The sequence below is a fragment of the Archocentrus centrarchus genome, chromosome 6 (assembly GCF_007364275.1).
Source record: "Archocentrus centrarchus isolate MPI-CPG fArcCen1 chromosome 6, fArcCen1, whole genome shotgun sequence".
NCBI classification, from domain to species: Eukaryota; Metazoa; Chordata; class Actinopteri; order Cichliformes; family Cichlidae; genus Archocentrus; species Archocentrus centrarchus.
Genome location: NC_044351.1, coordinates 15,268,726 through 15,339,049, shown reverse-complemented (window position 1 = coordinate 15,339,049; position 70,324 = coordinate 15,268,726). Strand labels below are relative to the sequence as shown.

At 40.4% G+C, this 70,324-nt stretch overlaps 6 protein-coding genes across 10 annotated transcripts; 2 read left to right on the top strand and 4 right to left on the bottom strand.

Annotated features, from left to right (window-relative positions):
• Positions 1–28,253: 28,253 nt before the first annotated feature.
• LOC115781684 (leucine-rich repeat extensin-like protein 3) lies at positions 28,254–36,623 on the bottom strand. 2 transcript variants are annotated; one of them, XM_030731482.1, is made up of 9 exons: positions 36,442–36,622; positions 33,075–33,963; positions 31,866–31,959; positions 31,306–31,486; positions 31,182–31,196; positions 30,941–31,024; positions 29,915–29,985; positions 29,620–29,755; positions 28,254–29,522 (listed from the first exon to the last, which is right to left on the bottom strand). In XM_030731482.1, the coding sequence occupies exons 1-9, from the start codon at positions 36,514–36,516 to the stop codon at positions 29,499–29,501; spliced, it is 1,569 nt and encodes a 522-aa protein (XP_030587342.1). In that variant the 5' UTR covers positions 36,517–36,622; the 3' UTR covers positions 28,254–29,498. The 2 variants fall into 2 exon arrangements, with proteins under 2 accessions (XP_030587342.1, XP_030587343.1); XM_030731483.1 differs by lacking the exon at positions 31,182–31,196 and having other exon boundaries at positions 36,442–36,623.
• Positions 36,624–37,066: 443 nt separating this feature from the next.
• Positions 37,067–42,616, bottom strand: slc35b4 (solute carrier family 35 member B4). Its single transcript, XM_030731484.1, has 10 exons — positions 42,151–42,616; positions 41,377–41,490; positions 41,166–41,268; positions 41,006–41,055; positions 39,967–40,048; positions 39,812–39,872; positions 39,499–39,608; positions 39,300–39,375; positions 39,144–39,219; positions 37,067–38,361 (listed from the first exon to the last, which is right to left on the bottom strand). The coding sequence occupies exons 1-10, from the start codon at positions 42,225–42,227 to the stop codon at positions 38,112–38,114; spliced, it is 999 nt and encodes a 332-aa protein (XP_030587344.1). The 5' UTR covers positions 42,228–42,616; the 3' UTR covers positions 37,067–38,111.
• A 647-nt stretch (positions 42,617–43,263) lies between these two features.
• LOC115781875 (vesicle transport protein GOT1B-like) lies at positions 43,264–47,321 on the top strand. The gene is made up of 5 exons (XM_030731785.1): positions 43,264–43,427; positions 44,056–44,147; positions 44,400–44,578; positions 44,707–44,788; positions 46,758–47,321. Exons 1-5 carry the CDS (start codon positions 43,403–43,405, stop codon positions 46,794–46,796), a joined length of 417 nt encoding a protein of 138 aa, XP_030587645.1. The 5' UTR covers positions 43,264–43,402; the 3' UTR covers positions 46,797–47,321.
• A 1,919-nt stretch (positions 47,322–49,240) lies between these two features.
• On the top strand, positions 49,241–50,740 carry LOC115781109 (spexin-like). The gene is made up of 6 exons (XM_030730529.1): positions 49,241–49,304; positions 49,770–49,841; positions 49,929–49,974; positions 50,063–50,122; positions 50,470–50,556; positions 50,639–50,740. Exons 2-6 carry the CDS (start codon positions 49,779–49,781, stop codon positions 50,695–50,697), a joined length of 315 nt encoding a protein of 104 aa, XP_030586389.1. The 5' UTR covers positions 49,241–49,304; positions 49,770–49,778; the 3' UTR covers positions 50,698–50,740.
• Positions 50,741–51,145: 405 nt separating this feature from the next.
• ldhbb (lactate dehydrogenase Bb) lies at positions 51,146–58,897 on the bottom strand. 4 transcript variants are annotated; one of them, XM_030731302.1, is made up of 8 exons: positions 58,806–58,897; positions 56,719–56,855; positions 56,113–56,230; positions 55,738–55,911; positions 55,457–55,630; positions 55,246–55,363; positions 53,697–53,820; positions 51,146–51,804 (listed from the first exon to the last, which is right to left on the bottom strand). In XM_030731302.1, the coding sequence occupies exons 2-8, from the start codon at positions 56,845–56,847 to the stop codon at positions 51,637–51,639; spliced, it is 1,005 nt and encodes a 334-aa protein (XP_030587162.1). In that variant the 5' UTR covers positions 56,848–56,855; positions 58,806–58,897; the 3' UTR covers positions 51,146–51,636. The 4 variants fall into 4 exon arrangements, with proteins under 4 accessions (XP_030587162.1, XP_030587161.1, XP_030587158.1 ...); XM_030731301.1 differs by having other exon boundaries at positions 58,755–58,881; XM_030731298.1 differs by lacking the exon at positions 58,806–58,897 and adding an exon at positions 57,949–58,087.
• A 1,763-nt stretch (positions 58,898–60,660) lies between these two features.
• LOC115782221 (lamina-associated polypeptide 2, isoforms beta/gamma) lies at positions 60,661–69,166 on the bottom strand. Its single transcript, XM_075074379.1, is given in 8 exon segments — positions 60,661–62,433; positions 62,435–62,493; positions 62,495–62,864; positions 64,637–64,737; positions 66,284–66,390; positions 66,539–66,694; positions 68,270–68,387; positions 68,546–69,166. Coding segments are annotated over 8 exon segments (1,299 nt in total). The 5' UTR covers positions 68,780–69,166; the 3' UTR covers positions 60,661–62,279.
• Between the last annotated feature and the right edge of the window lie 1,158 nt (positions 69,167–70,324).

Genomic DNA, 70,324 nt, shown 5'->3' with positions numbered 1-70,324 from the left:
GTCTCTCCCTGTACTGATGCTTCTGTATCATCTGCTCTAATCAATAATCACAGTGCAATCTACACCACTGCTCAAAAGTTTGAAGTCAATTAGAAAGGTTCAGTTTTCTGAATGAAATTTGTCTTTATGTTAACACTAAACCAACCATTAATGTAAAGAAATATATAATTGCTTCATTGTGAGACTGATCCTAAACTCTGAATAACTTTGAATGGAATATCTACTAATATCCAGATTTTGAGAGCAGTTTCAATCAATCTCTCCTGTGTTCCAGTGGTACATTGTGGTACCTAATGCAAGTTTTTCCTGTTAAAGTCCAGCTTATCAGTCAGAAAACCTTTTTCCAAACACATTAGCACAGACCAACACAACTGTAGTGACCAAACAAACAATACATGTACACATTAGTGTGTGGATCATCCAATTTCTAATGCAATTAAACAAGTTTGCACTTTTGTGTAAAGGGCGTGACACACCCAGTTGTAGAAAACATTCAGTTTTTATCACTTTGACACATTCCACAGTTTGATTTCTGACTCTATGAATCCTTCAACAAGTTTTTGAATTCTTTCTTTCATCCAGTTTGAGTTAAATAAACCTACAAAGCTGATGCTCCAGACCTCAAACTAACCTAATGTAATGCTGCTTTTGACCCACAAAATACTTTGGAGCTCTGCTTGTTGGTAAGAAGATGTTTGTAATCATATATTATCCATCTGGCATGATCAATTTGCATTAAGTAGCACAATGTGACACTAAAACACAGGAGTGAGTGATGCTAAAAATGGGCTTCTGCATGTGTGTGTAGAGATTCACTTAAACATCACAAGTGATTTATGCTCAATGATTTTGTTAAGAAACACCTGTGAAAAGATTAGTGACAAAGCTCATGTAATGTGACATTAAAGGCAATTTCCTGTTAAAATCCTGGACGTTTCTAAGTGACCCCAAAGATTTGAGCAGTAGTGTGTATTGTATGCATGTATGTGATGAGGATTTTGTTCCAAAGATGAGAATTTTTGAACTCTGTCTTTCAGGAAAACTTGAGTTGAAGTGTTTGAAGGCTGATAGCAAACTGTCCCTAACAAGTCCACTTTATTGCATGCTCATTTTCTGTGATTAGTGGTGCATAGGTGTTTAAGAAGTGCATGTGGTTGATGCTTATTAATCTGTCATGCTTATTAGTGGCTCATGGTTGCTTAAAGCCTATGTCTGTACTTGACCACAGAGGCAGAGCATCATTCAATCCTGCCAGCTGCCTCTCTTGGCAGCATTTTGAGGATGACAGACTCCACTTTCTCTGCAGGAAGACAGCTCATAACTTTTTAACAGTCTCTCCCTGTACTGATGCTCGTGTATCATCTGCTCTAATCAATAATCACAGTGCAATCTACACCACTGCTCAAAAGTTTGAAGTCAATTAGAAAGGTTCAGTTTTCTGAATGAAATTTGTCTTTATGTTAACACTAAACCAACCATTAATGTAAAGAAATATATAATTGCTTCATTGTGAGACTGATCCTAAACTCTGAATAACTTTGAATGGAATATCTACTAATATCCAGATTTTGAGAGCAGTTTCAATCAATCTCTCCTGTGTTCCAGTGGTACATTGTGGTACCTAATGCAAGTTTTTCCTGTTAAAGTCCAGCTTATCAGTCAGAAAACCTTTTTCCAAACACATTAGCACAGACCAACACAACTGTAGTGATCAAAGAAACAATACATGTACACATTAGTGTGTGGATCATTAATTAAACCCAGGATACTCAAGCTCCAGACCCCAAACTAAGCTTATACAATGCTGCTTTTGATCAGCACAGTCGTATTCAGTTGTGGTAATGTACTTGCAGCTAACCAGGGCTCACCTACTTTGACCTGCACTGGTTCCAGGAGCCTGATTACCTATTGATTGATTTTCAGTGCTATGGAGGCATGTGTCAAATTCACTGAGCCTGTGCTCCAAAGCTACAAAGAAACCAAATTTCTCAACAGTACCATTAGCACTAAAGGAGGCCGAGGGTTCCTAAACATTTGACACATCCAGCAGAAGAAAACAAGGAAGAAACCCTCCTCCAGTTTTATTAGTACACACCAAAACTATTGTGCTGATTAAGAAAACAATCAATTTTGACACACTAGTGTGTGGATCATCCCATTTCTAATGCGATTAAACAAGTTTGCACTTTTCTGTAAAGGGCGTGACACACCCAGTTGTAGAAAACATTCAGTTTTTATGACTTTGACACATTCCACAGTTTGATTTCTGACTATATGAATCCTTCAACAAGTTTTTGAATTCTTTCTTTCATCCAGTTTGACTTAAACAAACCTACAAAGCTGATGCTCCAGACCTCAAACTAACCTAATGTAATGCTGCTTTTGACCACAAAATACTTTGGAGCTCTGCTTGTTGGTAAGAAGATGTTTGTAATCATATATTATCCATCTGGCATGATCAATTTGCATTAAGTACCACAATGTGACACTAAAACACAGGAGTGAGTGATGCTAAAAATGGGCTTCTGCATGTGTGTGTAGAGATTCACTTAAACATCACAAGTGATTTATGCTCAATGATTTTGTTAAGAAACACCTGTGAAAAGATTAGTGACAAAGCTCATGCAATGTGACATTAAAGGCAATTTCCTGTTAAAATCCTGGACGTTTCTAAGTGACCCCAAAGATTTGAGCAGTAGTGTGTATTGTATGCATGTATGTGATGAGGATTTTGTTCCAAAGATCAGAATTTTTGAACTCTGTCTTTCAGGAAAACTTGAGTTGAAGTGTTTGAAGGCTGATAGCAAACTGTCCCTAACAAGTCCACTTTATTGCATGCTCATTTTCTGTGATTAGTGGTGCATAGGTGTTTAAGATGTGCATGTTGTTGATGCTTATTAATCTGTCATGCTTATTAGTGGCTCATGGTTGCTTAAAGCCTATGTCTGTACTTGACCACAGAGGCAGAGCATCATTCAATCCTGCCAGCTGCCTCTCTTGGCAGCATTTTGAGGATGACAGACTCCACTTTCTCTGCAGGAAGACAGCTCATAACTTTTTAACAGTCTCTCCCTGTACTGATGCTCCTGTATCATCTGCTCTAATCAATAATCACAGTGCAATCTACACCACAGCTCAAAAGTTTGAAGTCAATTAGAAAGGTTCAGTTTTCTGAATGAAATTTGTCTTTATGTTAACACTAAACCAACCATTAATGTAAAGAAATATATAATTGCTTCATTGTGAGACTGATCCTAAACTCTGAATAACTTTGAATGGAATATCTACTAATATCCAGATTTTGAGAGCAGTTTCAATCAATCTCTCCTGTGTTCCAGTGGTACATTGTGGTACCTAATGCAAGTTTTTCCTGTTAAAGTCCAGCTTATCAGTCAGAAAACCTTTTTCCAAACACATTAGCACAGACCAACACAACTGTAGCGATCAAAGAAACAATACATGTACACATTAGTGTGTGGATCATTAATTAAACCCAGGATACTCAAGCTCCAGACCCCAAACTAAGCTTATACAATGCTGCTTTTGATCAGCACAGTCGTATTCAGTTGTGGTAATGTACTTGCAGCTAACCAGGGCTCACCTACTTTGACCTGCACTGGTTCCAGGAGCCTGACTACCTATTGATTGATTTTCAGTGCTGTGGAGGCATGTGTCAAATTGACTGAGCCTGTGCTCCAAAGCTACAAAGAAACCAAATTTCTCAACAGTACCATTAGCACTAAAGGAGGCCGAGGGTTCCTAAACATTTGACACATCCAGCAGAAGAAAACAAGGAAGAAACCCTCCTCCAGTTTTATTAGTACACACCAAAACTATCGTGCTGATTAAGAAAACAATCAATTTTGACACACTAGTGTGTGGATCATCCCATTTCTAATGCGATTAAACAAGTTTGCAGTTGTAAAAAACCTTCAGTTTTTTAAATTTTTTTTTTTAAAGAATTTTTTCAACAAGTTCTTACAATGTTTTTTTCCTCCATTTTGCCACCAACTGTTCCCACAAAGCTGAAGCTCCAAACCCCAAACTAAGTAAATTGCCGTTTTTGATAAGCACAGTAGTTTTCACCTCTGTTAATGTACTTACTGAAAGATGTTTCTAATGGTAGATTAGCCTCTTTACATTAGTGTATTACGTATTTCTGTACTTACAGTTTGTTGTACTTCATACACAGTTACGTCTGCTCCATCTTTCTGCTGGTTTGTCTCTCCTTACCCTGCACTTTCATGTCTCCTGTCCTCTGGCTTGTTTTTGCCTTGCGTTGTAATATAAGAAATTACAAAGATTAGGCAAATCAGGGAAAGTTTTAATGCCTTAAATGCTCTTAAAGACTTCAACCTTACCGTCCCCCTGTAGCCCTTTGAGGCCTACAATAGAACAGGTCGGCCAGACCACACATCGTTACAGTTATGCTGTAGTACCATCGTGTGGAATATTTTAACTCACTATACATCAATAGTACTTTCAAAACCCTAATTATAAAAATATGTTTGAACAGGGGCATAGCAGTATACTTTCTGAGGTGTATAGGACACATTTTTAGGCGGCTCCCCGTCCCCCAAACCCAAACCCCCCCCACACACATACACACAAAACGCACCCTCTCAAGGTTTACTGTGTTCATATGTGTAGATCTCACTTATTCATGGACTCATATAATACAAGACTGATATTAAAAGCTTTACAGGCTTTTGGCATAACTTACCGACTGTCTTTAAACCATTTTGAACAGCCATTTTTCTTCCAAACAACATTTTAATCCTTCTCCGTCGTCCGTCTTCCGTTTTCTGTTTTGCTGTTTTGCATTATGTCGTCAGGTGATAGTACGATTCAAAGGAAAACTGTCGCGATGGAGCGTTCTCGAACGCACATCTTGTGTGTGTGTGTGTGTGTGTGTGTGTAGAAAAGGGTGGGGGGCAGGAGGAGGGGGACGTGAACGAGCACAGGGGCGCCTAATCAGCGCCGTGACTCTGTTATTGATCATATCATTTACACCTGTTAAATGCAGAAAATGTGACTGGAGAAATAATTTCACTTTGCCCCCCCTTTGCGTCGCCCCTACGAACTGCATATAATGCATACCCACTTTTTGCGCCACTGTGTATGAAGGTAAACCTTAGTAACAAAGTAGCTACAGCGTGCCCTTACCCACAAAGAAACTGAAAACCATTTTCTGTATCTACATATTATGCTGGATACAGAAACACCATAGCTGTACATGCTAATGCACACGATAAGTGCGTGGAGTGTTTTGTTGTTAGAGCTTTCTAGTGACTTTTGCGAACCCGTTAGTGGAAGGATACAGCGCTCTGTGACCCGTTGAATGCATTATACCTAAATGTAAATCCTCTGGTTTTTATATGCGAAAAGACTTATTGCTGTATTTTACCGGCATTAAAAAGCAGTTGGCAGTCGGAGCACCGGCCGATCTCTATTAGCTTAATTCAGAATTCATACTGGCCTAACAACATAACACCGAGTATTATACTAGATTAAATCAGGGGCTTAAATCAAAACTTGCAAATAAAACGACAACAACACAGTTATGTATCATATATTATGACTTTGTAACTCTTTCACATGACATTAACAAAATGCACTGTGGATAAATGCACATTTGTATTAACATCAACCTTCAGTCAAAATACTAGTACTTTAGTACCACGAAAGAAACTCTTTCAGTGCGTTATGCACGCATGTAAATTATGTACCAAGTTTAAAAAAAAAAAAATGTGGTCCAAGAAGAAAATGCATTTGAATAATATTTCAGCAAAAAGACTGATATGAAACCTGTTATTCAAAATGCAAGTAAAGAAAAAAAGGAATTTACTTGGTAAAATCCTGCTGGGAAAGTAATTTTAGTCCAAGCCCAGCACAATACAGGAAGGCTAAACAGAAAATGTAAGTAAAAAATATTTTCCCTTAAATAGTGTCCCCTAAAATTTAGTTAGCCCCTTTAATAAATATGTAGACCTTCATACATTGCTGGAATGGGCTGATTACAGTGAAGCTTTCATCTCCACACTGCTCATCCTAAACATTTTCCCAATACGTTTAAGCAGAACCAAAACACAACTGGCAATTATGAAAACATACACTGCTCAAAAAAAATAAAGGGAACACTCAAATAACACATCCTAGATCTGAGTGAATGAAATATTCTCATTGAATACTTTGTTCTGTACAAAGTTGTATGTGCTGACAACAAAATCACACAAAAACCATCAATGGAAATCAAATTTATTAACCAATGGAGGCCTGGATTTGGAGTCACACACAAAATTAAAGTGGAAAAACACACTACAGGCTGATCCAGCTTAGATGTAATGTCTTTAAAACAAGTCAAAATTATGCTTAGTATTGTGTGTGGCCTCCACGTGCCTGTATGACCTCCCTACAATGCCTGGGCATGCTCCTGATGAGGTGGCGGATGGTCTCCTGAGGGATCTCCTCCCAGACCTGGACTAAAGCATCCGCCAACTCCTGGACAGTCTGTGGTGCAATGTGACGTTGGTGGATGGAACGAGACATGATGTCCCAGATGTGCTCAATCAGATTCAGGTCTGGGGAACGGGCGGGCCAGTCCATAGCTTCAATACCTTCATCTTGCAGGAACTGCTGACACACTCCAGCCACATGAGGTCTAGCATTGTCCTGCATTAGGAGGAACCCAGGGCCAACCGCACCAGCATATGGTCTCACAAGGGGTCTGAGGATCTCATCTCGGTACCTAATGGCAGTCATGCCATTGTGCAGCCCTCCAAAGAAATGCCACCCCACACCATTACTGACCCACTACCAAACCGGTCATTCTGAAGGATGTTGCAGGCAGTAGATCGCTCTCCATGGCATCTCCAGACTCTGTCATGTCTGTCACGTGTGCTCAGTGTGAACCTGCTTTCATCTGTGAAGAGCACAGGGCACCAGTGGTGAATTTGCCAATCCTGGTGTTCTCTGGCAAATGCCAAGCATCCTGCATGGTGTTAGGCTGTGAGCACAACCCCCATCCGTGGACGTTGGGCCCTCATACCATCCTCATAAAGTCGGTTTCTAACCGTTTGTGCAGACACATGCACATTTGTGGCCTGCTGGAGGTCATTTTGCAGGGCTCTGGCAGTGCTCCTCCTGTTCCTCTTTGCACAAAGGCGGAGGTAGCGGTCTCGCTGCTGGGCTGTTGCTCTCCTACGGCCTCCTCCACGTCTCCTGGTAGCGCCTCCAGCCTCTGGACACTACGCTGACTGACACAGCAAACCTTCTTGCCACAGCTCGCATTGATGTGCCATCCTGGATGAGCTGCACTACCTGAGCCACTTGTGTGGGTTGTAGAGTCCGTCTCATGCTACCACGGGTGCGAAAGCACCACCAACATTCAAAAGTGACCAAAACATCAGCCAGAAAGCATAGGTACTGAGAAGTGGTCTGTGGTCCCCACCTGCAGAACCACTCCTTTATTGAGTGTGTCTTGCTAATTGCCAATAATTTCCACCTGTTGTCTATTCCATTTGCACAACAGCATGTGAAATTGATTGTCAATCAGTGTTGCTTCCTAAGTGGACAGTTTGATTTCACAGAAGTTTGATTTACTTGGAGTTATATTGTGTTGTTTAAGTGTTCCCTTTATTTACATCCACAAGGCTTTAGTGTTTTAGTGTTTATGTGCAGAAATTCAAACAACTTTTATTTTCTATTTTTTTCTTCAATTAGCAGACAGCTTACATATCTTGAATGACAATCCCTCAGTTCGCAAACTATCAAAGCTTACATGGGCTTCTTCTTCAAGTGTCTGTGGTTAGCTTATCACAGGAGAGCACAGCTCCTCTAAAGTCATGTTCCTCTCTGTTGCTGCACCCCATCTGAGTCCAGATCTGAGTGAAAAGCCCAGTAAGAGAAAACAAAAAGATTACTTTGAACTGTGACTCGTGCATAGCTACTCTATTGGAATCCAAGAATAAAAATTGTGGAGTTGGAAATGAGTAAAACAGATTTTTTAATTAAAAATATCATAGGTAGAATCACATACAATCACATTAATCAGAAATTACAATTTAAATTTTGAGTTAGGATAAAAATTCTTTACATACTATTTTTCTGGAAGAAAGTTCCATGTTTACTTAAAAAGATGAATTTTACATCACTTAACCTGGTCTCTTAAAAACATCCCTTTCATTAAATGAATGCAGAGTAGAGAGGCAGGTCAAACAGTATGCTAATGAGAAAGAAAATGTATTAAGTATAAATAATGGCAGATTTGATTAGCAAAAACAATAGCAAGGCTTAGAAACGCAAAAGTTCCAGACTGCTTTAGTTTCATGCACTTTGAACCTGCATGGAACTACACTATATATTCAGCTTGTGTGCATCTTATTAATTAAAGCCCTGCAGGTGGGACAGGTAAACAGCAATCATAATACAGACTGAGGCTCATTCAAAAACAGTTAAACTTCATGAACAGACCAAACAACACTGACAGGCAACAGAACTAAATAATGAAGTCAAATAAACTGAATAAATAAGCATTACAATTTGTTACTGTTCTGGATAGAAAACATATCAATGACCTGAAAATGCAGTCATTTTATCTGTGGAGGCTCTGGGTCCTCCTGGTCCAGAGGGGAGTTCCCCTCCTGGATACAGAGCTGCTTGTCATCCAGACCCTCCTCAGTCATGTTGTGTGAGGTCTTAAAGGGACATAAGAAAAAAAGTTCCTAATGTGATTATAGGAAAACACTGTTAATAGCATCAGCCACCCCCCTACCAGACCTATAGGCAAACTGTAAGGGATCCAGATCAGCCTGATCTACAGTCAACAGTGCTTCCTTTACAATTCTTTCAACTGCTTTCACAACAAGTGAAGTGAGTGCAACTGGTCTGTAGTCATTTAGTGATCTTGGAGCATTAACTTTGGTTTGGTGAGTCCTTCCAAATGTGGGGGACATTGTGGAGCTGGGGGGATGCCGAAAAAATGAAACAAAAAATATCTGCCAACTGCTCACAGCAGTTCTTAAGGATCCAACCTCCAATCCCATCAGGACCAGGACTCTTCCTTTCCTTTATGTCACAAAAAATTTTGATACTCTCTTCCTGTTTACCTTACTTATAATCTGTCTAAAATCTTTTTTTTTTTATTCCTAAATACTCCCAACTCATCGCTAAAACCATTGACATTAAAACGATTATAAAAATTATTAAATTCAGCTGACAGCTCAGCATCAGTTTTGCCACTGAGGGAAACTAGACACTTATTTGATTTCAACCCCATAATGGATTTCACCCCTTCCCAAGCAGGCCGAGATTTATCTGCTTCGAGCACGCACTCAGCTTTGCCATTATAATTTTTCTTGGCAATTTTAATTTCCATTTCCACTTGCTTTTGTAATTTTTTTGTACTGGGTTTTGTCACCTCGATTGAAACTAATATTATGTAGGTTAATGGCCCTCTTGAGAGATTTGGTGAGCCATGGCTAATTGTTTGGATAAACAACAATACACTTCCGAGGAGTAATCAGCTTCACAGACGTCGCAGTCTGTGAGGCGATAACAGTCCTGGAGCTGCTGATTGGAGTCACGTGACCAAGCCGGTCCTAACCTTCCTTCCGACTTGTGTTTCCTCCGGACCGGTGTATATGACGGAACCAAGTAAACACTATATTGGTCGGACGCTCCGAGTGGAGCTCTCTGCAGGGATTTATAAGCTCTTTTCACCGAGCTGTAACAAAGATCAAGGCTTCGAGTGAGTCTTGGCAGGCAAGTGACATATTGATAAAAGTTACAGAAGGACTTTCCCGCCTTACAATGATGATTAAGGTCGCCCATAATAAAGTTATGGGCGGCAGTTGACACTCACCTGCCGCTTGCGTGTAGCCATTACCGGCGCCACCTCTATCCTGGGAGAGCTGCATGGGAGCTGAAACTGACAGCCAGCTTTTAGTGTTACACACCACAGAAAGCGGACTGTGTAAAAGAGCATAAAAGGTCCAGCGAGAAAAACAGTTGCAGGCAGCTGTTAATAATCCTTTCACTGTTTCACCTACGGAAATCCTGAGTTTTACTTCTTATAGATGCCTCTTATTGGCTGAAGGCTCTTATTTTTTATTCAAGCTGAACTGTGCGTGAGTTAAAGCTTCCAGGGAGAGGTGCACTTGATTTATAGTTATTATATAGAGTGCCATATCAAAAGTCATTGCAGTGTATTTTATCCTAATTATTTTTTTTTTTGATAATCATTAAAAGCCAAGATGGTCCTGCTCTAGTGTGAGATATTTGAAATTTCAGCATCTACTGATCACCACACTGCAGTATGTAAACACTGGGACTGCAGCTGAAAACGCAGTCTTTCTTAGGAAGGCTCCTAACTGGGTAAAGTGATCTTGAAGTATCTGTATCAGGTTGTTGAGCTGCTGGTTTGTGCTGCTCTTGGAAGCATGCTGCTCATTATTGAAATGAACTGTCATCATATCATGCTGATTTGTCCCAGTCTGTGGCTGAGAGAGTAAACTCTTTGCTGATCAGGTTGTTCTGAGGAGTCCAATCTGCCCCTAGATCCACATTTAATGAAGGAAAAGGAGTTGTATATTAAGTTTCATTGGTTTTAATGTGCAACACTGGGTGTTTAACAGTAGAAGTGCCAAGGGGGTTATTTAATTTTTTTTTTTAAATCCTGTAACTCACGTAACATATTTCTTGAATTTTCCTAAAACTGGTTTATTAACCATATTGTGAATTTTGGAGTGTGTGGGAAAAAGGCTTTTTTGACCCCATAGAAATGAACTATTGTAAAACAACAATCGTGTGCCAAAAAAGGTGATTTCCAGTATTTAAACTTTTATAAATGACTCATTGACCTATAACCTGTCAAGCATATCTGAAATATGTTTCTCATGAATAATAAGTCATTTTGAGCCAGAAAGAATGTTCCTGTCACAAGGAAGAAGCTGCAGTCAGGTTTTGGGAAAGCTTTTATTTATCCAGGCAAAAAGTGTCATGTCTTTTTCAAGAGAGATCTGGCCAAGGGACCAAATATAACACATCAGTTCTATAAAGATATTTTAAGTGGCCAAAAAAGGAAGAAGAAGAAACATCCTTTATTGTCCCACAGAGGGGAAATTTGGGTGTAACAGCAGCCGCAGTTATTATAAATATAAATATAATAATTTACACTAATGAGAATATATATATATATATATATATATATATATATATATATATATATATATATATATATATATATATATATATACAAGATTAACCTTAATAATACTAATAATAACACTATATACAATGTACATGATGTGCCTGTGTGTTGAACCTTAACAGGCCGGACTATTTACCGTATATTATATATTATCCTACATTGTGTAGGTTATTGTGGTTTTTGTTGGGAGCAGTGATGGTTATAAAGTCTTACAGCTGCTGGGAGGAAGGATCTGCGGTAACGCTCCTTTGTGCATTTAGGATGCAGCAGTCTGTCACTGAAGGAGCTCTCCATTGATTTTGCATTGATTTTAAAATCCTCATGATCATGTTCATCCATCATGTGTGTCCTCCCTGAGGTGCTTCTGTTTTGGTAGGAAAAATCCTATCGAGCAGTTTCAAGAAGTCTGATTTATCCATCATTCTACATCTTATTTGTTCCGCTGCTTCTTGATTTTATCATGTAAGGCTAAAAACAGAGCTGGGGTTAGGGTCCTACATGTATTTCTGTGTTTGTTGACTGACACCGTGAGTTTTACATACCTATTATGTGTAAGCTTATCTTGGGTTTCCTGCTGACTGCGCTGACAGTTTATCTCCTCAATGTCTGAGGAGATTTCTTCAGCAGCAGCAGTTAGTCTCTCCTTGATAAACTCTTTTAAATGCTGAACTGAAGACATTTGTTCCTTCAACAGCTAAAATATTTTTTGTGATGCCAAATTGTGACAACTCAGCATCAGGTTTGCCTCTGAGGGAAATTTAGACTCATCAGACCAGGCAACATTTTCCCAGTTTTGTGTTGTCCAATTTTGGTGTGTTAGTGTGAATTGTAGCCTCAGTTTCCTGTTCCGAACTGACAGGAGTGGCACTCTGTGGTCTTCTGCTGCTGTAGCCCATCTTCTTCAAGGTTTGATGAGTTGTGCATTCAGAGATGCTCTTCTGCATCCCTTGGCTGCAGTGAGTCGTTATTTGAGTTACTTTTGCAGTCCTGTCAGCTCGGAGCAGTCTGGCCATTCTCCCCTGACCTCTGGCATCCTCAAATCATTTGGGACACAGGGAGAACATTCAAATTCCACACAGAAAGGACCAGACAGACCAAGGGAATTGAACCTAACTGCTTCTTACTGTGAGACAATAGTAACTATTGCACCATCACACAATCACAGCCCCCCCCCCCCAAAAAAAAACAAAACAAAAAAACCCTGCCCTCCATTAAAACTTGATTGTTTTACCAGAACTTTTACTTTAGAAAACATCATTAATATTGAACTTTGAGGCATTTTAATGATAAATATATTTGACAAGTCTTTGCTTGGACACCAGTCACCAGCAATTTCAGCTGATTTCACATAGAAATAAAGGAAGATGCACCTAAAACCTTAAGTCATCTCCTTCAGAACATGATTGAAATGAAGGGCACATGTAAATATCCAGTAGCCACTTTTATGTGCTTTAATGTGCTTTACATTTATTAAAGACACTATAAAAAACCTGGATAAAAATTACATTCTTTATAACCTCAAAATACAAGTTTATCTTTATTAAAAAAAACAACACTTTGAAGTTCAGAGTAATACATTTATGTTTAGGGGACAGTGAACACAGAAGAAATGAGGCAAAGTTTTGATGTAACGTATCTGCAAGATTTTGATCTTTGACTCATACTCACAGATGAGGAAATGTGGATTCTTCAGGAGAAATGTACGCTTGAGTCAAGACAAAAAAAAAAAAAAAAGACTTGAAAAGCTGGACAGCAGCTTTGAACACTGAGGCAAAAGAAAAAGCATATAATTTATACAAATCTATGGCAACATATTTCAGTTTATTCATGTACAGAGTCTGGTAGTCCACCTCCCAGAACACTGATTTCATATGGTGCTAGAGACTGTGTACAAACATCTACGTCACCAAATGAAATCAGTTTCTGAGTGCAGTTCTTTGCTCAACAAGTCTTCTTGACACAGTTAATAGGTTTAGTACAAAAAAAGGGGGATTCACAGAGATTCATGGCCTAGTGAGTTTCCTGTAGCTAAGTGGATGCAGGTGTAGCGCAGAGGTTTTCACTGCTCCGTGGCTCATTCTCCAAATGAACACCAGAGGGTGCGGTTACACAGCCAGCCAGAACCATCACAGTGACGGCGCAAGGATTTAATCAGTTTTTGGAGAGGCGAAGCTCAGGGGGACTCCTGGGTGTCTCCTGGTGCTCCACCTACCTGGTTCAGCAGACCTCTGCTACAAACCACATTAAAATCAGAATCAGGTTTTTGACCAGTGTCACACTGTACAGCAGAACATGTATGAAAATCAATTATGTTAATACAGATAATATTTACACATTAGTATATATCTGAAAATGTAATTTGACATTTTGGGAAATACAGATACTCCCTTTTTGCACAAAGTTTGGAAGGAAGTGGTTTTCAAACTAAGGCATAGGGTATAAACTTTTTTGATTTCTTAAGTGGGGTAATCCAGAAAAAAAGTTTAAAACCATGGTATTAGTAGATGCTCTTATTAAGCAGAACCAAAGTTTTGAATAATGAGGCGAGAGTTTAAGCAAATGAATGCTGCCAGCCAAAAGCGCAGGCTTCAGACTGCTGGAAACAGAAGAAATATGACTTTAAAGGAAGGTGGCTAGATTGGCTTGGTTCAGACAGAGGAAGAACTGAGGGCTGCACCAAATCACTGCATAGGATAAGGATGATTTTAAACTGCAAATCATGCAAAGCTACTCTAGTAGAGAATATAAATTAGTGTAATGAAATAAAGCCCAAATCTAGGTTTTGTGTGAAAGGAAAAAAAAAAAACTTCTTTCAGTTGAATAAGTGAAGTATTGGATCTCATTTGTTTTATTGGCACAAAAGCCAGTGCACTTGGAGAGCATAGTCCTCTGTGAAAGGCCACCATCTTAGCTTACAGTGTTAAAGTAAGCATCCACATCCACACCAGCGCTTTTTTTTTCACCCATGCTCCACCTCCCTACATGTTTTCGTGAGATTAGGCTGACAACATCCTTCATGGAGGTAAAATGACAAGTTGTGGCTTCATGGTAGCCTTTGTATCAGAAGTCACTTTTATTTTCTGTATTCACTTCGTCTGAAACCTGCATGCTTTTTAACAGCCAGCAGGGGGCGACTCCTGTGGTTGCCGAAAGAAGTCTGGTTGTAGAAGTCTATGAGGACATTATTCTGCTGGTCTCTCGATCTGTGACCTCAGTAAACGCTTTCCTGAAGAGTTTTAGCTCTCAATCGCTAATTTCTAGTATTACTGACTACAACATGATGTTCATTTTGATGTCCAAATTTGAATCAAAAAGGACAATGAAGCAGCGTATGCTGTTACTGACTACCATATGGTTTCTCAGAAAGCACCACCTCTCACTCATCACATCCGGTTTCAAAACACCAAGATGGCAGCTGCTTCAGAATGGGCCGTCATTAAGCTATGAGTGATGTCACAGTGGCTGAATTTAGAGATCTTTGGATGAGTAGGAAAGTGCAAGCCTCGCTGTTCCTCCTTGTTTCTGAACTGCATGGTATGCTATACTAAGCTAAGAAGCAGTGCATCTCCCATAGCTTCAGCTTTACAGCAGAGATATGAAGGCCTGTCAGTGATCTCATTTAAATGTAGGACATGATGAAGGAATTGCACCAGAGGAGATTGAGTAACTCTCTCATGGCAAGGCGGGATAAGGACAATGCTCTATTCAGTTTTGTCTGTAGGGTTAAAGCATTAGGACATTGTTGTCGATACCTGAACCGTGTCAAACAAACAGCTGAAATTAAATGTGCACCATAAAGATATGAAGCAGGTCTAGCAGGTCTAATAATAATAATGTTTCCACCATAGGAGCTATGAAGCTGTGAGTCATGTTTGTTCTCAGATGGCTTCATTTGAACAGGAGTTGAAAGGGGTGAACTTCATCGCACCTCCTCCTTCCCTTTTCTCCTGTAACGTTCACCAGCCAAATCTCACTGAATAAATGGAGCAACAAGCAGAGACACAGAGATAGAGAGTAAGATAATGCTTGTTTTCACTGAACGAAAAGATTAGTCTTTGTGCAATCTTGCCACATCATTAAAAAAAAAATGAAAAAAGAAAAACTCCCCTGGATGAATTAAGAGAAAGGAAATGAATTTCAGCTCTTGGTAAATCCCCTGCATTTCTAAACCCTGGTGGTGACTGAGCATCCAAAGAAACAGCAGTCATCAAAGCATCTCTCATTTCTCCACAACATTTATCTGATATCTGCTGTCTCAGAATATGAAGCAAGAATGAGTCAGTTTGACGTCACCGTAAAATGTGGAGAAGTCAGGAGAAACTTGATGCAGGGGGAGCAGGATGGGAAGGGGTCATTCTACTAAGTGCATCCTGAAGGTGCTTCGCCTGCAGATGTGACTTTAGGTGAAATATCCTCAGCGTGCTTAAAGGGCAAGCAATTATCTTTGCTAGAGGAAGGAATAACCCTATGAACATGTGCAATTATGTGCTGGTGAGGCACAGAGAGGATGGAAGGAGGTGACATAAACACAGAAGAATTTTGACCCAACAAAGCGGATTTGATATTTGAGTTCCTGAAATAGCAGCTAATGAACTTGGTCATTCTGAAGTTCAGAGCACTATGAATCCAGCTAAAAGGTGATCTACACCAGTAATTTAATGTATTTATTTTATATTAACCTGCTTTGTTTTGAGGCAAAATAGCTGAAAACTTCCGGGTGGATCATTAAAAATATTTACTTCGTAAAAATGAATTTTGCTCAGGTGTCATTCAAACATATATTAACATTTTAGAAAAGGTGTTCCCTTCTGAGAGTCATCCAGGAAGATAATTAGCTTAGCTCAGCATAAGAACATAAAGAAGCAGGTATTAATCAATAAAGCTTTTGTTAGATGCCGTATTTTGTTACCTCTGAACTTAGTTATAACTGTTTCTGTTCCCAGGCTTACATAACTCACTGGTTGTTGAAGCTTAACATTTACCAGTTTGGTTTAAGAATGTTATTGATCTTCTCATCTAACTCAAGGCAAGGCAGTGAGTAAGCATAGTTCCCAAAATGTCAGAATATTGCTTGAAGATGATGAGTTCAATAGGAATATAATATGAAGTATAACATCTTTTAGGGTTCCGAAAACTGTTAAGGCCACGGGCAGTTGAACAGATGGTAAAAAATATTTGGAACTCTGTTTTGGACAGTTTTTGTACTGTGTGATATTATCTCTAATATGGTGAACTCAGGCACACACCTCTAGCACAGAAGCCCCACCCACCAGCTGTTCCAGTCTTCTGTTTGCAGAGGACAACCAATCAGAAGAAAGCTGGAGAAAGGTGTGGAGCTAAATGGCTTGTTTCAGACAGAGGCCCAACATGGGATAAAAATTATTTTGGACTGCGAATAAAAGCTATTCTACCAGAGTCCAAGAATAAAGGATTGAGATAAAAATGAACATAACAGGTCCCTTTAAAAACAGTACGTTCAATGAAACCTTGCAACAGTATAATAAACATTAGAACTGAGCCTAAGAAGTCCACTCTAAAAAGCAACCAACCCCAAATTTTAGAACCAACTGAGCACTAAAAAAATCAAAGTGAACTTAACAATCACTGCTAAATATTTGCAGAAATCTTATAAAAATATTATAAGACAGCATGTTGTAACATAATGTTGTCACTGATGTTCATTCCATTCCTTACACAGATGTTTTCAACTACTCCGAGTCTACTCACTGACAACTGGGGCCCTAGGCAGAAATTCAAAGGGGCCCCTTCACTGCCAGTGTCATGACTCATTGATAGATCAGTCATTAGATTTGATTAAACAGAATCAAAAACGCCACTTGCAATGGGAACAAGTGGAATCGGGTGGGGTCCCATTAGGGAGGTCAGGGCTCTCATACTATAATGTTCTCATTTAAATGTAGGATGCAATGAATATATATTTTATACATATATTTATGTATGTATCTATGTGTGTGTGTGTGTGTGTGTTTGGGTATGTATATTTTTTTTTAGCCTGGGTTGATAACTATGAGTTTTGCTGTCTTAGACTGAGGGTGTCATCAATCAAATATTTCCAGAGATTAAGTGAATTAAGTGTTAACAAATGTTGACGTGATACATGAAAAGGTTACATTTAGAAGTGCGTCATGTGTCATAAGAAAAACCCTACTTCCTGGAATAAAAGCAGTCGACCTTGTGACAGATGACTCAGCTAACAAAAAAACAACAAACAAAAAAAAACCCTCGGCTTTTTTAAGCACAAACAATTGATTATGCATGCGTGTATCAGCCTCAGTATGAAAAAAGCTACACAAGAAATATAGACACACAATTACTATTGTCAGAATACAAAAATATGTGTCACTGGATTTGATGTTGTAGGATGCGTGACTGGGGGGTTTGATATACTTGCCAGTGTGCTGTTAATTACTCTGGACCTTTATTTCTTTGCCTGAGATCAGTGACTGTGCAGACAAAGGAAGACTTCATCACACGCTGGATTTAAATGACAGAATGAGGTTTGCAGGGAGTGTTCTGTAGCTATATATACCTGCGCCAATGTAGGACAGAATCCAGGTGTGGTCACCTGACATTCAGAAACCCAACATTCAGATATGAAAGGAGGAGAAAATTTTAATGCAGACAAACATACATCCAAGATAATTCAGTGTAAAGGATGGATGCTGAGTCCACCACACTCACTAAGCAGAGTCCCATTTTCTTCCAAGTAAGGAGAAAGTGACAGATAGAAAGCATTTCTCAGCAATACCTTAGAGGCAAAGGGCCTTATGCTACTCACTGCCTTTAAGATCACTAGATAGAAACCACAGTTAGAAGCTTTACTGAGAATAAAAATTCTGGGCTGTTCTCATCCCGGAAAGAGTGCTGATAAATTGTCAACCATCGTCAGCACAGACTTGTTCATGTTGTTTGCCGTACAGCTCTTTTAGTTGATGGCAGTCATCGAGCATAATGCTTGTAAAAATAAAAAAGTAGGTGTCTGGAGATACCAGTCGCAGAGTGACTACAGGTATCTGACAGTTGTATCAAAATAGACTGAAAATGAAACTGCTATGCCATTTTTTTGTAACACAGTCACAAGATATAATAAGGACAGCATGTTGAGCAAAATCTTTGCCCTCATAACACAGAAAAAATAAATAACAAGAACAAATATGTGGGCACAGGAACAAACACAAACACTTACCAAACAGCCCGTCACCTGCGACGCAATGACTTATTTCCTCCTTAAAGACGTTTTTGTACTTGCTACTCCAGTTTAAAGCCACTCCTATCCCGTACTGGCAATGAGGCGTCCTGTATTATACTGTTCTGTAGGTGCTGTACTCCTCAGGGCTGTCTTCTCAATGCATGAGTGTGTGTGTTTGTACGTGAACATGCTGAGCAGCAGACGAGTTATGAGATGGAGATGCCACTAAGAGCTCAGCCCTTTTTCCTTTCTCTCTCTCTCTCTGTACAGTCAGTATGAGCTGTTCAGCCACTCTGCTGCCAGAGTCATTATTGTAACTGTGAGTCAACATGGGTTACACAAACACACACGCACGCACGCACGCACACACACACACACACACACACACACACACACACACACACACACACACACACACACACACACACACACACCCACACACACCCAGCATGACAAAGCATTCTTCTTTTTAGATAGCACCAACAAGCGATTACTCTATGTATACACTCCATCCACATAAATCCATAGATTTGCCTCATGCTTACATGGGGCCAACTGTTACGTGCTGTGAAAATACCACACATACAGTATTTTTTTTTTCCTTTTAGTTTAGGCCTCAATTAGACTCCTGACCTCCCACAAATTGGCAAATTCAGTTGTATGCAGCGAAAACAGGAACACAGCCTTGTTAAACTAACCACAACATAAAGTATCCTATTATTAACAGAAAAACCTGGCTTGAGCAAACCAGTTGCTGTAACTTCCTCCACGAGGACAACCACACAAGCTGGGAAATTCCCTTGCTGAGGGGGAAGTGGAAGGATGAAATAGGATCCATATGGAGGTGACAGGTGAGAGGGCACGACTCACAGACCGGGAATCTCACTCTGCATTCCTCTGGCCTGACGGGAAACAGGATAATTGTTTCTCTGGCGTAGTACACTTAGTCACATTCATTTGAAAGGCCGGACCACATGACCAAGCTTCCTTTTCCCAGTATCCATTCCTATATTGTGAGTCGGCCGACCACTACATGACTCGCTCCATCTTCTCCTTTGATCTGTCCATCCTGAAGATGCCAAAGGAAGTGGTTGTAAGGTCTGAGTCACATTAACTTCTCACCCTGATCTCGCCATAAAACCCCTCCTCCTCCTCACTACAACAGCCACACTTTGATCCAGCTGTCATCCATCCAGCATCCTCCTACACAGTATAAGCACTTGTTTTTACTCACTCTGCCTTTCAGTCGCTTTCCTTCAGCCTTCTATGTGTGGTTGAATATTCAGCCGCAACATCCCAAGGAATACCTCTGGATGTGTACAGTCCCACAGCCGTCTTCTCCTCACAACCCAACCTCCTGACCACTGTAGCACAATCCCCAAGCCTCACCAGCTGCCTCACCAAAGGAAAGCTCTGCTATAAAGACAGCAAGAGTGAAATATCTCTCCTCTCTTCACTCTGATGCACTCTCGCTGTTTCTCTTCCTCCTTCTCTCTCTCTTTCTCTCTCTCTGTTTGTATAACTGAAGAGCAGCTTAGAGACACGAGACATACTGAAACTGGTTCACAGTAGATTATGACGACTGAGCCCAATGCCCAACATTACACCTCCCTGTCAAGCTTTATCTAAAGAGCCAAGTTCTCTGAAAATTGTTCATTTTTTATTTGTTTGGAAAAGAAGAACAAGAAGTGAAATCAACAATTCAGTTCAATTCAATTCTTAGATAGCACCAAATCATGATAACAGTCACCTAAAGCTCTTTATATTGTAAGGCAAATACCCTGCAATAATAGAAGAAAACCCCAACAATCAGACAACCCCCTGTGAGCAAGAAAGCAGAGGAAGAAACCCCTGGCAGAACCAGACTGAAATTCCTAATAAAAAAAAAAAAAAAACACCTCCAAATTCAGCCATTAACAGCTCTGTAACTGTAATGCCAAAATTTACAGAGCTGTTCTCTATTGATAAGAGACATACCAGAAAAACTCCACCATAGATCAAGTTTACTTCTGCCTAAACAGTCAAAACAAAACAAAGCAAATAACATTCTCACAAGTCAGTAAACACTGATGTTATCAGACTTGTACTAAAAAAAATCCCATTTTGCATTTATGCAAAGAAACCAGACACACACATTTTAATCCGAGTTGACACAACCCCACAGCTGAAACACAGGAAAACAGCTAGCTTAGCCTTGTCCAAATGTAAAAATTTAATTGTCAATACAATGTAAATGTTGATTGCACAATGCAGTGGCTATATATTAATAAAACGATTGATAGTGGACTGATTGTATATAAGCCTCTTTTTCACTGTGCAAAATCTCCAGAGCTTTATGTTCCCCCAAAAAAGGAGAGGGTTAGGCCTACACTGGTTTTCTTCCAAGCTAAGAGTAGGGAGCTAAAATGGTGGACACATGGACATGTGGAGTAACTGTGGAATCTGTAACCAGCAACTTGACTAACTAAACTGGTGGTTTAAAGTTGTCTGTAGTGACCCATTGTCAGCTGGGATAACTCCTAACCCCCACATCCATCACCATGCAATGGATGTGTGTTAGAAAATGGATGGATGGTGTTTATTGTAAGCTAAGCTCTTATTGTGTCAGTTTTCTGGGGCAGGAAGCTATAAACATGTAGTTGTTCTTGTGATTCATTTGATTCTGTTCCTGTTATAGTTCTTGGTTTTGTTGTGTTTCTAATTTTGAGTTACCTTCTGGGTTTCCGTATTTCTGTCATCATGTTTAGTGTTAGGTTCAATGTCAGCGTAAGCTACTTGTGTTTTGGTTACTTCCTGTTTTATTTTGAAGGCAGGTTTTCGCTTGTGTCTTGTTTGTTCCTGTCTGTCCTGCCCTCATTAGCTTCAGCTGTTTTCTTATCACCTGTGTCTAATCACCAGACTGAGTGTGTGTGTGTGTGTGTGTGTGTGTGGGGTCCTTCCTTTCCCTTTGGCAGTTTGTCTGTTTCCTGTGTGCTCTTCAAGGATTACAGTTTTGTTTTTAGACTTTGTATTTCTTGGAATTCTTGGAAGAACCAATAAAAACTTGTTGAAACCCCTCTCCTAAATGAAACAACATTAATGGCATAGCGAGCTATGTTGAGCTTAAAGTCAGAGTTTTCTGTGTCAGATGGCTCTTTTCTGGCTAAATCACCATGGTAACTGATGCTGAACACGTGAGTATATTCAGAGTTTTAGTTTAAAATCAACTGGAAGCACCACGTTTTCACCGACTGCTTTATTTACAGCATGTTTTAAGTACCATGTAGGTTCTGTGCTGGCTGGATGCATTTTATATGTGCAAACTGTTAAGCCGTACCTTGCTAACATCACGAATCAAGCCCAGCTTTAAACTTATAGCAGAGCAAACTTTGCATTGCATCCTCACAGGAATGTGCATGTATTAATTTAGTGATTCAGAAAATGTATGAATATTTTTATACTCATACTAATCTGTTGCTTTTATATTGCTGAAAATGCACTCTGATCTGCCGACAAAGTAAAACGATTTCCACATTTCCTACGGGACAGTAACCTTTAATGCTTAAGTGTATCTAATTTAAAGATTCAGAGCTGTAACCTGACATCAATTAATTTGCCATTAATAAGTGGATGCCTTTAAATTTCCCCTCCTTAGTCCTTGCAAAACTGAGGTTCTTCTGTTCGGCCCTGACAGTTTTGCTAAGGAGTTCCTGTCATTACACCCCTTCACCAATGATATCAAATCATCTTGGTGTTATTTTTGACCAAAATTTTAATTTTGAATCTTACATCTCAAAGCTCATCCAGCCAAGAAACATGGCAAAAATCAAACCATTTATTTACTGACACCCACTAATGCGGAACTTCTGGTACACATTTTATTTTTCTTCAGTCTCGATTTTTGTAATTCACTCTTCATTTGTATCTCCCAGTCCTCCTCAGCCTGTCTTCAACTGGGCCAGAATTTTGCAGCTAAGCTGCTAATAAGAACCAGCTGGCATCCACACATCCCCCCTATTCCTGCTTCCTTCACTGGCTTCCAGTGAAATTCAGAATTAATTTAATTTTACTAAACACATATAATGCCCCACATGGCCAGGGTCCTGCATATATATATATAGTAGAGCTACTGAGACCTTATAACTGCAGTCGGCCTCTCCAGCTGTCTGATCAGGGTCTCCTGATCAGACGCTTTTGAGGTTGTAACTCCTAACTCTGGAACAACCTTCCTCAGCCTGTCAGATCAGCTGAATCTGTGGTTTATTTTAAACAACTACTGAAAACCCAATTCTATAGGTTAGCTTTTCATTTTTTGCCCATTATTTGTGGCCTTTTGTTCTTCTAATGCGTGTGTGAGTGTGTATGCAGGAATGAATGAAAGACCGTGTGTTTGACTGTGTTTACATGTATGAATATGTACATTTATTTTTAATGTTACCACCCAAACTGTGAAGCACTTTGTAACTTTGTATTTTAAAAAGTACAATAAATACAAATAAACTTCTTATTATCATAATCTGCAGCCGTCACCTTAGAAATAAACAGCAGCACTGAGCACACTCAGCATTAAAATAATTAACTCAAATTATAATTTTTTTTTTTACTCCTTTGTGCACTAAAAGCCAACAGTAACAAGTTTCTGCAGCATTAATCTCTTGTCTTAATTGCAATCTGTTACATTTTTATGTTTTTTATATATATTTTATCACCATCTTGACATCATTATCTGACAATCTCTCTGATCAGAGAGGGAGGAACTCATCTGGATCAGTTTATGAAAAAGAATCATATGATGCGTGAAAGGCCCCTGTTTATGTGAACGCACACAGAGCCCAAAGGAGAAAGCCGAAGGTGATAACCATTGTTATCTCCGAGTGGGGTTTTAGGTTTGTCAAGCCAGCTAACACAAAGAAAGCCCAACTGCGTTGAACTTCCTTTGTCATATACACTTGTGCACACCCTGACATTACAATGAAAGAAAAAAATGAATGACTAGCTGCTGAATACACTGGGACATTTATAAGGTAAGAATTCTAAAAATAATCCTTCAAATGTGATTAATATACAGATGTAAAAGAAAGAGTGTTGCTCTGTGTAAAAAACAACAGTTTGCTACATCATCATCTGTTGACAGTAACCCCCTTTTTGCTGCCACCAAGTGGCTCAAAATCCATCCATCCCATTTTCTTCCACTGGTCCAATTCAGGGTTGAGGGCTGGAGTCTATCCCAGCTGTTACAGGGCCAGAGGCAAATTACACCCTGGACAGGTCACCAGCCTGTCACAGGGCTAACACAGAGAGATAGACAACCACTCACACGCACATTCACACCTATGGGCACTTAAGAATCACCAATGAACTTAACTCCACTGAGTGCATGTCACCAATTAAGAGAACCCATGCAAAGAGAACATGCAAACTCCACACAGAAAGGCCCCGGCCTGGATGGTGGATTCAAACCCAGGACCTTCTTGTTGCAAGGCAACAGTGTAACAGTGGCGTGGGTGTGTGGAAAAGCCAAACAGGGTTTAAAAGGACTGTCACTGAACAATGACAGGATGGATGAATGTGGGATGTCAGCACAGGCAGGGGTGAAGACGGGTTGGCGACATGTTCTTTCCTGCCCATACGTGCTCTGAAGAGAAATGGATGAATACATTAAAAGTAATAGCTGGAAAAATGGGCACAGGTATGGAGTTACTGTATGTCTCTGTGCACTGAAACTAGATTTTTATGAACCTTTACATGCGTTATATATGAACAGACTTCAAACTCACTTTCAGGCCAGTGGCCAAGGTGAGAAAGAGAGAGAGAAAAAAACAGACGTCCTTGGTAACAATCACTACTAAAGAAAATCACAGGACTGTGCATAACTCACCAACATCTAAACCCACATGTAGTATTCCCACAGGATCAGAAACTGATGTCTTTATCTATTCTTTTATGTTTTTAGATTCGAATTAAATTAATATCGACGCAGCCCTTCAGCTTCATACCACTTTTTCCAGCCATGATGCACACGTTTCAGGACAACAGCAAAAGAGACAAATAGTTTCTCTTCAAAGGAACAACGAGGGCTTCATTTTTTAAAACATGTTTTCAGTGAGAAGTTGTGATGTGAGGCTGAGGAAGACAACATGCCAGCCAGTCGCCTTCATGTAGGTGTAATATGAGGTATTATGATATTTCTGCGAACACTGAGTGGGTGATGGGGTTACAGAGGTGGGCTTTTCTCTGTGGAATGAGATACTGCCCGGGCACACACATTTACACACACAAAAACCTCCTTTTTCTTGTCTTTATTTTATTGTGCCCAGCTCTCTACCAGCCTAACTCACCTCCTAGCTCCAAAGGCCTATGTCCTTCAGAGAAATCCACGTGTTCATCATTTCGCAGAAGGACTGTCAGGCGGTTCAAGATTTCAAAGCCTGAGATTTTCTTGTGTGAAGAGTGCTTTTATTCAAGAGTTTATATAAAAAAAAAATGCATTTAATTTTTTGAGGACACTATAAAACCAATATCAGTTAGAAAAAAAAACATTTTTTCCCCCCAATAAGCAAGCACCTTCCAAACATAAGAGCTGTATTTAAATGCACTGCAGTAATGCAGTGGTATGGTGTTCCAAATTGTCTGTGGTAGTATTACTATTATCAGCAATAGTGGAGCAAGACATTTTGGGGTATTTATATCCAGCAATTCTTTGAAAGCCAAGCAAACTCTTGAACTTTGTCCAGTAGAATGAAAATACATGCAGGCTACTTTCCTTTTTGTTGTGGAGTTCAGTTAGAAAAACAATTAAATCCACTCAATCACTTCACATTGGATGAACAAATGAAGTGGAAAATAAAACATCAGTCTGACTATCTTCAATTAACAATGTGTTGTCATAGCAACGGATACTGGCACTGCATCTTTTATCAAGCCTTCAAATGCCTGGTTGAACCTTTATTAGTCACAAACTGCAGTTTGGTGAAACTGGCCTACAGCATTAGAGGCTGTGACAGTGAACTGAAACATGAAGGTCATGTAAGACCAAAGAAAGAATCACAAATTACTAGTTACATAAGGGCAAATCAATATGAGTGACTTCTTTTACATAACAAATAGTAATTTCATCCACCTTTTATTATAAAAAAGAGTCTACAGTCATGATTGCAGCTACGAATGGATGCTGATAAGGGTCATACTAGAAGTCAAGCACAATTTAGGCGTGCAGTTATATAACTAAAGAAAGAAAACTCTGTAATGAGTTTGTCTTCCTTTGGTAATATGGTTAACAGAGTTGGATTGGTTAGCGTGACACACTCACTGTAATCAGAAAAGATTGTGAAAAAAACAAAAAATGTCAAAGAGGACTTTCCTTTGGTCTACCCATGGTGGGAGCACATGACTTAATCATGTCATTTCCTTGTTGTCATGTCACTCAGTGTTTTGTCACTCTTTTCCAGGCTGAATAGTTTTCAGTTACACAAATGCACATATATTGTGGGACACAACTTGCAGTGCATAATTAGGGGGTGCCCAAGAGTTATTTTGTAGTTTAAATAATATTTTGGAACCACTTTTTCAACACCTAGGTTTACATTTTGTTTCAGGACAGGTGTGATTTACACAAAAAATATATGTTGTAGTATTCTGTGCATGGATTATTTTGAAATTCTTGCAAGGGAGTTACAAGAGCTACAGATGTTATTATTGATTGATTCTTTATTCCTGATTGATTTTCTGTGTGGGGGAAAAAAAACAGAGGTTTTATTATCTCCGAGTCTGAACGCAGCGACTCAGCTGTACAAAAGCTCCACTGCCACACGTTTAACATCACTGTTTTGCAATGTGCAAAACACAAACATATTGCAGCACTGATAAAAAGGATAATAAAATAATAAAAAGATAAAAGCATATTGCTATTCAACAAGTCAAATTATGAGTTAAATAATTAATCAGTTATTCTTTCATGATCAGTCCACACAGCAGCCTCTCAAGACATCAGAGGAATATTTACAGTTTTTCATTTTTAGCAGTTCAGTGAATAAACACTTTTACACACACAGAAACAATATTAAATGCTTACCAGTGGTAATTCTCAATAGCCACTGATGTAGTGACTTAAATGCAGGTACATAATATTTAATAAACACACGTGCACGTGTGCACAAAGGTAAAAAGCAACAGATAAATGCTGCTGAGTTGGCCACTGTCTCTTCTGTCTCTGTGGCTAATGAGAGAACTTGACATTAGGTCTTGTGTGCAGACCACAGCTTCACTTCTGTATTGTTCTCCTCGCTTTGAGTGCCAGTGAGTGGATGAGGTTTCAAGAGGCTGCTGCTCACAGCTGCAACAAAAAACACTTAACGTCTGCATCTGTCCATCAAAATGTTTTATACAGATCAAAAAGCAAAACAATTAAATTAAATTAAAGATCTGACACACTAAAATTCACTGTACTTTAAGAAAACACCGACATCATCAGGGTCACACGTTCAAATCTTGCAGAAATGTGCAAACTTCCACTCAAAATACATTTGCAACATTTCAGAACTGAAAACGCTGCATTATTTGGTTGTTAAGCAGGACAATCAAACAATGCAGAATTTACTCACAAACTTCCTCACGCCATCCTATCTCTTACTGTACACGTAATATGTTTTCGCTCCACGTTTCTTTGTAAACACACACAACCACGCACGCCTGCAAACACCCACTTCCTCTTCACATGAAGCAGGACATGGTGTAACTAAGATCGCATGAGAAGCATCTTAGCAAACACGCAAACCGACCCTTGATTTAGATGCTTTGCAGTTTTTATCAAAATTAGGATCCAAGTGACACAAGATTGGAAACTGTTACTGTTTTAGACCATGATGCAGAAACTCTTTTGAATATAACTATAACCACATTGTTGAAGCACTGTGCTACTAGTAAGTTTTTAAGTATTAAGTACTGGCAAGTATTTCCCTTTTATGCAGTTTTACATTAGTTTATTATCGCTCAGGCATTAATGTAAAAGTTGTAGTGGACTGAGGAGCTATTTTGTATCCAACTTCAACTGTTTGTTAAATACGCCTTTCCAAGTGAACGAAACCAGTATCAGAACAGCTGCTGTCAAACACTTTATTCAGCTGCTTCAGTGGTATACGTATCACTTTTTAGATCAGTTAGTGTATAACCAAATTTATTTTTGGGGCTCTTCATATAATTTATGTGCAAAGTAATTAACTCATAACAAAATAAAAACCCCTATGATAAATTCAAATACATCTTCTCTGAGATGAAAAGAAAGTAAAATGAGTCTACAGCTACGTCAGTTTTTTACTTGAGTACGTGAGCAAATGCCCATAGTTACCTTCCACCACTGCTTAATTCTGTTAGTAAGTCTGTTTGCTGTCCCTCAGGTGCCCGTGCTTCTTGGTCTTTGCTGTAGGTTGTGTCCACTTGCGGTTTCTGTGCTCAGGTGGGTTCTCATCACCACTCTGTGTTGTTGTGTGGTTTTGTTTGTGCTAGTTTCTTTATCCTTAAGTGTTTGGTTACTGGGTTTCACTGAAGTGCATTTTGCTGCCCTTGAAGGGATTTGGGAAAGATCACATGCATGCAATGATGTATCAAAAGAATACCAGGTGACAGGTATCTGAACCTGTACCTGATGGCACAATATGGTATCTCAGCTTCCTTCCTGTTCCATCTACAGGATCAGGGCGCCTGTTAATATTTTCCTGAGGCCCTTGTGAAAAAACTAAATAAAAATGCACCACAGCCTGCCTGAGTATTGCTGCTGACCATGTCTATCCCTTTATGACCAGTGTACTGATCATCTGATGTTGGCTTCCAGCAGGATAAAGCACCATGTCACAAATCTCATTTCATCTCAAACTGGTTTATTGAACATGGCAATAAGTTCACCGTATACAAATGGCCTCCACATTCACCAGATCTCAACCCAGGAGAGCACCCTTGCGATGTGGTGAAATGGAAGATTTGCATCATGGACGTGCAGCTGAAAAATCAGCAGCAACTGTGTGATGCTATCCCGTCAATATGGCCCGGCCTCTCAGGAATGTTTCTAGGACCTTGCTGAATCTGTGACATGAATTTTTAAGACAGCCCTTCAAAAATAATTACAATAAATATAATGCTGTTTTTGTTTTTTTTGTTTTTTTGCCAAGAATCCCAATGTAATAAAATACAGGTACATGAATAGGAACAGATATGAAAGTAACTTAGATGGAAATAAAATTCAGTTGAAAGTAACTGAGGTAGATCCCCCCCAGATGAAAGTGATGCTTAAGACAGTGAAAAAAAAAAATGGAAATGTCAAAAACCTGTCAAATGTTTAAATGCTGTTTGGGAGATCTCTAGCTTTTGTTTCACATACCGTTTGTAATCCAGGCTGTGTAGGTGACACAAACACATGAAAAAAAACCCTGAAAATACTGGAGGAACCACAAGTATTACAGTATTTTCTAATAACTGCACCAGTTTTCTTGAAATAAACCTCAAGACCCTAACCCAAATTATGTTCTTCTAAATAACCCAATTTCTCATACTTTATTTTTTCTCCTACTAAAACTAACAGTGCAGAAAAGAGAAGGTCTTCATAAAACAGCCATTTTACCTCCTTGAAAGCACCGACTTGATTTCAGCAGAGTACCAAGTATCACAGTGTTACATTTTATTAAATTGTTTTATTAAATTCAGCAGTGGGCAGCTAGCACACACCAATATTTTCTTATACCATGAACTATAAAGCCCATTATGTTTCACATCAAGGTTTACTGATGCATTATTTTTCTTTATTGTGACACTCTGCTCACTCAGTAGTTCCTTCATGTATTCACACTGTGATGAATAGCTTTTAGAACTTCGAGGCCACATATATATTTATTAATAAGGCTCTTAGTCAGTAAATGTTCTACTTCTTTATGTTCTGCCTCACTGAAAAAATAAAAAGCACTTAAAAATCCAATTTTCTATTGCATCAGTTGAGTTGGTTGATCCCATGATGAGCTGCAGGCTAAAGTGTCTCTTTAGTTAAAGTCTGCGTGTGTGTGGCACTTCTTTGGATACATAAAAAAGGCTGGAGTAGTCCACCAGAAAGCGTCCACATTAGCCCCCAGTGCTCAACTTATTCTGCATTTGAGAGGAGAGAAATGAGGTTACAGTGATCAATAAAGTTCCACAACAGGAGAGGTAAGACATCAAATAACGTGTTTAAATCGAGTCGTACTTTCTTGGCTTCGTCCACACACTGCATGTAAGCCGAGGCGATACCCGAGCAACACAGAGTCTTTCCCGTGTTCTCCTTATAGCACTTTAATATCTCACTCTGCAAGTCTACACACACTGGCTGGATATTAAAACGGCTGAGAGAGAGTGAGAGAGCGCGAGAACATTAAATAAAATAACATTAAATATCATTGCCTAGAACTTATGATTCAAACTTTGTAACATCAAATAAAAGCAGTAATAATGCTTACATAATGCTAATGCCAATTACACAAAATCAGAGGGTTCTGACTTACGCAAAACGGTTGAGAGTCTCTTCTTTGCCCTTCTGTAAGCTCTCGACAGAGACTCTGTAAAACTCCACGCTCTGCCAAAGTGGTAGAAACAACACACATTACCCTGAACACATCACAGCTGCTTCATCAAAATCACAGTGTTGTCTGTGAAGAAATGCAGAGATGATGATCACTCCATCAGACCTGGTGCCACTATATTCACCCCCGTTCTTGTGTAATCTGGCACACCTCAGCCTTTTCGCCCAGCCACAGCCACAGCCGCCCTTCCACTGAGACCATTTCTGACGAGGTTTCAGTGAACAGCAGACGGCTCAGCCGAAGGGCCAGATGCATCTCTCAGGCCCTGGGTCAGGTCTTTGCTGTTTTATTTTCTTAAATACTTGACTTTGACATACTGTTCATCTGCTGTAGATAGTTTTTAGGCTTCCCACTTCTTTTTTTCTGTCTGGTTTCTTCAAATTTTTCAGTTAACAGCTCTTTGGGAATCACTTTGTTGGTGCAAAAATGCTATTTATGCTAACAGGTAACGGGTTTTTGCAGTAGACAGGTAAAGTGCTTAATGATACAACTTAAAATTGGTTCTTTGCTAAGTTGCATGTCATGTGTAGACACAACACTGGTTCATTACCTTTAAGTAGCTTAACAGACAAACAAGACCACTTTTCTTGGATGTAAAAATAAAGAAAAGAGGGGTGACTCAAAACTTTTGCACACTAGTGTACACGAGTAAAGATTTTCAAGTTGAATATTTCATTCATAAAGATCTGATGTCTGTTTTAAGTGCCCATTAAATTTTCTGAACAGTATACACATTACATTAGATTAGAATTTGAATGTTTCCCTAGTTTTAACTAGTTGATTAGTCTAGTTAATCATGCACGTCTTCCTTTGTTTACAGTCTGTTTTTTTTTCCTGGTAACTAGGAATATCTCTACTATTGTGTTTTGGTGGCTGCTGCAGTTGAGGTTCCACAGTCTCACTTTGAACTTGTAAGAACTACTTTAAGTCTCAAAAGTGTAAGCTCACCTTTGCTTCAAGTTTTGCAAGATGCTCCTTGTAGAGAGCTTCTCGTTTCTTCAGCTCTTTCTCTTTCTCCTCCAGCTGATGAGCCTGCGTTAGTTTAACATTCATTTAAGACACCAAATTTTGTAGACACTGACCCCCAATTTACATGCAGTTATAATTTTTTCCTTTTCTGGTGTTCAAAGAGATAAACAGAGTGAGGCATGCATATATATCATGCATATACATATCTCTACCATCCTACCTTCACCTCCATCCACTGAAACAACAACACGGCAAGAAAGAGAAAGAAGGAAAATGTTTCATATTTCATATTCACAAGAGAGATCCTCACACATACAAAATCATGCACGTCTTCCTTTGCTTACATAAAGCTGCACCATGAGCTTCTCATCTTCTGTCTTCACTCGCTCTTTCGCGATCGAGTCCGTCAGCTTCTCCGTGTATGCCGCCTTCTCAGTCTCCAGAATCTTCTTCACCTGCTCCTCCACCTGAGCCTGAGCTGCTGCCTTCGCCTCAGCTCGAGCCTGTGCCCTCATCTCCTCCAGCCTGCACATGCACAAATCACATCTTTAAAAGAACTCAGAGCTGAAAAATTGATAAGGTGATCAACTGAGGATCCATCAGCAGTGTGCAGATTTCCTGGTTAGTTGTACACTTATTAATAAGAATATTTTTTCTGACATTAAACTTCTATTGCAGTTATTCTTTGTTATAGCCATTTAAATATTATATTTATTAGTAATTTGTAGTATTTTTGCTTAAAGAACAGTAAATTCAAATGTTTCCACATTAAATGGAATTAGTGACAAAATCATTAACTTGGCATAAGGAGCAGAAATGTGATATGGATGCACTGAAATGCAAACAGCTCTACAGTTACATTTTTCATCCTATCAGAAAAAGACAGGACATATTGTGCCCTTACTGTCTCTGCAGCTCCTGCCTCTTCTGGCTGATCTCCTCCTTCAGACTTCTCTGCATCTCCTCTTTGAGCTTCTGCCTCAACTCTTCCTCTGATACTTCAGAAGAAACAGATAACACTGGATGTAAGTGCATTAAATCTACTGATTGATTCTGAACTGCTACCAAAAGCCTGAAACTCTGTCCAAAATAAAGCCACCAGCTTAATTTGAAGGTCACTGCTTCAGAATACTGAAACTCTCCTATGTAAATTTACATCCTGAAACATTGGTGATAAGGAAGTAACACATGGTCGGTCCAAATGAGTGCAGCAGGTATTACAAGGTGTGATCATGAAGTTCAGCCTATTAATAAAACCCCCAAAACCTAAATTTTAAAGGTCATCTTTTTTATAGCAGCTATTTTTCGTGGAAGTCCCCATTCTGTCTCCTTGTACTTATTTCTCTGCCATGAGTGCTGGATCTCCTCCGCTGTGTCAAAACAGCAAGAACTGGGAAAGTGGAGGAACTCAAATCTGCTCAGTGTGGCGGGTGGTGTGTTGGGGCACACACCACAATTCAGGCCATTTCATTATAAATCTGCATTGTGAATATCATCCTTGAGGAAGAATTCAAGACATAGAATCAGGGGAATGCTGATAAAGATTAGAAGCTTCTGATGACACTCAGCACTGTGTTTAGGCTTGGAGACTGCAAAATGCTGCTCGACCCAGCTCCCATTAACTGCAATGATCCTCCACACCAAAGATGGGTCACTTTCTGCACCTGTTTGATGTCCATGGTGTAACTGCAGAGTGTGCACAGTGCAAGTGGTCACAGTGGGACTTCCAGGGAGTAATCTAAAAATTGCTACCACGCTGCAGGCTGCATGGACATGCACGAGCAGATGATCTTGAAGGGGAGGCTGGCCAAATATAAATCAGGTATGCTTTTCTATTTTTTATGTACTCATTCTCAATACATCTTAATTATACCTCACAGACAACTGTATTATTCTTCTACCTTTCTGGTGCTTTATCAACTGTACTCCCTCTCATCTCCTGAGAGTCACCTGATTTGGACTATATTACTGTATACTTGTGTATCTGAGTGACAGCCTTATTAAGTGTATCCCAGTAAGCTGTGAAAAACCTCCACGTGCTTGCAGTCATGCACGCAAAGCAGTAGCAGTAGTCAATCAGCTAACTGTAAATACCAGGATGGACCAAACTCACCTGCTGCAGGCGGCGGTGGTGTTGTGACAACAGGTACTTCCTTTTCATCAACAGGGGGCAGAGGTGGGATCTTGGGGGGCTCCTCAGTTGGTGGAGGTGGTGCTAGAGGTGGGTCAGTGGGTGCAACAGTCAGCTCCACACACTGACAGGATGGAGATGTTTGTTCAAAAGATAGTACTGGAGAAAGTGGAGTAGGAGGTGCTGCAACATACTCTGGAGGTGGTGGGGATTGATGCAGGTTACATGGAGGCTCAGGATCAACAGCTGGGGCCACGGCTGGTGCCTCCATGTCATTGGGGCTGACTGGTTCAGCTGGTGTTGATTCAGCCGTGGGTGGAAGTTGAACTGTTTCCACTGGTGGGGGTGATGGGGCAGCAGATTCAAGATGTTCAACAGATGGAGTGACAGCACTGGGCTCATTAATAGTGGGAGGTGTTTGAGATGAAGGTTCAGGTGAAGCCAGAGATGCTGGAGATGAGTCTACAGATGTGGGGAGGATGAAGGTTTCAGCAGAAGGTGGGACTACGGGTGGTGGAGGAAGGGGCTCTACAGCTGCTTCGCTCCCTGGGGAAGGGGTGGATGAAGGTGGAGCTGCAGGGTCTGCAGGCATTGGTGGAAAGGAATGGAACCTCACAGGAGGAGGGGGAATGAGCTTAACACCGGGTACAGGTTCCACTGATGGAACTGTGGTTCCCTGAGAAGGAGGAGAAGAAGGAGAAGGAGGTGGAGTTGCGATAACTGGAGGTGGAGGAGGTGTCAGAAGAGGCAACAAGTGTTCCACAGAAGGTGCAGGAACTTGAGAGGCTGTTGGTGTTTTCGATTCAGGTGCGAGTTGCGGAGAGACGACCTCTGGCGACTGCCTCATCCGCTTGATGACGCTGTCTGACAGCTGATGACATAAGAAAAAAAACTGTAAGCACCCCCTGCAGGCCACAAAGAGCAAGAACTGCAATTCAAATGTTTCAGGTGATTCGGTCTGGTTTATTTTTCCTTTTGGTTTGGTGGTTAAAGTTAAACATCCAGAGAGGAGCTTCATAAAGTAAGACAAGATAAGCCAGGCATAACTTGGTAAGTCTGGATAGTTTTCAAACTTTTTCTATCATGCACAAAAATAATTAAATAAATAAATATAAATAAAAATAGGTGTGATGCTGAATTCAAGTGAAAATAATAGTCACTGCAAACTCTTTTTGGATTATTATTCCTACAACTGTCATATCCATTCCACATTTTTCTCCTGGTCGCCCGCGCCCCAGCTGCAGTGGCTCAATGTCCCACCACTGGGGACACGCTCCACAGTTTGAGAACTGCTGACTTAATCTATCAAGATAACTCTGGTTTATTTCCTGGCACAGACCTCAACAACTAATGACAAAATGCTTAGGGAACTCATTTTTAAAATGTGGAAGGGTCTTTACAGTCTGAAGCACCTCGAGATGCTGACTGTTGTTTTAAATTGCCCCCTATGTAAGTGGTGCAGTTAAGCTCTACATGTGTCCATTTGTTGCAGGGCTCTGCTCTCTATTACAGTTTCAAGTCCTGCGTAAGTAATGTGAAGTTTACGCATCACTAGCATTAAACATTACTGCATTGTTTTATAAGACTCAGCATGCCATCAAACAAGCTTCAACTAAGATTTTATTTTCAATCAATAAATGAGAAGCTTTCTTGGTTTGCATGAGTGACACAACAGCCTGCAAACAGTAAAATATTATTTTTAAAAAACCTTCAGATTGGCTGTCCTTTGATGGTTTTATGAGAAAATCTAAATGAGAACAAATGACAAAAAGTCTGAATTTTGCTTTTGTGTGCTTAACAACCACTGGCACTGACATAAACACATGCAAAAGCAAAAGCAGACATTTTCATAGAGCCTTTCTTATTTAAAAGAGTAACTGTTGAGAAAGATGAAAGCATGAACAAGCTGTAACTTTATTTAAGAGAAAAGAATCCATCATTTTTATGTAACAATATTTTTTAAAAGTTAATGGGGGTATATCAGTGGAAATATTTTAATTATTATTATTTTTAATTATTTACTTCCATTACTTCCAGCAGTGTCCATATCTGGGACTATTAAGGAAACAGAAAGTTCAGCAGTAATCAGTCTTTCTGTTTTTTTAAAATTTATTTACACCAATAAAAACAGCTCAGTCAAATCTGTTAGCCAATCTATGTTGTTTGGATGCTCTGCTCTTTGTCAAGATGATCCCACACTGCTTCAATAACGTTGAGGTCCAGGCTCTGAGGAGTCAGATCCATTGTATGTTTTAGTATTGCATGGTGGATCGAAATCTGATGGTCCTTTTCAGCATTCATAATTCCATCAATTCTGACAAATGTAGCCCCAAACCATGACAGAGTTTCCACCATATTTTACAGATGGCTGTAGACACTTAGTGTTGTACCTCCCTCCTGAATTCCTATGTACATGGACAATTTGAGAAAAATCCCAAGTTTCATCACTCCATCAGACCTGTTGCCACTGATTTTCAAACCAGCTATTATGTAATGTGGCATACCTCAGCCTTTTCTCCCTGTTCCCCTCCCTTAACAATGGCTTCTTGACATCCACCCTTCCACTGAGACCATTACTGATGATCCTTCAGTGAACAGAAGATGGATCAACTGAAGGTCCAGATGCATCTCTCAGATCCTTCGTCAGGTTTTGCTTTCTTAAGGACTTGACTTTCAGACACTGCTCATCTGCTCTAAATATTTTTAGGCTTCCACTTCGCTGGTTTCCAGTGCAAAGCATCAAGACACGTTTTTAAAAAATGACATGAAAGTCTGGGTTTTTGGAAGCAAAGTCTAAAGAAATGCAGGGTGTCTCAAGACTTTGGCATTTAAAGATCTCTGTCTGTCTTTAAATCATGCATGTTTCTTTAGGTGCCTCCCACTGACAGCACGTAACACCAACTGGGAATATGTCTTCCGTATATTTGGACACTGTCACCGACAGAGGTCGATAAAGGTCGCTGATTGATAACCGCATAAATTAACTGGATCAAAGCCAATTTAATTAAAGACATAAGGACTTTAAAATAAACTTCTATTTTAGAGATTATATAAACTTAAATACTTAAAAACTTTCTGACGTATTCCACATGTATGGGGAGTGTAAAGCCAGTATGTTCTTTCTATATTTAACTCCCACAGCAGAGGGAAGCCGCTGACTTTGTGCGGGGTGACTCCAGGGGGCTTTTTTTTTTTTTTTTTTTTTTTTTTTTAAATCAATCAGGAAGCCTGACACAGGAATTAACCCAAATCAAAGATTTGCACTGATGCACTGTGCATCCGCTGCTCTATATTTTTGGAAGCAGCTCTAAACAAACTGTGCATTTAGTTTCCCGGAGCTTTAACTCACCCGAATGCCTTTCACAAAAGTAACTCCTCCGCTCGCATCTTCCTCAGAAAAGTGACTCTGGCTGTTTCCCCCCATCACTCCCGCAGCCGCAGCTACAGACCACCACCAGGACTGTCTGCACTGAAATCACTGGACACACACTGTGGATGCGTGCTGAAGTGACATAAACCCCAAACAGCTGCCCTCCCCACCGCCGACTGCGAATAACGTGCGCTACCATTGGATGGAGCTGAACACCATCCCTCTGGATTGGCCCATTGCGTGTTAGAGTCAGTGAAACGTAAGAGAACAGCGTGTCCCAGCGTAAAACATTCAAAAAACTCACTTAAAAAGAAGCATGCGGTGATAAAACAATCTCAATCTGTAGTTGCGGTGCCACCTTAATTTCAGGCGGCACGGAGTGTAAAGATTTATTGTTGACAAATACACCTGAGACAATATGACACGGACACAGGGACTTTACGCACTGCATAAACTGTCCCTCTATCTAATCACACAATCTGACTCCAGCGGCTCCTTTACACATGAATCAGCCCCCTCTGCATCACACTGGGCTGTTGAGTGATGAACAAAAACCTGGAGCACAACTTAAAAAATAAAAGACAAAAATGGAAAGTTGCAATGATTTTTTTTTTTTTATCTGTTAATGTAAATAATGCGAAAACATGTAGGTCTGCGAGTATTCACATTTTTCCTGTTGTCAGCAAATCTACTGAAAAGTCCAAAACCAGCAATAAATGCATCATATAAGCAGATGATCTGGGGGTATCTGTGCATCCTCTGAGCCTCAGAGCTCCACACCCCTGACCCCTCTGTGAAAGACCTGTGAGTCTGTTTGGTGCTGAACAGGAAGCTGACAGATGTTTTTACAACCTGTAAAGTGTAACGTTCTGGACCAGAAATCTCTTCGTGCCTGCAGAGATGGGTGACAGCTCTCTGCAGATTCATAACCACGATCAAATCATTTCACGCATTTGTCATGTGATCAAATATCGTAAAAATACTGAGTATGGCTGCTTTAAAAATTCATGTCTTCAGTCACTGGGCCCGGCGATTGAAATCAGAAACAGCACAGAGGTAGAATAAATAAAGGATCATTCACACATGGACTCAAAATAAATCAATCATGAATGAGATCCGGCTTTGCAGCACCGTGTCTGAGCTCGAGTGCTTCAAAAAGCTCCTAGAAGCACTACAAGTGGAAGTTGAGAAAGGCTCAAGTCCACGCTGATTTTCCAATACTGCTGTGTGAGTGACAGCCAGGCCAGTGTACTGGACTGAATGTAACACTGACAAGTATCAGCTAAAAAGGTCTTTAAAAAATAACTTATTCTGCAGTGAACTAAAAAAAAAGTGTGCAGCAGAACATGTCACAACACAAAAGTCCAGATGCAGCAGAGAATATAAATAACAAAAAACAAAACAAAACAGTTGCTCTGCTGGATTTTGGTCTGTTCATAAGATTTGTTGACAATAAAAATGTAGAATCCCACCATCCTATAAACTGTTGTGTGTTTGCATTTTTGATCAGTTGTATATGGATGTGTACGGTGTGATCAAGTATAAATCTATATAACTCTAAAACTATATAAAACCGCTGCAGGATAACTGACCAACAACAATCTCAAAGTCCAACACGGTGACTGATTTCCAATCCAGTCTGTGTGTCGTCACTCTGCCTTCTTCTCCTTGGTGTCGGGTCCCCGCAGAGCCGCCTGTACGCTGCTCCACACCTCTGTGTACAGCAGAGTACCAACGAAGACCACAGCCGTGCCCACCCAGTGCCAGGCGGTGAAGGGGTTTTGGAAGTAAATGATGGAGAAGATGAGGCTGAGGAACTTTCTGAGCGTCACCACCAGGGTGACCGTGAGCGAGGCGCACTCTGTGGTCAGGATGAAAACACCGCGGATGCACACGTACCTGAAGAACCGGTTAAAGACTGCAGCCAGACTCGAAATACAGACGACAAAAACCTGCCGTGCGAACCAGTACATGAGTTTGTATGACTCATTTAGTCATATGTTGCTATGGCGACTTGCATTAACTGATTGAGTTATTAATTAATGTTTATGTTTGCAAGGAGGAACCAATCAGAAGAAAGCTGTCTTAAAACAAAGGGTGGCCTTAAAGGGAAACAGTTACAGCAGCTTGTTTCAGACAGTGAATGAACTGAGAGGCTCCACCAAGAACCAGTTTAAGATAAATAAGGATCTGAACTATAAATCATACAAAGCTACTCTCACAGAGTCCAGTGGTATTGGTGTTTCACCGTATTAGTGCTGCCTTAATATAAGCAGCTACATATTTACTATGCCCAATTAAAACGCTATTATGATTATAACTGAAGAAAATATTAGTAATCAAAATTCAAGCACCTCTTCTTCCTTCTACGACATCATGAGAGGGTGTTACTTTACTGATGATATGTTGTAGTAACAGAACTCCCACTCAATGCTAAGAGCAGGTTCAGATATTTGATCTGTGTGCTCGGCTGAGAAGCGAAGCTACCACGTGTGGGACTAAGACCCGCTGAGTCTATGTGAGAATACCGCCCAGATGTGACAAAAGCTCGTTGAACTCGTTAGATGCTCTGGTGTGGGGTGGGCAACTGTTTGGGGTGTGTATTCAAAGTGTTCAGCAGAAGAAAAAAAAAGAAAAAATCCATACACACAAACTGCAAAAATACGTTATAGAAAGGATACTGTGTGATGACATTGATCAGCAGGTAGATCCACATTATTGGCACGCTCAACCCAACCACAGGAATCAGCACAGGAGCTGCAAAGAAAAGTAACCATTTACATCTGTGATGAAAAACACACTCAAAAAGACTTCCCAAATGAATCGATGGGACTCACTGCTCTGACTAAAGAGGACGCAGTGGTTGTAGATGTCTGTGGATAGAAGCAGGAAGCCGGGCAGAGGCAGGCAGTGCTGCAAAAACATGAAAACAGAGTTTTCTATGTTAGATGGCCTGAGACATGTTAAAGGAATGTGCAGCAGCTCCCTGAAAACATCTACAGATTCCTGGGCTGGTGGAGCTGGAAGGAAACTCACATTATAGAAGAGTGCCTCTTTAGAGTGTTTCCCATACTTCTTGTACAGCATCTCCTGGAAAATCCCCATCCTCGCAGACATCAGCAGGGCAAAAGTCAACATGCCGATACCTGATACATGTATACAAAATGTCCACATGACCATGAAAGTGTTATGTTTGTATTCTAAAACCATTCTGAATTTTCATGAAAATGCCCCCAAAGCAGTTTACGCCTGCCTACAACTGGACATACACAGAATCTTGTGACTTATTACTTGACATACACACTGATATCAATATATCGCCAATAAGCCAATATCAGCTGGTACGCACCTATAAGCCAGCGCATAAAGGCGTAAAAGCCTTGGTCTTCTGAATCCTCACTGGACAAATTCTGCAAAACCAAGAGTGGAGATTTTAATGAGTGCATCACTGCAAGACAAAAATGTTAAAGTACAGGAGAAACCAGTGTTGTGCAGAGGACTCACCACTTGTTTGGCAGACATTATGGTACAGATGAAGATACCTGCTGAAACTAAAGCTATAGATAGATATTTGCTAGTTGAATACCTGCAGAGAGAGAGAGAGAGAGGGAGAAGATTTGGGTAGATTTAATAGTGGGTCCTGGTGCTGGGTGTTCCCCAGGTAAGCGATGCACACATATCCGGCCATCCATGTGATGTAAAAGAAAATGTGATTTATCAGATCACGCCACCTTCTTCCATTGCTCCATTGTCCAGTTCTGATCAAGTGCCCATTGTTGGTGCTTTCAGCGGGTGACAGGGATCAGCATGAGCACCCTAACTGTGCAGCCCCACATACAACAAACGGTGATGCTCTGTGTATTCTCACACCTTTTTAGCTTCAGCTTTTTCAGCAATTTGAGCTACTGTAGCTCATCTGTTGGAGCAGACCTCACGAGCCAGTCTTTGCTCCCCATGTACATCAGTGAGCCCTGACTGTCCACGACCCTGTCCCTGGTTCACCACTGTTTCTTCCTTGGACCAGTTTTAATAGATTCTGACCACTGTAGACTGGGAACACCCCACAAGAGCTGCAGTTTTGGAGATGCTCTGACCCAGTCCTCTAGCCATCACAATTTGGCCCGTGTCACTCGCTCAAATCCATATGCTTGCCCATTTTTCCTGCTTCAAACACATCAACTTTGAGGGCAAAATGTTCACTTGCTCCCTAATATATCCCACCCACTAAGAGGTGCCATGCTGAAGAGATAATCAGTGTTATCCACTTCACCCATCAGTGATCATAATGTTATGCTTGATCTGTGTATAAAACATAATAAATCCGATCTTTCATGATGTCTCTGAAAAATAGCATAAACTTTATTTTTTCTGTATTTAATAAAATTCTGTCATCATTAAGGATGTTTCATGAACCTTTTTGACTGCTAGAGTTACAAAATCAGAAACATAACGATGCATTTACCCAACAGACAAGACTATCTAGAACAAACTTTTAAGCGGTAAAAGGCTGCTGTGTAAGTTTTTGGAGGAGGGAGGGATTTACCTTTTCTTCAGGATGATTATTCCCAGGATCATATTAGCGATTAGTGATCCCTACAGAGAAACAAGAAGTCGGTTCAGAGATCAGGCTGCGGTGGAGGAAATGACTGTCAGCGATAACAGGAAACATTCCGGAGTCAGGAGTGTGAAACAGTGAAGCTTACTGATCTGAAGATCATGTGCAGTGGCATCGCGATGTTGAAGTTGAGAGCGTAGTTGTTGATCACACTGACAGTGAAGAACATGGTCACCATGATCACATAATTACTGAGGAAAAAAAAAAGACATTTTGACTTGGTGTCAGTTTTAAAGTCACCAGCTGCAGGATATTTAAACACAATCAACTATTTCTTTTGTTCAATCATTAATTTTCACCTGACAGGTATCGCTGGTTTCTTGCGTCCAAAGTTTGTTTCAAAGATGAAACCTTCCAATGCGATGAAGACAAACTGAGCGAAGGTGACTATGTTGCCACATCCTGGAAAATCTCTAAAGCAACAAAGAAACAAACAAAAAGGATTAGCGTTAATTACAGTTAATAACAATCTGATTTTATATGACAGACGTGTCAACAATGACTGTTAAAATAACTAAATAAAAGAACTGAGCAATATGTTTATAAATTTTTCTCTTCTAATCACTTCAAGCAACTTATGTTTGGTGTGGTTTTACATTCCCACTTATTCAATGATATGATTTAAAGAGACTTCCTAAAAGACAACAAAAATAGAAATAAAGATGTAATTTTAAAGATGTAAACTGCTTTTGGTAACCTAAGAAAAACATTGCATGTGATCTAGTATGGCAGTATGATATAAGATAATCCAACATTTATAGTGGGAGTAATAATAATTTAGGATGAAAATGTATGTTTCCTCCAAAATACCAGTTACTAGATTTTATATGGTAAAAGAATAATTGTTGGTTAACATATGAGGACAGTAAACAAGCGCATGAAAGAGTAGCTTAGTAACAATGACACTCACACACACAAACACACAACATGCAAATGAGACTTGGCTTCCTGCATGGCTGCGGTAAAAACATCTGTACAGTGGGGAATCTAAAAATAAGTAATCTATAGAAACATTTATGAAATAAAGTCTTCACAAGTCACTAGAGTTGCCAAGGTCTAAGTTTCTCACTGACCTCACAAGCAGCTCCAGAAACACCACGTTGCTACAACAGCCGACAAAAACGAGAACAACAGCAAACATGGGCCCCATGGTGTTCACAGCCGGGGAAACTCGGTGGGAAAGGTGTCACTTATTAAAGCGAGAAGATGAACGGAGCATTTTTGCACAGCGGCAGCGCTTTGAGTATCCAATTTCTTCTGCTTCCACACAAACTCCGGCTTCAGTTGAACACGTCTGAGTCCGAGATTTCGCTCTTCCTTGTTCCCGGGGCCTCGTGGGAGCTGTAGTTCGTTAAAAAAAACAAAACAAAAAACAAACAGGAAAGGTGGTTCCCAGTGTGTTTAATATTTTCCGTTACTTCTGCAACATCACGAGTTGAAAACTCGCATTGTACAGGAATCAACGCTAGATATTAATATTGGTGAAATATGTAATAAAAGAACGAAAAAACACGCCTTTGGCTTAATCTCGGCGCAGGTCTGACGACACGCATGCGCAGAGCAATGCAGATTTAAAAATACTACGAGCTATCACTCTGCCACAGTCTCTGGGTACCAGGAGCCACTCCAGAAGCTGTAGGAGCAGTTGCTACTATGAACTTTTCTCACCTGTTGTACACGATCAGGCGGGTTTCCAGTCCCATTTGACACGGAACTGGACAACCAGTATACGCCGAAATGATTTTGTGGTCGCTTTCGCTTTTCCTGCTGTAATTTTTGAAGCTTTACTTTACTGATTCAGTCATGTGAAGGTTTCGCAACTTTCACTTTATTGTTGTGTGCTTTTAAATCTTGTTAGAATTTGTCGGTACACAGATGATGAACGTGGGGTAGCCTGACTGGCATTAGAGAGGATAAAGTATTTATTGTGGGAAGCTCAGACTTTTGCTGTTGAATTGAATGACTTAACATCTTATAACATCTTATATATTTTATAAATTATTGGACTCATTTGATTAAAACAGATTACAAACAGCTAAATACATTTTTTTTTTAATTATCTAAGCGCACACACAAATAGTTAAATTTACAGCGTGTGTGCTAGATCAGTGAGTGATCAGTGAGTGAGTGTCAGCATAGACGGTCTTTGGGGGGATGCGTGCATACGTGGCTCCGGCTAACGTGGTTGCGTAACGAGCCGATACCTTTTCCCCCCACTGCTGCCGCTTGTAGCATCAACTCTTTGGCTACGCTGCTTTTAAAAGCTGCCGGTTTGAGGCGTTACGACCTTTGGCTGATTGAACAGATCCTACAGCTGATGCCAAAATGATTTCACTCACGGATTCACAAAGTAAGAGCTGTTTATGTTTCACTGCTGTTTATTGTCTTTCTGGTGATTCTGTGCGAAAAACCGGGTTTAGCTGAATCTATGAGGCCATCACGTCAAATGCGATTGGCTGAGAGAATCATTACGTCACTACGTGAAGTAGCTATGAAGGGGAATTATTATTTTTCATTTAAAAATATATTTTTTGTTTAAAGCTCATATTAATAAAAGTGTAAAACAGCGAGGTCAGCGTGTGTACATGCAAACATTACAACAGCTTCAATTTTTTCAGTTTCAGTTTGTTTCTACTCTTGGCTGTGTGACGTCAGCACAGAAGACCTACCTACCCGGGTTCAAACCTTCTGTTTGCCAAAGTCAGCCAATAAAAGGAAAGTTGGCTTAAAGCAAGAGAGCATTTTTCAGACTGTCAATTAACTTAGAGTCACTATAAGATAAAAAAGACTTATTTCAGACTTTGGACCATGCAAAGCTACTCTGTAAAGTCCAAGAGTACAAAGTATGAAGCTGGAAATTAACACAATAGGTCCTGTTAATGAATATTTGCCTTTTGTTAATGAAGTTAAAAGCCATGCTAACAGCAGTGAGTGATGTGACTTAATAATAACTTCTTTCTTTTTCTTACTGTCTGCAGAGATTGGGATGGGGCTGACAGGGTTTGGGGTGTTTTTCCTCTTCTTTGGGATGATGCTGTTTTTTGACAAAGCTCTCCTTGCCATTGGAAATGTGAGTTGGTGGATATGTGGTTTTGGAGAGGCATTGATATTCTTGGGTTAACATCTGTATTTTTAACATTTACTGATGGGAGTGGAAGATGTTTGTTTTATAGATTTGTATTGGGGAAATTATTAATTTAAAAACTCATATGAGCACATAATGACATAATTGGTGCCTCTCTAGTTATTACAAAACTGTGTGAAAGTCAACCCCATATAACCTAAAAGAAGTTGGACTATTGACGTGTTGCTTCCTGTGCAGATTCTGTTCGTCTCCGGCCTGTCGTTCGTCATTGGTCTGGAGCGTACCTTCAGATTTTTCTTCCAGAGGCACAAACTAAAAGCCACCAGCTTCTTCCTGGGAGGAGTGTTGGTGGTTCTGCTCGGCTGGCCGATTGTTGGGGTTGTTCTGGAGATCTACGGTTTCTTCCTCTTATTCAGGTGAGCTCAATCAGAAGGGGCACACATCCTTGTCTTCTTCGTCTTCATCCTCCTCTGTTACACCAACCCTCTGTTCTCCTTCACTACATCCGTCAACTTTCTCACTTTATTCTTCCACTCGTTAACAGGGGATTCTTCCCGGTGGCAGTCGGATTCATCAGACGAGTACCCGTGCTCGGGTCTTTGCTCAGCTTACCAGGGATCAGTTCAGTAAGTGTCACTCTCAGGCGCTGCAGACTTTAACCTTGATGAGGATCACTAATCAGAAATAGTGTTAGTCTAGGTTTAGAAGGTTTTCAATGCCATTTGTCTGCAAGACTGTCACTTAATAAAAATTGTCTGGCTGAATTTGAGGAAATTGAGGTTGAGAGGTGGAGCATGATCAGAGGAAGTATCCACTGATTTTTGGTGCAGTAATAATAATAATAAAAGAGTGCAGAGCCGCAGTGTGTGCATGCGTGTGCACGCGCCGCCATCATAGTTTCTTTTAATAATAAAAATTGATTGTCAGGGCATTTGTCTTGGTGGACAATGTGCTCTCTGAGTGCCTTTGTAGTTTTCTTTTATGCTTGTGTTTTGGTACAGTCTCCTGCCTTTTCACGGACAACAAAAATATCCTGTATTTGTAGAAATCATAAGAGCCAGAGGAAGCGTCTGAGTCTGAAAAATGCAGCCAGTGTCTTAAACCTGCACTCTTTCCAGTGTCCAGCAGGGGCAACTTCTGGCTCTGTGACCTCAGTAAAGACTTCCTTTGTAAGTTTTTGGTCTCAGATGATAGTTTCAGGCATTGTGTTAATTGTGCAAATTATGATCCCAGTTAGAGTCAAAATAGACAGTAAAGCAGGGTACACCATGTACATAATGGCTGACTCAATCAGGTTCCCAGTCTGATGCATATCTTGCATCTGTTTAAGCTCAAGACTTGAAAGCAGGACTTCACTAACTAGAGGTGGGAATGACCACACACCCTCACGATACGATATCATCACAATACTTCACTCATAATACAAACTGCAAATGATGTCCTCAAAGTTAAACTTTGTCAGTAATGCTGCGTTTCCATTAGTACCTAGTCAGTGCGGCGCGACTCGACTCGGCACGGTTTGTAGGCATTTCCATTAGTACCTGGTACCAGGTACTTTTTAGTACCCACTCAGCCGGGGTTCCAAGAGATCCGAGGCGATCCGAAAATGTGACGTGGAAGAACAGCATGCCACTGATTGTCCGTCACTTGTTGAGCAGCAAGAAAATGAAGGCACACAAAGCACAGGGAGGCTCGGTTGAATGCCTAGACCGACAGTTTGCAGCAGTAGTTTTGCAACAAGAGAGCCATCTGAAACACACAGCATTACACATTTTAACCCTCTACTGCTGAAGCACCCGTTACGTGCCGCTACTAGCCGTGAACAGCTGGTTAACACCGAGAGCTGAGGCGGCTGATCAAAGGAACTTTGAATTACCGTAATTACGCGACCATTTGTCCTATCGGAAAAATTCAAACGGTTTCTGAAAGCTGAGAAACTGCACTTCACACCCAACATAGGGTTGCCAGAAGTATGTGAACAGTGGCACTTTTGAAATACACTGAGTCGATTACGACATGTTCGGCGGTATAGGGTTAATACTTAATGGATGAAGGTTATCATCGTTAAAACCTTGTACGGGGGACTTATGCATGGTGACGATGTTAAACTGGCATTAGCTATGTTAGCTTGCCTCTGTCTCATCCATTGTTGTGTTGTGTTTTGAGTTGCATACAAATTGCGTCAAGAGACTACTTCCTGTGTTGCTATATTGACTCCACCCACATCGAGGTGCGAGGTGCTACTCAATTGCAATGGAAGCAAAACAAGACCGTGGCGAGTTGTGCCGAGTTGTCCTGCGCTGAGTCGACCTGCGCTGAGTAGGTAGTAATGGAAATGTGGCATAAGATGCCTTTTGTAGCTTTTTTGAAGATGTCAGTGTCCAGGATCAGTTCATTCAGGCATGGTCTGCTGTGCTCTAAAGATTTGACAAAGTTTACCAATATAAAAACCTCACTGCATTATCATCTGATCCTCTTTTGAACATCGTCATCCTTTCATGTTCTGCTTTCGTTCTTGTTATTTTAAATGAACCTTCAGAGTCCTGAGTATGTGCTACTTGCAAATAATGCCGCATTTTTCTTGTTTTATTTCAGCTGGTGGACAAAATTGGTGAGAGCAACACAATGGTATAATGAAGAGGACGGTTTCAGTATTTCTGACCTTCTTATGGTGACTGTATATTTTGATCATTGCCATTCCAGAGCTGTGAATCCAAACATTTCTCTGCACAAAAGACACATGCATCTGTGGATATTTGACTGACTGTAGATTTAATTCTGTTAGATGGAAACTGTTTTTATCTGACTGCTACTGGACAACATTATCAAGAGCTTTTTGTTTTTGTTTGTTTGTTATTATTTTAAAAGGATGGAAGCAGTTTCTCTTTTTGTATCATTCCAGTCTGATATTTATGGACTGATAATCTAGGACCACTGGATTAACTCGAAGGAGAGTGACAGCATCCATGTGCCTGAACAGACACTGAGCTTTTTTTTTTTTTTCCTCCATGAAGTGTTAGTGGAATTTTCTACTTTAAAAATTTAAGGTTGAGCTGAATATGACAGAAATGTAAAAATGGTTTATATTGTCCTGGATGGAGATGTTTAACTGTAACTTTTGTAAGTGCATACTTGGAATAAAGTGTCTTTTATACATTTTTTGTAGCACAGATCATTTCCAGGATTATTAATTATTCTTTAATTACCTGGGTTTCTGTTAAAGTGCATAATCACTCGCTTTGCTAAAAGAGGACCAGCTATGCTCATTTGCAGCTCTGTATTTAATCCATGGGCTTTACTCAAAGACAGGGACCAGGTCTGCACCCACTTGCAGTAAGCTGCTGTCTTCAAAGTGACTTTGGTGTGGCGCCAAATAACCAAACACTGGCCAGATTTAATATGTGAGAGCATCAACCACTGTGACAGCATAGATAACACATGATATGAAAATGATAATACATTTATACTCAGTGTGTACCGGTCATCCACACAGTGATTTAGATTTGTATGAAATTTATAAAACAGTTTAAACAAAAATGACAAATTCAAGGTCCTCTTGTTAGATTTCAGCTGATCCTGGCTCCCGCTCCTCATGTATGTGAAACCCACATCCTCATACTTTGGTGCAAATTCATCGTCTTCAAGCGAAGGCACTGCATTCATATCAGAAGTGGGAGGAAATGTAATGTTGGCTTCTAAGTGGATACTTTATATCTAGCAATGAGTGGATTAATACTTCTTTTTAATACTTAGTAAGCATGTATTGTGAGTGGCTGCCTGAGATTCAAACATTATCAATATTTTAATGTTCATACCAAACCAGCCTGGATCACATGACTCTACACTTAATAGATCAAACATTTTTCATTTAACTACTTATATTTGCTTTTGAAATATTAATTGCCAGTGTGTGTCATGATAGTAAAGGCCTAATTATCTTTTTAAAACAAATAAACTATTATTTAAATGTATCTACTTCCAGTCATTAAAATTATTATTGGTTGCAAAATATATTAATATGTATCTATTTTAGCTCATCTGGCTGAAGGACTAATGAACTTAAGCCATGGCAAGGCATCCGTCCATTCACATTCCTGCAGTATTGTCTGATTTTAGCAAAACCTACAATTTAATTCAGTTTTATTTATATAACACAAATTCACAATAGCAGTTGCCTCAAGTTGCTTTATATTGTAAGGCAAAGACCCTACAATAATAGAGAGAAAACCCAACAACTGCACAACCCCCCTGTGAGCGAGCACTGCTACACACAATGATCACCTAATGGGTCTCCTCCCAAATTGTAGTCAGGGTTACATTTGCTGTTTTATGGGCAACAGCCTGTGAATTGTGATGGATGCCCTTCACAGGGATTTGTCTTTGCTGCTGGATTTGAGGGCTGGGGTCGGGGGGGGGTCTTTCACGTGTTAACTTTTACACTAGAGCACCACTATAAAGGATAAGCAATGAATGAATGCAAATAAGCTTAGGTTTTCATTGCCTTCTTATTCTTTATGACTCTCAATGTGGTGCAATATTTATGCAAAATTTGGTTTGAAGTCAGCTTCTTCTTCTGGCTCTCGTGGATGTGGAATTTCCAAAATAAGAAAATGAGTTATGGGGAAATAAAACTACGGTTGTCCTTGTTGTCACAAAACATATGAAAGTGCCTTTCTTCTGAAGATTGTTTCCATGCACATAACTTACGCAGTTTCCTTAAAGTTTCCCCACTGTGGGACTAATAAAGGATTATCTTATCTTTTTGTGGAAAGCATTAACAGACTGATTCTCAGCCTCGGGCCTCCTGCAGGCTTCCGCACCCACCACCTACTCACTGCTCATCACATCAGCTTCATTCATAAAATCTCACCGGTGTCGTCGTCCCGTAGTGACCCTGTGAAGACACTCTGCCGCTGCTGCTGCTCTAAAAGTTTGAATGGCTCTCATGTGTGTGCGATTAATGTGCAGCGACAGCCTTAACAGCACCCGTCAGTCTGGAGAAGAAGGTGTGAGGTGATTAAGATACCTGCCAGCCTCATCAGTTTTTTCTCCTAAATGATGCGACTGCAGTGGCAGAGCAGCATTAATCAAACATTTAAACCAGCTCCAGCCTGCAGGAGAGCGCAACCAGTAAAGTTAACGGTAAGCGTTTCTTCTTCTTCTGCTACTTAGTTACGCTATTGCTGTTTTATAAGTTGAATTTTCTTAAAATGTCAAAGGGTTTAGAAATAAATGAAAAATTTAATTCACTTTGATGTTATTATAGTTCCAGTGTAAATGTAAAAATGAACATTTGTACTATTCATGAGCAAAATATGAACAGTTCATAACACGAGGTGGACAGAGAACATGTAACCTGTTCTCATTCAGTATTGGCTCATTGAACAGCTCACAATTATGTGTTCAGGAGTTTAGTTGCTAAAAATACATTGACATATACTTAAATCTGCTTCTACAGATTCATTATAGTGTTATAAACCACCAAAATTACATGTTTACATCTAAACTGCTTAACAAAAAGTAGAGAGATCTGTGCCGTATGAATGTATTTTGAAAGTTATACTATTCAGAAAAAGACGTATATTTTTTCCTCTTGTTCTACTGCAGAGTTCAACAATGCCTCTAATAGTCACGCTGCTTTTGTTCTCACTGGTTTCTCAGTGTTGGACTGCTCCACAGGTGAGTGAGAGCTGATTAATAATATCATTTTTTTTCTCCACCTGATCAGCATGAACTGGAACATTATTTCCTTTTTCCATTTTTCAGAGGAGAAACTGGACTCCTCAGGCGATCTTATACCTAAAAGGAGCACGTAAGAATGCATTAACAGTGGCAAAGAGTCACACAGATTTAAGATGTCTTTTCAAATCAAAAAAATATTGAGTGTTGCTCTTTTACAGAGGGACACCGCTCATTTTTGGAGCGCACCAGAAGAGAGGAGGAAGGCGCTTTTCAATCAGGTGTGTGAATGATGCAGCTCTGCTGGTGTGATATGATGGAAATAAATTCCACTTTCACTCTGCATAAACCATTTTACTACCATGCCTGGAGTGATGGCTTGTTGCCAGTGCTTTGAGCAACTTTGTGGCATTCCTATCTGCAGACTTAACTCCAATTACTCTTATTAATGAGTTCTGCTGCAAATGATCAATAGCATCAGCTTGATCTCAGGTGTTTATCTCAGCTTTCAGAGGGAAGACAAAAACAGCCAATCTAGCTTTTCTCTCTTTCTCTTTCTTGGACATGCATTGGTTGCAGTTTCTTGTTTCTTTTCCAAATACTGTATTCCTGCTCTGCATCTCTGCAGGGACTCACAACCAGAGCAGCAATGGCCCGGGATCGTCTTTGGTTTTATCCATTCTTCTGGAACTCCTGCAGCGAGCTGTAGTAGAAGGTAAAACCTTGGAAGTCATCACCAACAGCCTGCCTGATCCTGCCAGAGTTTAAAAATGATTTATTGATTTATTAATCCTCAGATGCAGGCAATCCGAATCATTACCTGAACAATCAGGAGGTGAATATAACCTACTTGTGAAGATTCATCAGAGACCACTTCTAAATTTTTCTGTTTCTTAAATGGTTGCTGATTTCATTGTTATCACTGTGTTTTTCTACATGTTGCAAATTTGAGTTTGCTTGTAATGCAATGTGCAAAAGAAATAAATATACCCTGTCTGCAAGCTGTTACACTCTGATTTATGTTATCCCTTTGCTGTCCTCATGTGAAACATGGAGGGATTTGCTTTTACACTCATCCCTGTCAACTACTGAAAAAAGGAGAAAAGCTCCAGGCAACGATTATGCCATTCACTCATTCACACCATGAATCAACACCAGGATGACAAACTATCAGTCATGCATCATCACATTGTCTTCACAGAGGTCGCTGAGTCATGTCGGAGGTAAGTAAGAATACCAGGATCAGATGGAGTTCATCAATTAACAGGGATTAACATCAATTAATAATTCAGAAAATACACACATTCCAGTTAAATAATGAGGTTACACTCATTATTTATTTTATTGAACCATGTTTTTCAAACTAAGGCCACATCTATCACTCTGCTCTTCACTGTCAGCAAAAGCCAGCGCATGATCACAGATTTCGACATCACACTAGAAACAATGAAGAACTAAAATACTGCACTTCTTATTTAAGCCCCAACTTGCTTTATTAGGTGTCAAAGCAACATGAGTGACACGTGGTTCCCCGGTGCAACACAGCTGAGGACAAATGAGTCAGAGTGTCTCACTCATCGTTGGCGTCACATTTTGGTCTCCGGCAAGCAGAAGTGCACAAACTGACTCCTACAGCTAAATCTGTCTGGATTAAACCCCTCCAAACATCTGTGAATCTATAAAGTGCAGCGGGCTGAAGGTGCAGAGGGGGGAAGCTGTCGGGTGTGACGGCACAGTGATGCTGTTGGTCAAGAGTAGTCAGGAAGATGTAGCTATGGCGCCCCCTGCCGGCAGGTTAGACGTTCTGCAAGTCCTTCTGGATATCCCAAAGTGTGTTAGCGCTGGCCTGCAGCTGGGCCACCTCCTCATCTGTCAGGGTCATGTTGACCACGCTAGCCACGCCCCCGTTGTTCAACACGCAGGGCAGACTCAGGTAAACCTCGTCACTGATCCCGTACATGCCCTGTTGATGTTGAAGCACACTGTCTTTATGTGGATGGACTTAGAGTCATAACAAAGACTGGACAGAGAGTGGGAACTAGAGGGAAAGCAGTTAAATCAATTTAAGTGTAGCTGATCATTTATTATATTGGAAAAAACAACGTTTTTACCTGCAGATACTGTAAAAAAATAACAGTTGTTTTATGCAACAGTCCAAACTCCAGAGACACTCAGTTTACTACCATGTGACAAAAAAAAAGCTTATACTTATGAGGACCATAATTTACAAAATGAACCTCATGTTATATTCAGTAAGATGTCAAACTAGCGACTGAGACATAAAGTGCTTCCTGAGGTCAGAGATCAATGTAGGTGAGGGGTATAAAAAAATGAAAGGTATAACATCAAGTCAGTTAAACTTTTTGGATATTGATCTGGTCAGTTAATTAGCAGAGGGGGTTGTTAATCAGTTTCAGCTGCTTTGTTGTTAATGAAATTAAGAACAGGTGCACTAGAGGAGCAACAATGAGACATACCCCCAGCACAGGAAGGGTTTTACAGGTAGAGCCTACTGACATTTTTTCCCTCCTCATCTTTTCTGGCTGTTTTTTCACTGGTTTTGCATTTGGCTAGGGTCACTACTGGTAGCATGAGGTGATGCCTGGACCCTACAGAGGTTGCACATGTAGTCCCACTCTTCCAGGATGGCACATCAATATGTTTGCTGTGTCTCCTAGCACAGTCTCAAGAACATGGAGGAGATTCCAGGAGACAGGCAGTTACTCTAGGAAAACTGGACAGGGCCGTAGAAGGTCCTTAATCCATCAGCAGGACCGATATCTGCTCCTTTGTGCAAGAAAGAACAGGATGAGCACTGCTAGAGCCCTACAAAGTGACCTCCAGCAGGCCACTAGTGTGCTTGTCTCTGACCAAACAATCAGAAACAGACTTCACGAGGGTGGACCAAGGTGGCCCTGTGGTCACTGCCTGGCACTGTGGAGCTCGATTAGCATTTGCTACAGAATACCAAAATTGGCAGGTCCACCACTGGTGCCATGTGCTTTTCATGGATGAGAGCAGGTTCACCCTGAGCACATGTTACAGATGTGAAAGGGTCTGGAGACGTCATGGAGAACGTTATACTGCCTGTAACATCATTCAGCACGACCAGTTTGGTGATGGATCAGCGATAGTCTGGGGAGGCATATCCATGGAGGCACCTTGACTGCCATTAGGTATCAGGATGAAATCCTTGGACCCATTGTCAGACCCTACGCTGGTGCAGTGGGTCCTGGGTTCCTCATAGTTCATGACAATGCCTGGCCTCATTTGGCGAGAGTATGCAGGCAGTTCCTGGAGGATGAAGGAACTGATACCACTGACTGGCCCCCATGCTTGCCTGACCTAAATCCAGTAGAACACCTCTGGGACATTATATTTTGGTTGATCTGAAGCTGCCAGGCTGCACTTCAGACTGTCTATGAACTTAGTGATGCCCTGTTCCAGATCTGAGAGGAGATCCTCCATTACACCATCCATCACCTTATTAGGAACATGCCCAAATGCTGTCAGGCATGCATACAAGCATGTGGGGGCCATACAAACTACTGAGTACTGGAAAAATGGACTAGCCTGCTACATATTTTTTTTTTCACTTTGATTTTTGGGCTGTCTTTAAATTTATCCCTCTGTAGGTTGATAATTTTCATTGGTATCAAATGATGTGGCATCCTTTCCTTCCTAACATGTTACCCATTCCATATCAGTACAGATATCCAGCATTATTTTTTTCCCCATTGAGAACTGATGTGTTTTCAAAGTGTTCCTTTAGTTTTTTTTTTGAGATAACTGTACTTAGCATATTCCAGATTAGGGAAATTCTTTAATGAGTGAATGCATATGAGCATCTCTTACCTTCACCATGGTGGAGACAGGATGAATCCTGTTCATGTTCCTCATGAGACTCTCTGTCAAGTCGGCTACACTGAGACCGATGGCCCAGTTGGTGTAACCCTTCAGTTTGATCACCTCGTAGGCACTAAGAGATGCGACACAAAAAATATGTTTGGACTGTGGAGCTGTCAGACTGTTTAATGATCTAATTTCTTTAGAAATCCAAATGAAGGGATAAAAGTAAACTTAAAAATAAATTCATCAAACAACAACACTATTATTAGCAGATTTTCTCTCACTATGGCAGCTTTTTGAGCAACAGATACTTCTTTTCCACTGAAACAGTGGTGACCAGAGTCAGTTCTGCTATAGTGCATCTTGAAACTACTCTCTTGCCCAGTGTCATTCTTACTATTACTCTTCCTTAACTAACTTAATTTTTATGTCTTTTCTTTCTTTCTTTTTAACAACTTTATTTGTCACATACATATACATGCAGTGAAATTCAGTCCTTGCATTTAACCCATCACACATGCAGTATGTAGCACAGCACAACATGTGGAGCAGGGGGCAGCTAGAAAGCGCCTGGGGAGCAACCTGGGGGGGTTAAGGACCTTGCTCAAGGGCCCTCTTCTTCTGCTCTAGGACACCACTCCTCCATATACATACACAGCATTTTTTTAATCACTGCTTTATATTTTTACACCCTCTCCTAGTTATAGGGCCCTCACTATGTGCCTGTGGCACTTTAGCTTTGTTGGTTATTTGTTGTAGACTGTAGTGTTTTCCTGTTGTGCTAACACAGAAATTTCCCTTGCGGGGTCAATAAAGTACCTACCTACCTAAGTGGAAATGCAAGGAACTGGGTGTAGTCACCAAAATTAATTAAGAGAGAGGGATAAGTGAGCTGAGGCAGTGACTGTCTGATCCGTGTGTTGTCTAAACAGCCAGTCATGCACTGTATTCTGGCAGCACAACATTGCATTTGGAGTAACGTGGTGTTGACTCAGTGAAGTCGAGGTGCTGATGCATTGTGAAGCTCCAGAAAATGTTTGAAACTGGCTGCTGTTGACCCAACATGAAAGAAAGACAGACCTTTGGCCTGACTGTTTTCAGAATTTAAGAGAAAGTGTGGAAATGAGCTAACACGCTGGCTTCAGTTTGAAATCTGACCCATGTGAGGGTGTTCGTCCAATAGGGTGCGGCTCATTGCTGGCATGGTGCGGAGGCTTTAGGAAAGGGAGAGCACGTTGACTGTCACTTTGTCATTGACTTGCTCATCAAGGGCGTACCATGAGAATCAGACAGAGACAAGGTTAAAGGCTCTGTTCATAAGATCATCTCAAAAATGTAATTTCCAGAAAAGTCACAGCATTATATTCATGCCTGTACTTATTTGGCACATGTTATGGGTGGCAATAAGAGGCCTGAGTAATCAAAACAAGCTTATAGTATTCAATGATGAAATGAAAATGAAAAATGAAGAAAAAAATATGCTGAAAAATATTCAATGTGATTGTACAGCAAGAGACAACAACAGTAAAGGACAGTTAGGTGACCTCCAGCCTACCTGTCCACCACCTTCTTGTGGGTCTCTTTCCAGTTTTCATCATCATTGTCAGTGCCAATATCAGGGTTTAACGTCTGCAGGTTGACTCCAGCCACGTTTGTTCCACTCCACACAGGCACTATAACACAGGTTGAAACCATCAGCATTCACCCACACCCACACCCACACACACACACACACCTTACACAATTACTGCCTACAGTATCCTCACCACTTGTGTCTCCGTGCTCTCCCAGGATCCATCCATTGAAGCTGCTTGGGTGGATCCCCAGTGTGTCGGCCATCAGGAAGCGGAAGCGTGCGGAGTCCAAGTTGGTGCCGCTGCCGATGACACGGTGCTTCGGGAGGCCGCTCAGCTTCCAGGTCACATAAGTCAGTATGTCGACTGTCAGAGACAGAGAGAGAGAGATTTGAAGTGTTAAAAGTGAATACTGCACAACTTCATGTGTGAGTGAAAAAACAGAGACTGAAGAGCTGTGTGGTTGAGTGAACCTGGGTTGGAAACAACAATGATGATGCAGTCGGGGCTGTATCGGACAATCTGGGGGACGATGTGCTTAAAGATGTTGACGTTTCTCTGGACGAGGTTCAGCCTGCTCTCCCCTTCCTGCTGACGGACTCCAGCAGTCACCACAACGATGCGGGAGTTAGCTGTAACTGAATAATCTGAAATACAAGAAATGGAGGTCAGTTTGGGTTTAAAATCGGTGCTCGGGGTCAAATTCTACTTCAGACCTATGTAGAGGTGGGAAATATTTAAAGAACTCCCCAGTTAGCTGCCCCGTGTAAATAATGAAACACTGTTAATTAAAACTAAGGCTGAGTTATGAGATTGAGTGCTTGTGTGTGTCCAGGATATGAACTTGCCTTTATCTGCAACTATTTTGGGGGTTTTGAGAAAGAGACTGCCATGCTGCAGGTCCATCATCTCTCCTTTCAGCTTGTCCTCCACCACATCCACCAGTGCCAGCTCATCAGCCAGCTCCTGCACATATCAGGCGAGGTCAAACAAATCCACACATCGCTGCTTGTACTCACAGTAAACCACTGACCAGTACAACTTGCTTGTTGCCATTAGGACTAGTTGGAAAAATAACTTGAAGCTATTCTGTTTTAAGCAAAATGACTCAAATCATTGTGTTATGATGGGTAGTTCAGTCTAACATCTGCCTCAAATCCAGTTAAGATAAAGCAAGACATACCATAACAGATTTAAGTAAATTTAAGTAAAAGAAAATAAAGTCAAGCTGAACAGCTTCAGGAGAAAGTCACTTAAGTTCTTCCCTTTTTGATGACAAATACAGCACACGCTTCCTCCTTAACAAGTACAGTAAGGGGGATAACGGTCAGATCAGACACCAAGAGATCAGTAATCTCGTGGCAATCTAGGAAGATCTTGAGTATGACCCCATCCTGTGACACCAGCAGGCAGCACAGTAATCTGAGCAGAAGCAGAACCAGTGAGACTCTTACCTTGAGCAGGATGCTGATAGCACAGGCCATGCCAACCTGGCCCACACCCACCACTGTAACTTTATTCCTGGGAGGCTCAGGCGGGCCGCTGAACAGTGGAGTGATCAGCTTCTGCAGGACTGAAGCCATTTTCAGTGCTGAAAGGTGTAAATAAAAAAAGAAAGGGATGACTGTTTCCGGTTAGGTAATACATGTCGGCCTTTTCAATCATTGCATATGGGATTTTACACAGACACAGTAGGATACTGTCCTGCATGCAGCTTTGCATGCTCAAACCTCATAAATAAATCAGTGCAGAGGGATCTTTAACTCAAGCCTGACACAGCAGCACAGAAGAAAATGACTTCTTGAACACCCACATCCTTCTTTCCCTTTCCAGCAATTTTGTAGAAAGCAATCGGGATTCAGACAAAAAAATGTTTGGGCTCTTCGTTTTCCATTCTCCACCTTTCTATCAATTTTCAGAAAATCTGCTTTTTTTTTATTCTGACATACAAGCTGGGTTGATCACACTCCTCTGCCTCGGCCCCCTGTCTGGGTGGATGAATGAAAACCCACTGACTGAGCTCTGTCCCACACATTATCTCCAAGCAGAGAGTTCACCTTGAAACGACATGCAGCCAGACACAAAAATAGCAGCAATACTTGCATTGTTCTGCGAAGCTCCGCGCTGTAAGGTATAAATACCACCATGTAATCAGCATGGCAACCTGAATGGATAACTAAGCGTGTTCCCACAGAGCTGCGTACCCCCTGCATCCACAACACCTCCCTCCGTCACCGTTTGTGCAATCCAGGCAGGTATCTGGTCAGCTGCAGCAGTCGTACAGAGCTCATGTGACTCAGGGCCAGATGGAGGAGCTGTTAGCTGCACAGAGCTCCTCTCCTCTTCTCTCCCTCCACCCTCCTCCCCAAAAGGAGGGCACAGCAGTATAATCGGATGCCAAACTCGACTGACTGACTGCAGACTATTAAAGGAGTTACTGTAATCCCTTAACGCTGCTTCCATCTGCTGCACCTCACCTCTAATGGGAGGTCTCAAAAGAACAATAACAACTTATTTCTATTTAAAAGCCTTAATAATTTAGTCTAAAATTAAGGTTACCTGCTTTATCTCTCTAGATAAACAGAGCATCAAGCACTGGCGTATAATGTATCTGAAATAATGCCGCTGTTAAATAATTACATGTAATTTAACAACCATCAAGAGATAAACATTAACATCCCTACCATCGCTAAAAGCAGGCATGAGGGACTGGATATATGTTCCGATTGAAAGTGCAGTGCTGAAACTGTCCATTCATTAGCCCAGACTGAAGGTGGATTACCAACTGAAAGCACCATGCTCTCCAAGCATGTGAATGTGAGCAGTTAATGAGGTGGCTTAGCATCCAAGGTCACTGGGGAGGGAAGGGGGGCAGCAGTTTTCATAACTGCCTGTTCATGCAGTAAAAGCATGATTGGTACTCGAGGGTTTCATGCCAACACAGTGGACTAGTCAGCTGTGATATGAAATGTTTGAAAAAAGTTAAGTCGCCCTTGAACTTGAACCCAAACAGTCCCTGAGGAGAAGGAAGATTTTATCGTCTGGAGATGATGAACAGATAATGACAAAACCTAAAGGGGTAATTACAGAGTTTTCTCTTCTAACTTTTCTTGGTAATTAACACCAGACCACAACACGCATTAAGAAGAAAACACTACACAAGTTTTCATTTATTGTTAAAAGAAAGTCCCACAAGACTGAGAAGGTACTTTGCATCTGGAGAAAGGCAGTTGTCAAAATCCACTGTAAACACAACTCCAATTTATATCTTGTGGACAAACAGACTTTAAAGTAAATGTGACTTACACATACTAAAACAGACCAAACCCCCAAAACGAACATGAGCACTAAAGTGAGAATGAGGAGGACGGATGTAAAACAAAGCTGAAGGTGTTCAGCTGTTATCAACTCGCACACAATTTTCACCACAAAAATATATTTTGAGGATAAAATGATACCGTCTACACAACACAAAAGCACAGCAGTTCACCTGTTTTCTTGAGCGTCCGAGTATAACTCCTGGAGCTACAGTGAGACTCACCACTGTTGCGCTGTACGGTGCGGCTACTCCTCTTCCTGCTGTGCTGTCAGCCTGCAGCCTGCTGGATTTAAGTGACTAAGCCTCTCCATCCCCTGCACAGGCTCATTTTGGCACTTTGTCAGCCACCCCAGTCAGCTGGTACATTGTTCACTGACACTCCCTGTTAAATAATAAAAAGTGGCTGCTAATTTCAAAAACATAAAACTGAATTATAACAATTATTTTTGCAGAGAATATTGTTACATTTATTTCCTATATTCAGTGGGTGACTTCATCTTAAAATGCAAAGAGATGCTTCAGTGAACCAGTGAAAGTCCAATAAAGGGCCACTGCACTGTTTTAACAGAGCAGAATGACTTCCATATGGAATCATTTTCATATGGAAGTCATATAGAATGACTTCCATATGAAAATGATTCCAGATGATTTTGTCTTGTGGTTTTATCCCTCTAGCTAGTCTTTGTGGATGGAATTAGCAACAATTAAATAAAAAGCAGAAAACAACCCTGAATTTTAGTGTCAGTGCAATATTCACATCACTCTGATGGAATCAGTAAGAGTGATATGTGATGTTCAAAGATTTAGATGGATAAACATAAAAAAAAGGGCAGCACGAAGGTCCTGGGTTTGAATCCACCATCTGCCCGGGGGTTTTCCTTTTGTATGGATGGGTGGAAAAATGAAAAGGCCATAACAAAATATTAGCTTTAGAAAAACTGAACCTGAGGGAAAGAAGACTGAAAAATAGAGTCAGTGAGTGAGACAGATCTTTCTCAATGATTGTACATACAATGTATAATATCTCAACATAAATTAGGTTGAGATATTTATTTACTGATCATTTTTTTTATTTAACTTCTTTTTCTTCTAATGTGAAATATGTTCAGAATAAAAAGTGAATAAATTAATATATCCTCAGTGATTCAACTGTGGGACTAGACTAGTGAGCTCGCCACTGGATTGTTATGATGACACTTCAAGCACACACACCAGTGAGCCAGCAGGGGGATGCGCCTAAAATCTCCTACAGAAAACCAGGAGCCATAAGCATAAATAAATGAAACCCATGGCAGAAAAGTGCACATTCTTTAAAAAGCCATGCATGCACACGCATGCTTCATTGCTTATTAAAATGGTTATGACAACCATCTGGCCATCCATCCATCCATCTTCTACGACTTGCCCAGGTCTGGGTCCTGGAGACAGTAGTTAAAGCTGAGACATCCGTACCACCCTGTCCCCGGCCACTTCCTCCATCACTTCTCAGGGAACAAGGCGCGCCCAAACCACCTGAGAGACATAATCTCTCCAGCATGTCCTTGGTCTCCACCCAGCTTGACATACCTGAAACATCTTATGAAGAAGGCATCTTAGTGAGGTGCCTGAACCACTTCCATGAACTTCTGCTCTATAAGCGTGGAGGGGTTTGTGTGACCGAGTGACTCCAGGATCTAGCTTGTCTGAGGGAAGGTAGGGTCTCCCAAGCTAAATTGGTCCTGGGTGAGGGGCCAGACTAAGCCCTCTACGACTGACAAAACAATGGAGCATATAACATTACCTGGGATCGGGTTATCAGGGCCATCCTGGAGCCTGGTCTGGAGGAGGACTGCCCTCAAATTAAAGCTAGCTTCTTAGAACAATGCAATGCTACATAATGAACACCAGTTTTACTTCAGAAATTTTAATTCTCTACATCATTTTACAAAGACAGCAGTAGCTACAATACCTGATTTCTTATTTAATATCACAGCAAACTTTCAATAAATGAAAAGCTATGGCATTCAAAAAAAAAAAAAAAAAAAAAAAAAAAAAAACACCATTGGTCTCAAAGGATTCACAGACAGAAGAAAAAAAATCTGGCAACAACCAAGTTTATTTAATGATACACTGCCTACATTATCATAAATAAACAGATTCAAAATCCTTACCCACATAACCCCTGTTGTTTCTGTCCATTGTGGGAGAGCTGCCTGATGATCAAATCACTTAAGTTGTCAGCAAATTCAGATTAAGATACAGTATTACTTGCATGTATTGCTTACAATATGCTATAAAAAGTTTAACATGCAACTTTAGAAAAATATCAAAATAGAAAACAATCCCCGCCACCGTGAAATCTTCCAACGTCCCCTCGAGTAAATGCATCCTTGTTGCTCCAAGCAAAAGTTGTGACAAAAATAAACTGTTTAATTGTCTGAAAAAAGGATTTACTTTCCTCTTCTTTGCAGATCTGCCATGTCTTGACACCTGCAGCCAGTGAGGTGGGCTATGTGGGTGCACTCTAAACAGCCAGTCCTACATAAAGGACCGAAGGATCAGAAATCTTATAAAAACAAGACAAAAGAAAAGCACAACAGAGCACTAAAACTCTCGTGTGTACACTCGTATGAACTGGCAGGGATGGAAAATCAAAATCAGTAACCTGTGATCGAACGCTGAAATTTTATTTTCCTCAGGAGCTTCTGTTTGCAATTTTAACGACAATGTTGATACAAGATGCTGAAAGCACATTAAACTTTATACCTCAACTGAGTGTAAAATCGTTACAATACACAGAGCCCAGAATGATCATTTCAACCACGATCAGAGCCCGCTATGAGCGATCCATTTGAGCAGTGATGAGCCATTAAAAAAAAAAAAAAAAGCTTCTAATTCACGCTGAACGTAGGCTGATTTTCCTCATGCGGTGATGTGACCTGATTACACCGTGTATCTCCTCCCAACACAGACCACGTTAAAATGTTTGAACTGAATCAACCTGAGCACCATAGAAATAATCAATCCTTCTACCTAACACTATAGCTACAGAGCACATTTTGAAATTCCTACCAAAGACACACTGATTGTGAAATTTTGGCCTGATAGCGATGTTTACAATGACAGTATGACCTACAGCTATGCCGACTTATGTTCATTTTGTTTTTGTTATGTATTCCCCTTTTCTGTCAGGGAAACAAAGAACCAAATATCGCTTCATCAAACCATCTTTCAACATTTAGCACAGAACTGATGAGACAACAAATAAACATCCACCAATGCCAGTGAAACGTCATCTTATTTACCAATAAGCTGATATCAGTCAACAAGGCAAATAACAGCCAATATTGATATATCAGTGCATCCCCAATTCATAAAGAAACACGTGTAGACATTCTGGGATTAGTAGAAGCGCTGCTTTGTGCTTGAAAAAAAAAAAAAAAAAAAAAACCCAAAACAAAAACAAAGGGAGGGCACTAAGTGCTAACAGTGTCCAGGCACTTCACAGTCAGAAAAACACCCGGCACAGAGCGTCAGATAAAACTACAGTATGACCTTAAAAAACTACAACCATGCATGGATAAAAATGGCCTCTCTGTTCTGCACTCATTTCTACATATGAGGGTTAAATACACACAAAGACACAAACAATTCACAGATTAAAATCAACATTAGAATTAGTCTCTTCTGACTGCCACAAACAGTGTTATCCAGAAGCTACTGTTTGAGTATACCCCCCTCTTGTGGCAGGAGGAAAGTCCGAGTCCAGGCAGAACAATTTTTAATCGTTCCAATTAGATCTGTTCTTTGTCCAAACATGTAGGAAAGGAGGTGAGCCAGGCTTACTGCTTGAGTTGTGGTGTGGTGTGCTGCGGCAGGTAGGTGCTGTGGGTATGGCGAGGGGCTGCTGATGGTCTTTACTTGCCACCGCTCTCTGCAACACCGCTGCTGCTGATGCCCAGGTAGGTGGCGGCTTTGTCCACAGCGCCTTGGATTGGGACGATGACGCTGTCGGAGAGGCCTTTGAGGGCACTGATGTGCTCCGAATCCAGGTTCTGGTAGACGTAGTACAGAGAAGCACACACCACCACAAGGAGCAGGAGCTTGAGCAACAGGGACAGGAAGCCTCGTCGAACTGGCGCTTTGCTTGAGGAGACTGTGCTGCTCGGTCGGGAGAAAGACTCAGAATATGAGCGACTTTCGGTGTGGACGCTGTGCTTCACGTGGGACTCATCCAGCCAGTACTCACTTGGTTTTACAGGCCGACCAGCTGCCCCTCTGATTGGACGCCTACAGGTTGCACTGATCAGAAAAAAAAGGGAAATAAACCTTTTGGTTAAATTGAAGGTAAATAAATAAATCCTTGCACTTAACAGCTTTTGCCACAGCTCACACTCACATCTTATTTTATCAGATTTAAAAGGTTCTAGATTCAAATTTTAAGATTTTAAATATTAAACAGCAGCAAAACAAGATAAAACAAACAAGAAAAACTTGCCATATAAAAGATATAGTGGCGTAATGGCATCTTTAGCAGAAAACAAAGCCACACTACCTTTGTGTGCTGTAATTTGAGCTGCTCTGGTTACAAATAAACACTGGAGCGGTTTGTTTATGGTAATGACATGATCTGATAAAAGCTACCAGATGAATGCTACAAGTTTGAGCTAAATGTCTTCTTGTAGCCAGGTGTGCTTTGTACTCTGGGAGTATGCACTGGGAGTACTCTGGGAGTATGTAAAATATTACCCCGATTCTCATGTGGTTTGTAGTGATGCATTTTGGTTAGCTTGGAGTGAGTTTTCACTGTGCGAAAGAGTGACATCCCACACTGTTGTAAAAGTGAGATAACAGCATGCAGTCCAGAGTATTCAGCTGGAGGCAACCAAAACCTTTGTCTGAAAAGACCACTAACAAAAAGTGAGTGAACACTAGCCTGGTTTTCTCAAGATAGAAAGCCTTACATGCTTGCAAGGCCTCCAACAAGACTCTGGTTTTAGCTCTGTTTGAGTCTGAGATGCTGGTGCTACAGTGCAAACAGCCCAGGGGTTCTGAATGCTATACAGCAGCTTCAAGTTTTCTCACTTGTCACATCTGTTGCAAAACACTCCCCCTGAAAGAGCTCTGTTCAAATATGCCCTTCATCTAGCTACCTTGTGCTACAACTGCTGAGGAAGACTGGAATGCAGTAAAACAGTCCAGTGGACCTTGAGTTACAGGTTTTAAAAAAAGAAAATGAATAATCATACTATTGCTTCCTTCTTCCTTAGACCCTAACCAGCTGAGTCAGATTTCTTCCCCACTGTCACCAAGTGACTGGTCCATAGGGGATGGTTGAGTTTTGAGAGGCACTGACTGCAGTTTTCATTGCAGATTCAGATTTTTCTAAGTCTTACCTGACAATTCTGATTTTCTTTTAAGAACTATTATTGACAGAACACACATATATAAAATTTCTACATTTTAATAGATTTTTTTGTTTGCATGCTCATAAAAACAATGTCTGTAAAATAACTTTCATTGTTTTTTACAGCACTCCAGGTTGATGGACAGAGCTGCAACTGATAAGGAACATATTTTACATGTGTACATATGCTGCGTTCAGCATTTTTGTGTACTTTGGGTAAAGTGTCACAACTGAGTTGATTACACTGGAGTTTGAGCTAACGAACGTCGATAATCAGTTTTATAGTCAGTACTTCTTGGAGTCTGCACTGCAGCATTGTGTAGTTAACGCTCTTGGTGAGGTGCATGTCATCTGCAGCACAGGCTAATGAAAATGGCACAGATTCAGACAGCTGCGTGGCCAATCACAGTCACTGGCTGATCCATCAGTCCAGCTTTAGTTGGGTTTCTATGACATTTTAACAACTTACCGTGTGAAGCACCCTAAGACGACACATTAGGATTTAGAAGTACAAACATAAAACTGAACACTCTCTGGCTATCTGACACTTAACACTCTAGTCATGTTGTTCTTTAATATTTCCAAATACATGGCTCGCATGCTTGAATCTGAAAGTGTGTCAAAACAAATAAAGATAAATAACATAAAAATGATGATCAAATGTTACCTGATGCCCGTTGGTGTGCTTATTTCATTGGCAAGGATATCTTCAACCACACTCTCGCTGGCCTTTTTAGGGGTCTCTTCGGTAATAATCTCCTCCACCACCTGTTAGTGTAACATAAAACATGTTCATACAAACTGAAACTATGCTGTAATTATAGGGGTGCACTATGAAGCGAGATTAGCAGGTTAGTGAGGTATGCTGAGCTTGAAGTCAGCATTCTCACTGTTATTATGATTGTAGTCTTTTTAACTAGCTAGATAATGATAATAACACTGAACACGTAACCTGGTCTGAAGCGGGTGATGTTCCAAGTTTCAGTTTAAAATTAGCTGAAAGTGTCACGTGTTCACTTCCAAAGTATGATGTATTGCTTTTGCAGAGAAAAAAATGTGTTTTACGCATTCACCCTTTTGAGCTGAACATTGGTAATACCACCAAATCACACCCTGCAGTTAATCTGTAGCTGTGCAAACTGTGCGGTGCGCAGTGACAGGAATGTGCAAGCATTCAGTTGGTGATGCAGAAAATGCATCACCAACTGAACGCAGAGTCACGTGATGCATTATTTCATTTTTATGCTTGGTTGGTTTTACTCTGCTGGAATTGTTGTGAATAGAACACTGATTAGTCTATTTGTTGGCTTTTTATTACAGTATAATATTAAAATCATTAAATGTACTTAAGATAAGTCATACTTTATTTATGAGGGATTTAGGAAATTCTAACACCAAAAAAAGAGTTAACCACAACAAACAAACAAATGGCTTAAATAAGTAGATTGTTATTTTATTAAGATATATACCAATTTAAAATGGCTTACTAAACAGTAGTATAACAAAATATGAGATGATATGAAAGTGGCTCAGCATAACAATGTGAAGTGCAGCGGTGAGCTGTGAGAGTGCAGGGTTGATAAACTCTTGATGATCCTCTGCACGACAGATGTGTTGCACTGTACAGAGTTATTGCATGAGATATGGAAGATTTCTTGTTGCTGTCGTTGACTTTGATCTAGTCACAAACAAAAGCCACTTTCACATCTTCATGTCAGACCTGAACACAGTGATAGCCTGTGATGTTTAAGTGACGTTTCACACCTGTAACGCCAGCTGTAATATTATAAAAAAAAAAAAAAAACCTACAGTACTGAGATATACTGCTAAAAATAAATACATTAACTTATAAATTTCTGCACCACCACTGTCTTGACTTGTGCTTTTTGATCTACATCACCTGGTCCTCTGATATTGTTTCTGACTGTAGAAGCTAACCTATGTGGCGCTCTGTCTGCCTGTTTTGTGTAGAGCCAAACGATGCAAACACACCTTTTTATGTGACTGTACACAACCTGAAGCAAAGAAAAACAAAGAAAGTTAATAACTACTGTTACCTCTGACTGGGGTTTAATATTTGTAAGCCAGCTACAACAGAGAAACCCTGGCTATCTTGGACTTGCTTCAAAGTACAAACTTAAATAAACTTGCTTTTCTGTGATGTTGTCTCTCTTTTTGCCCTTGTGTAGTTTTCCCCTCTTTTTAAACATTTTTATTTATTTATGTTTTATTTCTGGTACCATTTTAAATTCATTAATAACAACATTATTCATTATAATAATATGCCACCCAAGTTTGGCAGAATGTGCCTCACCTTTGTTTGTCGTTTGCTGCTGGTTCTCACAGTGACAGGAGCTTTTCCTCTGCTTCTCACAGGCTTCTCTACCACAGGAACCGGCTCTGGTTCAGGGGCAGTGACCTCTGTGCGAACAGTGAAAAGAGGCAATATCAATACTGTGATGTGTGTTTATCCAGTGTTTACCCAAAGGCCCGATGCAACTAATTTGGGGAGCTTTTTCGCAATGAAAAAATTTGACAACATCCAGACTAAAGTGCGTTCAGAGCTCACCATCTTCTTTGTCGCTGTAATGGTCAGAGTTTGTGTTGCCGTTCTGGTTACTGTCTGCCTTGGGAAGAGTTGTGACATCTGCAGGAACTTCAGGTTCAGCTGGACGCTGGTCTAAAAGCTTCTGCAACTTCTTCTCATAGAACTTACGAGTAGAGGCTGAATGGACAGAGAAATAATACACAGTATAACATGCTATATTTTCACTCCTATCGTTAGATGTCATCTTAATAGTTTTTTTAGTTTTCATGACAGATTGACTGGAATATTCGTATATGTAGACAAAGAACTGGAGTCCAAATATAAAGACTTTCCATGATCATTTTGTGATTATGCAATATCCTGACAGTAGCTATTTTTATAAATTTTCTGGACAATGGATTTGATTATTATCATAAAACATTCGTCGTTAGGTATGCCTCAATGCAGTGGCTCATCGACTACCTGGTTATTGTTTTTTTCCTTTTTCTACCATCCTTGTTAAACTGGTTTCTGATTCACAGTGCTCATTGGCTGCCAAAGCTCACCTGCACACTCTCCACTCTCCCTCTCCTCACCACTACCATTATTCCTCAGTTAATTAATAAGCAAAATTGCAAAAAGTATTAGTTGAGTGGGATTTACCAGCAGTCCTATTTTCAGTTTTGCTTTTATTCATTTCCTTCACTATTAGTTTAGGCAGGAATCCAGAGTCTGACGTCCCATTGTGTGTTTGGTTCATGGTCTTCTTCCTTATGTGTTTGCGTTCCCCAGGCTCTCAGCTCACTTATTTTTATTTAATCTTTGTAAGCAATTATTTTTGTATAATTAAACATTACTTAACTACAGCAACATTGCGCCATCTCATATGTTAGGCACTTTATAGGCATGGATTCAGGGATTGTAATATGTTATTTATGTTTTACAAAAGTGTTGAATTACATAATTTAAATTTGACTTTACACTTTCATATGGAGTTTAGTTGTACTAAAACGCACAGATTAGGAGTATTCACTAATAGGATACTTTTTGATATTTATTGTCTGTAAATTATAAATTTTTGTAAGACATACAGAGAAACCCACAGCTATTGAAACTTCATAGTTTCCCTCCTGGTTTTGTTAATTTTTTTGGTGTGAAGTGGGTGAATAGAAGTGATACAAAATTATGGGATACATTGTGCCTCTTTTCTAGTCTATGTATATAAAAAAGAAAAAATACAAGCAAACAAACCCCAAGGAAGAAAAAAGAAAATCTAACACCCTACCCTACTTCTCCTATCACTGAGCAATCTGCTCAAATCCTGGAGTCCATCACTAAAGTTAAATTAAATTGTCTCCAGGTGAAGGGTATTAGTTAGTGTTGCTATCCTAGATTACAAGTTGGCACTTCTTTGGCACTACTGATTGTTTTAGTGCCTTCCAGCTTATTGTACTTGATACACACAGCTTCTTGATATTTTTTGCTGGGCAAGACAAACTAGTTTTGCTCAGTGTTGTCACAGCTATACTGGCTTGGCTTGAGCTGTAATTAAATCTTACACTGAAAAATGCCAGAATTTCTTGTTTTGACCTTGACTGGTGCAAACATTACCAGTTACTAGCATTAACGTTTGAAACAAGTGGCTGAACTACATTTATCTTATTTAAACCTTTAATAAAAATAAAATAAAATAAATAAATTGTGTTTGCATCTGTGGTCTTGCCATGTTTATTTTGCAAGAGTGTAACACATGAATGAATCGAGGGAACTCACCAACAATGGGTCCTACATCCACACCGTGCTTTACCAGCTGTTGTTTTAAGTCTTCATCAGTTAGATCCGTCACCTCCACTTCCTCCGTGCGAGGCTTGTCCGTCTTTCTGGTAGCTTTCTGCATAAAGATTAAAAAAAAAAAAAAAAGTCAATCAGTGCGGCAATATTCAAAATTTAACGCAGTCCAAACAGACGCGTAGAGACTAATATCACACCACGTGTGGGGGGAAAAAAAAAAACCCTAGATTAAACGGGCAGCAATAAGAGACTTCTTACCCTTCCAGAGCGACTTTTGTTTGACACCACGGGGGCAGGTAACTCTTCATCGCTTGAGAAAGTGTCTGCAGGTGGAGTCTTCTTGTTGTTCAGCACAGTCAGGTTCTTCAGATACAGCTGCACATACACTTCTTTCTTATGCTCTCCGCTGGGAAGGGGCACATTGTTTGCCGTGAGCTCGTTCTTCAGCTTATCTTTCGTGAGAACCGACGGATCTTCCAGGAATTCTGCCATTCTAACTTTCTTCTTATTATTATTATTAAAAAAATAAATCTGAGTGATTTCCTTCGTGGCTAACGGAAATTAGCTGGTTCACTGAGCCGTTAGGAACAACACCGGGAACGTGACGGAATAGCGCTGTTGTCAAACAGAAGTGGCGCCTACCCGCTGCCAATTAAGCTAGTAGCACAGAAGCGGTTTATTAAAATAAACGTCCAATTCCGCTCGTTAGCCCAACGATTCAACTATTTACATACAGCTCCGATTTTTCGAAAACAGATAAGCACGTGTGCTTTGAATTAAATCAGTGTTAAAAGCTAAATTAACTCGCTGTAATTTGACTGAATTAGCTTAGCTTCAAACCGGTCCACTTGCTTCTGTCTGTCCGCGGTCGCAACAGGGCCGAAGAGTAAACAGCGCCGCTATTGGATGGAGGGCGCCAGTAAGCTCCTCTCTGATTGGCTTGCTATGAATGGAACATTGGCAGGCTGCCGCGACAAAGAAATCGAAACCTGTGTGTTTTCGGATAACGGCTTTATACGAAATCCTGCCGACGAAACTCACACATTTGTCATTTTCGCGACTTTATTGGTACTGGTATTTCATGAAGCAGGAAAATGCGAGTTTAAAACACTAATCTGGGGCGCAGCAAGGGAGAAGATAACAATGTTATAATGGCGCTGGTTGTTAAAAGCGTTCATACAGCTGCAGTTTCTATCCGGCGTGATTTTGGTCTAATTAATAATACTAAATAATTGTTAGTTATTTGTAATAATATAGAGCCAGTAAAGATTTTCATGGTACATATTATGGCAATGGGCGTGTGTTCAGCGACTTAGATGAAGCCTCTGTAACGGAAGAGGGCAGCATATGCCACATAGTGAACATAAATAGTTTACTCAAGGCTTAAAACTGTTCATTATCAAGACAAAAAGCAACCAAACTTGATAACGTTACAAAAGCACACAATCTGCTTTACAGGGAAAAGACAAGCAAGGACAATTTCTTGGGCAACTTAATATTTTTATATTTTTTTAAAAATAAAAAAAGTTTAAAATTGAAAGTAAGCAAAAGAGTATTTTTAAGATGGATCAGCATGATCATTAGTTTTTAATCTATAACCATGAATACTTTAGTAGACATGAGGACAGCTTAAAAGAAAAGAAGAAAAGCTGGTGTAATAATCATAATATTGACCTTTTTCAGGTTCCCTCTACACACACACACACACACACACACTGGGGTGTTGGTAATCGTGCTAAGGTGACATTTAATTTCAATGCATTTAATTGCTGACCAAATATGTGATGTTTGTGGTAATTCAAAGGTCTGGAAGAAGACAAACGTTGCTGACTATCTCGCAGACAGTTAATTAATCTGTCAATTATTTTTTAATGAATCCCTTAAAAAACACTAAGTGCAGATCTACAGACTTGCTCACAGACATGGCAATGTTTGACTCCCTCCTGTTTGCCTTGGTCTCTGAACACCCTCCTCCCTCACTGCGGGGACAGTGGTTTGAGGTGGCACTGTGTGGCTCCCCACCTGTCTTTCAGACCT

Coding starts and splice junctions, on each gene's coding strand:
- ldhbb (XM_030731298.1), bottom strand. CDS start 58,018: ATGGACAGTTTCAGCACTGCACTTTCAATCGGAACATATATCCAGTCC. Junction 56,856..57,948: donor CATGCCTGCTTTTAGCGATG/GTAGGGATGTTA, acceptor TACACCTTTCAG/CACTGAAAATGGCTTCAGTC. Junction 55,912..56,112: donor CAAAATAGTTGCAGATAAAG/GCAAGTTCATAT, acceptor CTTGTATTTCAG/ATTATTCAGTTACAGCTAAC.
- LOC115781109 (XM_030730529.1), top strand. CDS start 49,779: ATGCCTCTAATAGTCACGCTGCTTTTGTTCTCACTGGTTTCTCAGTGT. Junction 49,975..50,062: donor CTTATACCTAAAAGGAGCAC/GTAAGAATGCAT, acceptor GCTCTTTTACAG/AGGGACACCGCTCATTTTTG. Junction 50,557..50,638: donor GCAGCGAGCTGTAGTAGAAG/GTAAAACCTTGG, acceptor ATTAATCCTCAG/ATGCAGGCAATCCGAATCAT.
- LOC115781875 (XM_030731785.1), top strand. CDS start 43,403: ATGATTTCACTCACGGATTCACAAA. Junction 44,148..44,399: donor CTCTCCTTGCCATTGGAAAT/GTGAGTTGGTGG, acceptor CTTCCTGTGCAG/ATTCTGTTCGTCTCCGGCCT. Junction 44,579..44,706: donor GGTTTCTTCCTCTTATTCAG/GTGAGCTCAATC, acceptor ACTCGTTAACAG/GGGATTCTTCCCGGTGGCAG.
- slc35b4 (XM_030731484.1), bottom strand. CDS start 42,227: ATGGGGCCCATGTTTGCTGTTGTTCTCGTTTTTGTCGGCTGTTGTAGC. Junction 39,609..39,811: donor CTTTATGCGCTGGCTTATAG/GTGCGTACCAGC, acceptor TACATGTATCAG/GTATCGGCATGTTGACTTTT. Junction 39,220..39,299: donor CGTCCTCTTTAGTCAGAGCA/GTGAGTCCCATC, acceptor TTTTCTTTGCAG/CTCCTGTGCTGATTCCTGTG.
- LOC115781684 (XM_030731482.1), bottom strand. CDS start 36,516: ATGGGGGGAAACAGCCAGAGTCACTTTTCTGAGGAAGATGCGAGCGGA. Junction 33,964..36,441: donor CTTTTGTGAAAGGCATTCGG/GTGAGTTAAAGC, acceptor TTATGTCATCAG/CTGTCAGACAGCGTCATCAA. Junction 29,523..29,619: donor GTGTGGACGAAGCCAAGAAA/GTACGACTCGAT, acceptor TCTCAAATGCAG/AATAAGTTGAGCACTGGGGG.